The 58138-nt window shown below is 50.7% G+C and overlaps 9 protein-coding genes across 9 annotated transcripts; 5 read left to right on the plus strand and 4 right to left on the minus strand.

Moving 5' to 3' along the window:
• Nucleotides 1-3215: 3215 nt before the first annotated feature.
• On the plus strand, nucleotides 3216-5367 carry MYCTH_2306082 (uncharacterized protein). Its single transcript, XM_003663817.1, has 2 exons — nucleotides 3216-3955; nucleotides 4050-5367. The coding sequence occupies exons 1-2, from the start codon at nucleotides 3440-3442 to the stop codon at nucleotides 5031-5033; spliced, it is 1500 nt and encodes a 499-aa protein (XP_003663865.1). The 5' UTR covers nucleotides 3216-3439; the 3' UTR covers nucleotides 5034-5367.
• A 38-nt stretch (nucleotides 5368-5405) lies between these two features.
• On the plus strand, nucleotides 5406-7252 carry MYCTH_2306085 (uncharacterized protein). Its single transcript, XM_003663818.1, has 3 exons — nucleotides 5406-6362; nucleotides 6485-6844; nucleotides 6909-7252. Exons 1-3 carry the CDS (start codon nucleotides 5673-5675, stop codon nucleotides 6972-6974), a joined length of 1116 nt encoding a protein of 371 aa, XP_003663866.1. The 5' UTR covers nucleotides 5406-5672; the 3' UTR covers nucleotides 6975-7252.
• A 29-nt stretch (nucleotides 7253-7281) lies between these two features.
• MYCTH_95278 (uncharacterized protein) lies at nucleotides 7282-8858 on the minus strand (the record flags this gene model as incomplete). Its single annotated transcript, XM_003663819.1, has 4 exons — nucleotides 7282-7377; nucleotides 7541-8041; nucleotides 8457-8625; nucleotides 8728-8858. The coding sequence occupies 4 exons, from the start codon at nucleotides 8856-8858 to the stop codon at nucleotides 7282-7284; spliced, it is 897 nt and encodes a 298-aa protein (XP_003663867.1).
• Nucleotides 8859-11049: 2191 nt separating this feature from the next.
• Nucleotides 11050-13809, minus strand: MYCTH_2306087 (carbohydrate-binding module family 21 protein). Its single transcript, XM_003663820.1, has 3 exons — nucleotides 13712-13809; nucleotides 11465-13505; nucleotides 11050-11351 (listed from the first exon to the last, which is right to left on the minus strand). The coding sequence occupies exons 2-3, from the start codon at nucleotides 13370-13372 to the stop codon at nucleotides 11154-11156; spliced, it is 2106 nt and encodes a 701-aa protein (XP_003663868.1). The 5' UTR covers nucleotides 13373-13505; nucleotides 13712-13809; the 3' UTR covers nucleotides 11050-11153.
• A 5027-nt stretch (nucleotides 13810-18836) lies between these two features.
• Nucleotides 18837-20979, plus strand: MYCTH_2127673 (uncharacterized protein; the record flags this gene model as incomplete). The annotated part of the gene is made up of 2 exons (XM_003663821.1): nucleotides 18837-18902; nucleotides 20842-20979. 2 exons carry the CDS (start codon nucleotides 18837-18839, stop codon nucleotides 20977-20979), a joined length of 204 nt encoding a protein of 67 aa, XP_003663869.1.
• A 7775-nt stretch (nucleotides 20980-28754) lies between these two features.
• On the minus strand, nucleotides 28755-32011 carry MYCTH_2110911 (uncharacterized protein; the record flags this gene model as incomplete). The annotated part of the gene is made up of 5 exons (XM_003663822.1): nucleotides 28755-28865; nucleotides 28928-30104; nucleotides 30227-30992; nucleotides 31102-31648; nucleotides 31994-32011. 5 exons carry the CDS (start codon nucleotides 32009-32011, stop codon nucleotides 28755-28757), a joined length of 2619 nt encoding a protein of 872 aa, XP_003663870.1.
• A 587-nt stretch (nucleotides 32012-32598) lies between these two features.
• Nucleotides 32599-36635, minus strand: MYCTH_2306093 (uncharacterized protein). The gene is made up of 4 exons (XM_003663823.1): nucleotides 36397-36635; nucleotides 35630-36225; nucleotides 34068-35555; nucleotides 32599-33989 (listed from the first exon to the last, which is right to left on the minus strand). Exons 2-4 carry the CDS (start codon nucleotides 35937-35939, stop codon nucleotides 32863-32865), a joined length of 2925 nt encoding a protein of 974 aa, XP_003663871.1. The 5' UTR covers nucleotides 35940-36225; nucleotides 36397-36635; the 3' UTR covers nucleotides 32599-32862.
• Nucleotides 36636-38968: 2333 nt separating this feature from the next.
• MYCTH_2306097 (uncharacterized protein) lies at nucleotides 38969-40163 on the plus strand. The gene has a single exon (XM_003663824.1). The coding sequence runs from the start codon at nucleotides 39170-39172 to the stop codon at nucleotides 39731-39733; it is 564 nt and encodes a 187-aa protein (XP_003663872.1). The 5' UTR covers nucleotides 38969-39169; the 3' UTR covers nucleotides 39734-40163.
• A 363-nt stretch (nucleotides 40164-40526) lies between these two features.
• On the plus strand, nucleotides 40527-41806 carry MYCTH_2306098 (uncharacterized protein). Its single transcript, XM_003663825.1, has one exon. The coding sequence runs from the start codon at nucleotides 40583-40585 to the stop codon at nucleotides 41696-41698; it is 1116 nt and encodes a 371-aa protein (XP_003663873.1). The 5' UTR covers nucleotides 40527-40582; the 3' UTR covers nucleotides 41699-41806.
• The last annotated feature ends 16332 nt before the right edge of the window (nucleotides 41807-58138 follow it).

Raw genomic sequence — 58138 nt, forward strand, 5'->3', positions numbered from 1 at the left:
TAAAGGACAAAGAGGAAGAATAAGACATTAAAGAAATTCTAGATTTATATATTATAAATAGAAAACTATAGGATCCAGTTAAATAGCTTAATTTCAGACTAGAAGATAACTTATAGGAACCTATTAAGAACCTAAATTACCCTAAGAAACTAGAGCAGTTCTATTAGTAGAATCCTAACTAGCTATAAGAACTAGCTCTAAAGCCTATTCCCTAATAGAAAAAGAGGGGAACCTACTAGAATTAGGACTAGGATCTAACCTGATCAACTCCTAATCAAGCACGTCAAAAGCACCTAACGCCTAAGCCTGACCTGCGAGGGTCTACGTCTCCAATATCGGCAGAGGAGTATCTAGTTCTTCCTCCTCCTCTAGACAAGCTATGCTATAACGAAAAACTTCGGCACTATAATTGCGTAGAGATTACTATAAACGACGTAATCGACTTAAATGGCTTAGCGTCTAAGTAAGTAATGCCTCGCTCTTAGTAATCTCCCTCGAAACCTTCTCTTACTCCGATAAATTTAAAAGGACTAAGATAGTTAGTAACCTAAGATTATAAAGGAAAATAACAAGGAACCTATAGGTATCTATAATGTTTAGACTATTATACTTCTTGCCTATATAAATATAGTTTTAACACTTCTTTAAACCTTCTATCATTATATAATACTTTTGTAACTTTATATTCTAATAATACTTATAAGGTATAGTGACTTCGTAACCCTCTCGCTTAATCTTGATTACAATAGTATATCGTTTATATTTAAGATCGCGACAATTCCTGGGAATATAATTAGCTATAGTAAAGGAAAGTTAGCAGAAGAAAGACATTACCTACTAGGGAAAAGGGGGTATTAGTAGTACTTAAAATAAGTCATAAGAAGCTTTTAGGTCGAAAGCCCTAAAGAGGGGGTATTATATTACAAACTAACCATATACTACAACCTAGTAGGGTATAGCAGGCTAAATAAGCTACTAATCAAGAAGGGTATAAAGCGAGGCTAATACGGGATTGCTAGGGAGCACAGGCTACCACAGGCAAATAATTACTAAAAAGGGAAAGATAACAGAGGATAGCTAGTTACCAAAGGCAATCTAAGGATGGGATAGAAGGGGACTATAAGCAATCGATAGAAGTATATATATATATAAATAGTCACTCGTTATAGTGGACTCTAGGAGTTTACTAGTGATAGTAACCTATAATTATAGTACTTATACCAAGTATTGCTGATTACTATAAGAGATAACTCTAGTGTTATTGTAAACCCTTTGGCTTTACCGAATCCCTTAGACGACCTGCTTGCTTGTCCTGCTCAATCTACCTTCGTCTAGACCCTTTTAGAAGAAGTCTGAGTTGGGTTCGTCATAGGTAGCCTATAGATAAGCTACTTTATAGGCTGCCGGTCCTATAGCTATAGCTATAGCTAAGATAGGCCAAATTAATCATCTCTGTCTAGATAGAGGAAGGAAAAGACAACCTACTGTTAATAAAGGAGTAACTGATTATAAAGAAAGACTGCCAAGTTTCCCTAGATAATATAGTCTAGTAGTTCCTTAGCAAGGCGCCTAAGGGACTTAGGCCGCCTTAGCTACTTTAATAGGCGCTCGAGTATCCCTATAAACTAAAGATAGCTATTTACTAGCGTATAGTAGAATAGGTAGAGGAGTAACTTATAGCTATAGAAGGATAAGGAAAACCTTTAGGGTCGTAATAGTAGTAACTAGTGAAGTAGGTGCCTTTAGCAATACGATAGCCGCCTAGTTAGACCAAGACGAAGCCAAGTAAGCCGATATAAATATAGGAGATATACTCGACCTAAGCTACTAAGAAAGGACAGGCTTGTCGGCGTCGTCCTAACGATAATCCTACCGAATAGACTTAGCCCCTACTATTCGAATACTTAGGGCCTAAAGATCTAGAGCTAGTTCCTAAGTACCTACTATAGTTTATAGGCTAGGATATACTAAATACTAAAGTAGAAGCCTAGTAAAGGCGTTAGGCATCTAAGAAACGGCCCTTACCTGAAGGTAATAATAAAGCTAAATAGGCTAAGTACTATAAGGAATATAAGTAAGGTTTTAGATTTAAATTTACTAATAGGAGCCTTAAGGTAAATTCAAAAGGGAAGTATAGACTAAGGCTAGAAGTTCTTAATATAACTAGAAAGATATAAGGTATAGTTTTGTTTTTCCGGTTCTATAGAGCTTTACTATATATAATAGGTATAAATAGAGGTTACCTATCTAGGGGCACTAGACAGATAGGAAAAAAAAAAGGGGATAATAGATAGCTTTCGACACTTATTTACTCTAATAGATTAGAGTGACAAGATATAGTTCTTCTTTTTTTTATAAGTTAGAATATCTTTTTCCACGTAAGTAGACTCTTTTATATCTATCTAGAGGGATATTACGGTCGCTGCCTTCGCCTCTATTGTTGTTGCCGTCTAGATGGTCGGACTTGCCTACTATGACCGCGAATACTCGGATACCCTGGACATTTTGAGCCGACGCTCCTCCCTATCTGACCAGACAGAGGTTTGGTTCTAGAGGTACTAAGTAGTGCCTTAGAGGGTTAGCACTAGCTTATTATTAGTTTTTTCTAACTAGTTATATATAAAGTTATATCCATTCTTTACTAGCTCTTTTATTAAAGGAATCCTCTTTTTTACTTACTATTTATATAAATGGTACACTTGGAGGAATTATTAAATAGTTAAAGATAATACTTTTTTCCTAATCGTATTAATAAAGGCCTTCCTTATTATATATTATTTCTTTTTAATTATCAAAAGAATATATCGCTTTTCCGAAGGCAAAAGAACCTTAGGACGGCCGCTTCGAGGTAGAGACTTAAAAGTGTTATAAGAATTCTAGAGTTCAATGGTATAGTGGATAGCCGGTTGAGATACGCCAAACAGGGTTGCTAGAGATCGCTTGCTATATCCTATAGATACAAGGCTATAAATAGTAACTCGAATATAAGGGCTTAATTCCTTATTACCGCGATGGTCAGCCGTCAATTTAGATATAAAATTGTGTAGTTTGGGCTCTATATTGTAGAGCTATAGGATATAGAAAAGAAGGTTGGGTACGCGTCTCTGTCGTGGAACGCGTTTATGTGGGTGGGGTGGCAGGGGACTTTTGACCCCTGACTGTAGTTGTTCGTAGTGGAGCCAGCCGCTTTGGCGAGGCTTCGCGTCAGCTTGTCACAGACTTGCACCTCGAAGCCCGAGCCTCGCATCCAGATAAGCTTCTCCTCCCCGACAGCAGTGTCTTCTTGCATTGGCCATTTCCAGCATCTCCGCCAAGATGACGGAGCGTATACGGTAACCATCGTCCACTGCTGTTCTCATGCCCCGTCTATACTTGCTGGCACCCATGCTTTTTTTAGTGTAGCGCAGCTCTTCCGCTCAACGATCCGCGTTTCATGGCCATGCCCCGGCCAGCCTCGTCGGCCGAACCTCGCTCCCGGCCGACATCATACCATGATTCCCCGTCGCCCGAGTTCAACGTCGATCATGTTCCGGTCGAGGTGCTCGTCCGCCATCTCCTCGCCGCCAAGCAATCGCTCTCGTCCATGGCCCTCGTCCTCCGCGCCAACGACCTGACAACCCACGCGCGCCAAATGCACGAGGAGTCGGTCATTCTCGGCGCGCAGACGGGGTTCCTGCGCCGGCTGATTGATGAGGAAGTGGTGGTGTTGAGGAAACTCCGGCGCGGCATGGGGCGTGCCCTCGACCGCGGCCGCCGCGAGTTCGTCCAGCTCCTCCGCACGCTCGATGCTGCCAACGAGAAGCTCGAAGGCACGATGCGCATGTTGCGGGAGACGAAGGTCGACCCCGTCTTCCGCCCGCCCGGAGAGGAAGCGAAAAACCTGATGGATTTCCTAGACGTTAACAGCGTCGAGGCGATGCGAAACACGCTCAAGGGGAGCGTTGACGAGCTGCAGGTGAGGAGAAACAAACCCCCATCAAAAAATAAAGCCAACTCGACCGAATTCCCCGACAGAGCACTCACTCACCATGCCCACCCCGTGATGGCAGGCCGCCCAAGAGTCCTTTGACGGCGACATATACCGCTTCGATCACGATCTCCGCCTGCTCAACAAGACCCTGGCCGCCGCGCCCTCTCCCGACTCACCCGCTTCCTCGACCGCCTACAAGCCGATCCCGCACCTGCTGGCCACCCTCGTCGAGCACTCGGAAGCCATGGCGACGCACCTCGCCTCCCTGACGAGCCACTTCGACATGTGTGTCAAGGCTGTGCGGGCGACCGAGGGCGGCGCCGCCCTCGCCCGGCGGCGCGCGGCCGAGGCCACGCACGACGGCGACCCCGTCTCGATATCCGGCGTCATCACCGAGCAAGAATCGCACCTCCCGGACCTCGAGCCGATGGACCCGCAGGAGCTGGCCGAGATGGTGCAGGTCGTCGTCGGGGACGCGCAGGAGGTGGACGAGGTCGTGGCCGAGATCCAGGCCGGGCTGCAGCAGATGGAGCAGAACTTTGGGGCGCTCAAGGAGCAGGCCGACCGGATCAAGGGCGCCTGGTTCGCCACCCTGGGCGCCTTCCAGGTGCTCGAGGACCTCGGCTCGCGCCTGCAGAGCTACGTGGCTGCCGAGCAGGAGTTTGAGCAGCGCTGGGAGGCCGAGAAGGACATCATCTACGGCAAGCTCGAGGAGATGGACAGCCTGAAGCGCTTCTACGAGGGGTACGCGAGCGCCTACAGCGGCCTGCTGCTCGAGGCCGAGAGGCGGCGGGCGGTGGAGGACAAGATCCGGAACACGCTGCGCAAGGCCAGGGACAATGTGAACAACCTCATCGAGGCGGACCGGAAGCAGCGCGAACACTTCCGGCAGGAGGTGGGCGAGTTCTTGCCCGGCGATCTCTGGGTCGGTATGAACAGCCCTCCGAAGAAGTGGGAGCTGGTCCCCGTCGATGCCGATGATGGTGGTCCGTCTGGGTCGCAGGACGGCCTGGCTACGCCCACGGTTGCCAAACCGGGCAAGGGGAAAGCTCCGGTTCGTTAGCCCAACTGAGGCAGGGCGGCGTCTGTTGCCATTTCTGTTTTTTGGTTTTTTTTTTTTTGGGTGGGGGTGGGGGACCGGTCAAGGTTGGCGGCGTTCTTTTGGAGTATATACTCCTGGGGGCATACCCAAGTGGACGGTTTGGTCCTAGGGAGAATGGTGTTTAGGCTGTACGTCGTACTTCTCATTATATGTACTATCTTTTGTAATACTACTTACACAGCAGCTGTAAATATTATGTCGTTTGACTTAAACTGCGCGTTCGTTGATGGATGTATTCCGTACAGCAGAGTAGCAGCACCACCCCATAACTCACCGCAGTTCGCCTAACCCGCAGTGGCCCCATTCTAGTGTTACCACCGATCCCCACGTGTCTTTGCACCGTCGCTCATTTCCTCACAACATCTTCAACTTTCCCCCATATAATTCTTGCATCGTGACGAGCCTATTCTCGGACGAGACCAATTGAACATTTAACGCCATCGCCCACGACCTGCTTCAAAGCCGTTCTCCCCTGAGAAACCTTCAGCGCACCAGAGCAGCATCACCTAACTAAAAGGTGCCACCTTCAAGCCACGGCACTGAGACATGACATCAACATCGCCGCCGGCATCATCGTCAACAACCTCTGCGAAAAAAACAATGAGATGCTGGACCGCCACCTCCCGCGGCAGTCCCCGCCAGGCCCTCACTCTTAACCCTGCAGCCCCGACTCCTTCCCTCCCTGCAGACGGCCCCCCGTCTTCTTCCTCTTCCTCTTCTTCTTCTTCTCTCGTCCTCGTTAGGATCACCCACGTGACCCTCAACCCGGCCGACCTCAACACGCTGCGGCTCCTCCCGCCGTGGCTGCCCTTCCGCCGCGCACCCGTCCCCGGCATGGACTTTGCCGGCGAGGTCGTCGCGCTTGGCGGCAGCAGGGCCAGCACCGACGCCGACGCCGCGCCACCGCCGCCGCTGCGGGTGGGCGACCGCGTGTGCGGCGCCGCGGGGCTGCGCGAGGTCTTCACGGGGCGGGGCACGCTCGCCGAGTTTGTGCTGCTCGACCGCGCCCTCGTCACCCCCGTGCCGGCCGGCTGGGGCGGCCGGGAGGCGGCCGGGACCATGGGCATCGCCGGGCAGACGGCAACCGCCATGGTCAAGAGGGTCGTGCCCGGCGGGGACCTGCGAAGCGACCGCCGCGGGCTCGAGGGCAGGCGGGTGCTGGTGAACGGGGCGAGCGGCGGGGTGGGGACGGTGCTGGTGCAGATCTGCAAGGGGTTGGGAGCGGCCGAGGTGGTGGGCGTCTGTTCGGGGGCGAATGAAGGGCTGGTGAAGGGGCTGGGTGCTGATGAGGTGAGTGCAGCAGGTTTTTGTTTTTGTTTTTTTTTTTTTTTTGGGGGGGGGGGGGGAAGCTTCTTGTTCTTCTTTCCGAGGATGAGTGTGGCTAAAGAGAAGGGGGGGCGGGGGGCGGCCAGGTTGTCGATTATCGCCTTCACGACCCTCTCGAGACCCATCTCGTCGAGCGGTTTGGAGAGCACCAGTTCGACGTCATCTTCGATTGTGCCGGCAGCCAGGGGCTCTACAGCTGCTCGCCGGGCTATCTGAAGCCCGAGGGCAGGTTCGTCAGCATCGTGGGCGGCTGGTCTCAGGGGGTTGTTCCGTACATCAGGAACAAACTGCGCCCTGTCTTCCTCGGAGGGACGCCGCGAAGCTACGACCTCTTCCTCCTCAGTGCGTCGGGTGAGATTGCGAGGGAGGTTGCCACGTTGGTGGAGCAGGGCGTGATCAAGCAGGCCGTCATTGACTCGGAGTTTCCCATGGAGCAGGCGGTCGAGGTAGGTTCTTCGCCACAATCAAGTATCGGCCTTGTTCAGACAACGATACTCACGGTTTGAACAGGCCTTTGAGAAACTCGCAACGGGAAGAGCGAGGGGGAAGATTGTCGTGAACATCAGCAACAGCTGAGCTGTGGTGGTGCCTGGCTGCAACACAAGTGGTCTTAGTTGATATATCAAGTTTCGCATCGCCGCCGTCTCGATGATAGCTCAGCGCAGCAGTATATGGTTGTTTGAAGGCTCATACCCTTAGTAGTTCCCTCCGAGGTCCTCCAAACATGAAGCCCCCAAATCGCGGTTCAGGCGCTGTTATGTCGCCTGACCCTGATCCAGTTGTTGCCATATCTCGGTTTTCCTCGAATTTGGACGAAGGGGTCTGTCTTGCCGCGATCCCCATGATTCACTCATACGAGTTTCGTCAGCGCTTTTGTCTTAAGCTACCACGAGGGAAGCGTCGCCTGGGCCGTGTATGGCTCTAGAACAACTTCGAACTGGCCAGCCTTCCCGCATTGGCCAGACATGGCCTGATGATTCTGCGAGCAGCACTTCATATGCATGGCATTGCAACTAAAAGCAACTAAGCCGTGCTCGTGACCGAGAAACGGTCATGTTCATTCCTTTCCCATCCAGATAATTACAGCAGGTAGTTATTGATACTTTCTTGGTGCCAAGAATTAGCACGACAGCGAAGCTCACGGTGACTTTGGATTCTCCCAAGGCCTCATCCCTGATCTCCTCAAAGCCCTGCTCGATCTCTGCATGTGTGCTGTGGTACCGCACCACGTGGTCCCACTCGGACGCCGGCAGGGCGACGTTATTCAGTGGGCTGACCCGCGTCGGGGCGGCCGCCAGATACGACGGTGAGGCGAGGGTGCCGCTGTAGGGTCGGAAGAGCGAGGAGATGGCTGCGGCAACACGATCGTATGTATAGCGAGTCCAGGCGGGCCGTGTCCGGCCCGCTCGTGAAAACGGGCCGCCCGTAGAAGGAGATAGCCGGGGTGCCTTCGGGCACCGCAGAAGCCTGCCGAAGGCAGCGAGGGCGCGCGATGCGTCCAGCAGGGCAATGCACTCGCCGACGAGGACCAGATCCGTCTTGCCACCGCCGCCGATACCCGGGTCCAAAATGCCGTTGTTCGGGAGGGTTTCGGCGGGAGAGTAAACGAAGATCAGCCGCTGGCGAAGTTCGTGGGGGATGAGCTTTGCCGCCGCGTCCAGAGCTATTTGGTTAATGTCGGAGCCCACGACATGTTTGAAGTATGGGAGCAGGAGCGTGGCAATGTATTTCCAGGTCCAGTTCCAACATCATGGGCGATGTCGGTTCGGGGGTCGCCGTGGGTCGTGTGGTATTGGTGGATGATATCGAAGATGGTTTGTGGTAGGGTCCGGCGCGTCCGGCGCGTCCGGCGGGAATCAGCGTACTCAGATCAAAAGGTGATGATATCTTGCACAGCCGACCCGACCTTAAATGGAATTTGGAGACTTGTGCTTGCCATCGTGTTGGCGGTCGCGGGTAGCAGCGTTTTGGCTAAGAATTCTATATCGTTAGGAAACTCAAAGGTGTGAAGTGGTGGCGCAGGTAGAAGTTGACCTCCGAATGGAAATCAAGGGAAACCTTTCCTGTTCTTTCTTCGTTCTTCTTGAAGGGTAAATGGATGGACAGACTTGACCAACGTGCGCTCAAGGGGTTGTTGCGGCTACCTGCATCAGGCATCGGATCAGCAGAGTTGGGTACCGAGTTATAAGAGGTGGCACCTTCGTACCATGGATGGTCTGTCGGATATCTACGGATCGGTAGATGATTTCTGTGTAACCGATCCTACTTCCTGATTCGTAGATGATTGTATTAGCTCTGTTTCACGCATACGCGGAGAGTCTAACCTCACCTCTCTAAGATATCGGTGTGTACAAGGAGCATTCCTGAAGGGCTCCTATCGTTGTGAGAAGAAGGGAGACCTGGAGCGAAGCCTAGGTAGGATGATAATGCCAACCGGTGTGCGAGTGACCGTAGCGTCATGTTGTTGTTACTCCTGTCGAGCAGAGAAAGAAGAGACCCACTTGTGCGTTCTTGGAATGAATATCTCGGTTCGTCAATCACAGTATTCTTGCCACTTCCTCTTGAGAGCAGCCGCTTGCAGAATCAAGGGAAGGGGTCATGTCCAGGAGCTTCACAAGAAGCTGCCAGGTCACACAAGCGCTCAGATGTGCAAAGACGGAATTTGACGCAATATGCCGCTATAACCGCGAGCCCTTGCTTCTACACCAGGGCCTACCAAACCTCGGCTGCCTCGAGCGGCAGGATGCAGGTGGAACTTCGGCCTTAATTACTGAATGTGATTAGCCAACGGCTCAGCGTACGCTTCCGGATTTGTCATTCCAACCCACGAGGGTGCCATGCAAATTGCTCCTTGCTTGCAATTCAAGTGCCTACTTGCGACTTCGAAGGCGAAACTGGTGGTGATAATAACTCCTCCATGTTAGGCGATAGAATGACTGTTGCATCCCCATGCTCACGACAACGTTGTTTCTTTTTCCTAAAAAAAGAAAAAACTGTTTTGAGAAATGAGTTATAATTAGCTCATATTTTGTTGAACGGAAGTCCAAGAGTTGGGATGTGGGTGCGGGGACCAGCCTCTCTCCCCAGTTCTGCGATGGACTCGATATTAATGGACCCAATTCCCACTCGTGCAGGTTCAAAAGTCTTCGTAGCAGCGACCCGCTTTCCCCCCCACGGCCTGGGTGCACAGACGTTGCATGTAGGGCTGAATGCCAAGAGAGTCTGGGCTTGCCCCGCGCTGGCAAGGCTTGCCATTGGCTGGTAGATTCAACCACACAACCCACAACTTCCTGCTTTGGCAGTCACCCCAATCTTGCCCAATAAAAGTGTACTGTAATAATTACAACTTGAGGTCTCTGCTTCGTTCTGCCTCCTCGAACGTTTTTCACAGCCCCGGCCCGACCACATAGCCGTAATAACAACAATTGGTCAAGTATATAAAAATTTTGAAGTTGACGACGTATCTGATTGTCTGTACGTGAAACAGCCGACTTTCACCTTCGAGCCGATGGATTCGAGAGGTCCTGTTGGAATGTGGACGTGTGTTGTAAAAGAGTGAAAAGTTCATTCCTATCCGCTGGGGAATTTGAAGAGACTATAGTGGACAGTTGAAGAAACGGCGGGAACTACTGGCGAAGAGGATTGGATGTGGGCATTCTCTTTACAAGCGTCTTGGTCTATTATTGTTCGCACTAGAGCCCAGCCATAGCAAGTCAAAAAAAAGGGTAAACCCCCCTTGGTATACGCGCAAAATCTGATCCATAAACATATTTGTATTTCTGATCCTATGACGTATCGTGGCTCATAATGCCAAGTCCGTATTCCAAGCAATCTCTCTTCAATTGGACTCTCCACGTCGGTATTCCAGCACACCCAATTTCGTTCCTGCCGCACCGTGTTCAACATACCCTCGATCCATCCATCAGCTGGCCCCAACACGAATGTTACTGTGCAGAGCCGCAGAATGCTAAAACCATGCTTGAGAGAACGACACCTGGAAATCAGACAAAACGCAGGGGAGTCGTAGAGAGGAAGGAAGCCAAGACCCATTGATGCCAATGAAGAAACACAACGCCCTTTCCGAATGTCGATGTCCCATGCCGTATGTGTGCCAGCCCCCTCCCCCTCCAAAAAAAAAAAACCCAAAAAAGGAACAACAGGACCAAGAGAAGAGCAGTTACGAATGCTGCAATGGAAAGAGGAGCGTCATACGCCAAAAAAAGACCCAGAACAAGATATTTTACACCGCCGTTTTCATGCCGCCATGTCCGAAAGCAACAACTTCCCATAACGCCTAGCATCATCGTGAGGTCGTGGCTATTAGCGCACACGGCCACGCAGAGAGAGGGGAACGAGAAGACATTAGAGCCGCGGCTTGGCCGACGACATGGGAAAAGAGTAAAAGAAGAAAAAAAAGGCAAGAGAAAAATAAGACAAGCGAGGAAAAACCGATCAGTAGCTGGATGTACTTGGAATCGACGGTGCCACCTCTTCGGCGACGCAAGGTTTTGTCATTCATGCTGCGGGTCTGGGAGAATCAACCCCTAATCGCCGCCGGAGCATAAGTCTCGGTCCCGTGGAAGGGGAAGCGGTCATGCGATCGTTGATAAGGGTACTCGTTCGGCGGCGTACCGGCGAGATGGGCAAAGGCCGTCGCAGCTGTCTGCTGCTGAGCCGCGGTACCGGTGGACTCGCCTGACGGCGAGCTTGCTGACTGTCCGAGAGGAGTTTCGGCCGGCGCGTGTCCCATGCCGCCTAGAACGAGAACGTGCGTAAAGTACGCGCTTTGGTCCCGTGGGCGTGGCATCTGGTGCCGGGTGCTGCTGTACCGCTGGTAGTAGTTGCCCAGCGGACTTCCAAGTAGCTCGCCGTCCTGCTGCTGCTGGTGTCGTCGGCGCCTTCAAAAGGGCCATCCCTGGGCTTGGATGATTGGCCTCTCGGTTTGGAACCGTACTGCAACGCGAAAGTTAGCTTGATGTAATCAGGGAATCGGAGTGAAGCTTGCCTCCCATCTGTTCCTGGGCGGTGGATGGGCGTAGCGCAGAATGAGGTCCGGGGGCACCTACAAAGCACCACTTGCTGACGATTTCTTCGTACGAGGCGGATGAGATGATGGCACTCGGCGATTCAGCAGGCGACGTGATTGGTGCTCCAGCGGTTGTTGTTGACGGCCCTGTGGGATCCGGTGCTTGTGCCTTCTCTTTTTCGGCCCCTGTCTCCGCGGAAGTCGGGGAACCAGCCTTCTTCCTGGACTTCATGTAGAGTCCTTCGGATCTTCCAGCCATCTCACCCTTGGCGTTCTGGATAGCTTTGCTCAGCGAGTCGCCAAAGTCATACCGAGAAGCAAACTGGCCGCTAGGGCCCAACAATCCCTTGGAGGGGTTGTCGCTGGGGAGATCGCCGGCGCTCTTCACAGCCTTGAGCCTCAAGCCCGTTGGGCCTGAAGTTTCCCCGAGGTAGTCGTGGATCGACTTGTCAAAATTCAGCTTCTGGCAGTCACCGAACTCATCCGACGCTGACGACGATGGCTTGGACTTCTGTCCCGAACGACGGTTGCTCTTGGGGAGCCCGTTGAAGGAACGAGTCGCTGCGCCAGCGGCACCCTTCTTTCCGTTCTGTGGAAGGAACTTCTTCCGGAAGTCGATCTGGAAGTTGGTGCTGTTGTTGTTGTCCCAGTACTCCTGCCCGTTCACTACATAACGGATGCAGAAGTACAGCGTCTTGGTCTCGAGGTTGGCCAGGTCAGATAGCTTGATGCTGAAGTTAAACCGATCCTGGGTGTAAGGCGTGTCGGTGTCGACAGGACGGACTGCTTCGCCGACGTACTCGGCAGCGACTTCGGATGTGGTCTTCCAGTAGTCGAGCGTAAAGCGGCATGCGACGAACTTCTGGAAGGCCAAGTTGGCCACCGCGACCGATCCGACAAGTGACTTCTGATCGGTCGACAGCCACACCTTTTCCAAACGCACCATCTGTGCCTTGCGCACCGGCGTGTCGACGGGGAAGTTTGTCATGATGATTTCCCACTCAAAAGGTGGGGAGCGGGTCGTTGATCGTCCGTCGCTCGAAAACGGATACTCGGTGTCGCTGTCGTAACTGTCGACCGGCGAGGAACCTGCACTCACAGCAAGAGGCCTGTCGACCTGGAGGAAGTGCCTGACATGCTCAAGGTGAGCGTCAAAGTGCACTACCTTGGAGAAGGTTGGCGTCCCCGGCATACTCGACGGTCGCCGCCGGGACGCGGGGCGCAGGGCGGGTCTGACGAGTTCACCAGACTTCTTCCGCACCATTTGCGGCTTCTGCTGGCTCCCTTCATCAGATTCTTCGTCCGAGCCGGTAGTCGAGCTGCCCGTGGACCTGCCGATCGAGACGTGTGGTTCCGTCGCCGACCTCGAATGAGTGAACCGACGATTATCACCCATCTTGAGCTCGTCGAGCGACCCGGTGCTGAAGCTGTGATGCATGCCCTCGGCGAGAGCAGTTGCTTGGGAGGGTAGGACTAGCAAGTCTCCAGCATCGGCGCGATCCTGTTCGGGGCTCCCGCCATTGGGAGTTAACCGTGCCCTCTGCTGAGGAATCTGACTGACAGCCTCGTGAAGTTCCTTCAGGTTCTCGACCCGCCGGCTGCGAACCTGTGGCAAGTCGTCATCGTCACTAGCAGAATCGGGTGGCGACATTATCGCGCCGTTTGGCATCCCACTGACGCCGGTGATTGGGGGTGGAGACTGCCGCACGCTGCTGCTCGCCATCATGCTCTTCAGATCCTCAGAGGCTGACTCCGGCGATGGCTGGCCCGCAGCGGGTTGCGTGGCCGCGGGCGTGCGCCGATGCCTTGTGAGGTATGATGCTGAACGAGGCAGAGCGGGTCGTGAGCTGGAACTGCTTGGTTGATGGAATGATGGGCGACGACTCCCTTCGGGCGATGACGGGCCCGAAGACGCCGGTGATCGCTGAGACGGCGGTGTGTAAGGCATCCTTCCACGCTGACTGTTGCTGTAACAAGCCGACCCCACGAGATGAACCAGAAGAGTGGAGTGCGACCGGGGATGGTCCTCAAGCGCAAGTCATTGGATGGCGACGAAATCGTTCAATGATAACAGGCGGCGGCTGTTGTTTCCCACTTAATCAGCTTCGATTCATGAAAGTCTTGGAAGGCGTTGGATGAAGGGAGCGAAAGAAAAGGGGCGTCGAAACGTGTTTCGAAAAACCCGAGCTCTCAGACCGGGACGGGGATGGGTTGGAGATTTTGTCCGCGGGGCCAACAACGCAAGCCACAGGGTGTTTGTTGGAACTCGGACTGCTGATCAACCTACCTCCGGAAAAATCGACTCAAAGCTGAGAGGACAGAACAAGAGGCGACCTGGCAATATTCCAGCAACAAGTCGATCTCTTGCGGATCCGGATCCGGGCAGTGAGCCGAAGTTCGGATATCGCGGAAGTCCCAAAGGCTCTGCTTCTTGCGACAGCCACAGGGTGAAGAGGGACTGGCGAGACGGGAAGTCGGATTGGCTCGGCGACTTCTGTTTCGTCAATCCCAACAGGAGGGGCCGGGAGGGAAACCGAAACGTTTCCCACTTCCGGTCGCGGTCGTTGGCGGAAAGGCCCAAGTCGGTCGCCGGAATGGCGGCCGAAAGGGTGGTTGATGGCGGAGAGGCCGGAAGGACGTTTGAGGTCGACGTCAGCAACGCTCTGGCTGTCCTTGGACCTTGGGCTGTGACCTGTCAGCAGCCTGTTCCTGGACGAGGCGGGAGACCTCGATAGGCTTGTCGAGAGGGAACAAAACACAAGAGTGCTTGGAGAGGGAACAAGGTCGCCATAATCGAGCGGCGAGACCGGCCAGTTTTGAAGGACGGTAGCCGGATTAGAATGCGACGAGGTGGGGGGGGGGAGGGGTGGGTGACCGGGAGAGGGGCGTGGGGCGAAACTTGGTTACTCAAGTACCTCGTACATGCACCGTACCTTCTCTTCTCAGTTTCCCACACAGGAAGCTTCAGATGCTGAACCTGGGACGAGTCAATGCAAGAATGATCTGCAACCGTGCTCGGCGCTGCAAGCAAGGGGTAGAGGCGGATAATAAAAAAGCTCGTCAAGGGGGCCGTAAGAGATGGTGCGCGCTATGTACGCTAAATGAATGGGGTTGGTCTAACAGAGAGGCGACGACGGCAGATTGTGGAGGGAGTGGGCGTTCTAGGTTGGTTCGATGGGTTCATGGGTAAAACCAGGGAGGCGTGGATGGAGTGGGTGATGCATCCTGCAAGACGCAACATGCAAGCTTGGTGGGGCACATGCCCCACCGCTGGTTTTTTTTTTTGTTCTGGCGGAAGTGGGCCAGATGGCAAGGCGACGGAGTCAAACCAACTGTGCTGCGGTCGCTTACCCCTGTCCCGGAAAGGAACGTACCAGTACCACTGCACACTGTGGGAGGTGAGTCGCCTCCTCCTCCGCCTGATTGAACACGCGATTCCGGCTGGGAGTTTGATTTTGGGATGAAGACGGATACGGCCGAGTATATGGCTCCTTGTGTATTGAAGAATATCCCTCACAGGTCACCTCAGGTCGCTCCGGCCCTTCCTCCTCTCGCGGCTGTTCCAGTGCCAGTATTCCATCCGGAGTAATGATGACAGATCCGTGACTTCTTGGATTGGATCCGTCGAGGCCTCGGGAGCAGGACATTCCCTTCATTCTCCTTGCTATATACTCTAGGAACCCTAGCTGCCCGGAAGTGAGCGATGACTCGAGCGCGCTCGCTTTGTCCCCTAGCATTACCGGGGCGCACAGATAGCGTAATTACATACAATACGCAGCACCCCCTGTTGAAGGTACTTGGCAGCCGAGATCGATGACGTCGGTCAGCGTCGCATTCAGTTGCCAACCCAGACTGAAAGCGACAACTCCGGAACAGAGCAACGATTCAGTAGTCGCAGGTCCAGGAAAGTGTAAAAGCGTGCAATGTAGATTAGTCCTCCCTGCGCCTCAATTCCCGACTTTTTATTTCGGGAGCCGAGTATCTTGAAATCCAAGGAGGCATGTTTCACTTCGGATTTGTTGGTGTTTGCCAGGTAATCGAACCTTGGCAGTCTTGTTCAAACCCGAGTTTTCTCTGCTCTACGGATAGTGCACTCTACTTAGAATCTTTCCAGCCGCGAAAACGTATATACAACAAAGCAGCTACGCATATAGTTTGCACAGCTGCGGAGCCTATTTTGTTTGTCGTATTTTGTCTATTAAAGACCTACCCATACCCCATATTGCGTGCATCTACATTCTTTGAGTCTGAGTGAAGGAACCTTGGTGCAGGCTCAAATCGTCGCAATGTATTGTAACTTGGGGGGGTAACATTTCCACCAGGCTTTGTATTTTTGGCGGGGCTGCCGATCGCCAACTAATTATCCATCCATTGACCAATCAGCGAACATTAAGGGGACTGCGCCAACCTGCCCCTCCATCTCAAAGGATGGCGAGAACTCGCATGGTCATTGCGAGCCCACCCCAAGGGCAAAATAGGGGGAATACGGATTACAGTTGGCCTCGTTTTCCTCCAAAGCATACAACTTACGTCCGGTATGCAAACAAGACTTTCAACAGCAGTTACTTCCCATCTAGCTCGAAATCGATGACTCCTTCTCGAGCCGGATCGGGAGGGATTTCTGAATGTGAAACCAACCCGTCATGGCCTCAACCTCTGCTTGTGCCCGTAATGTGTGATGTCCGACGATGCCGGTATTGTCTGTATACGCCACCAACCCGACTCAGGCATCTCAGGCATGGTCAAATATGCAGTGCTTGTTGACAGCAAGATCACCATGCCTAGAGTCCGTCAGCACCATCAAGGGGCCCGAATCCGCATGGTTGCAATGGTCCACCCGGAGCCGGCATCGCTGTCCTCACCGGTCGGCGCACAGCATCGGCTTGGTGCTCCTCACAGCAAGGTCACCGCGTTCCCCGGTGTGTGTGCTTGATGGTCAAGAGGCAGCTTCACCCTGCGCTGTTATCTCCTGGCGCGCACTGATTTGCTGTGCGATTGGCTGCCCAGATATGCGGCGGCTCCTGGCGGGTTTCGGATCCACAAGTGCCGCTAGCGTCGCATGGGTCAAGACCCGCCATGGCTGAACCGAACACCATCGCGCCAAGCAGAAAAAGAAAAAAAGTCAGGAGAGCAAGACAACCCAAGGAAGCTGCGCCCATGAACATGTCCGCCCGCTCCATCTCTGTTCGATTCGACTTTGAGTGGGACGGAGCTTCCATTTTGTCCTGTTGCCTGACGCTAATCGCTCCATTACACCTACTTAGAGCGCAAGTTTTGAGAACCGCTCATCCGCGTGGTAGACACCACGTGGTTCGGGGTCTTACACTGGTGATGAAGCGGGGTTGGTTGTTTTTACATCAAGACAGCAGTCCATAGTCACTAGGGATTACTCGTCAGCCTTGGTCACAACCCTTGCTCAATCGCCTCGCTGGATAAGCAAACACGAAATCTCTTCGATACCCGAAGGACAATTCTAAGCATTTCCCGCTACCTGCACGTTGACATCCTAGGCAACCATCAAAACCAGGTTTGACACTCGCTGGCCTATTTTGGCGCACATTTTTCTCCCGGGGGGCCCGGTTTTCACGCTGACCAGAGCAGTATCCCCAGACTCAAACTCTGTTTTGTGGAGCATCCCCAGTTTCTCTCCATCATTACTCCGTACCTCCACACAATAAAAGAAAGACACGCGGAATAAGGCCGTCAAGCCAAGTGGAAATCCGTGTTCAAACTAGACATCTAACTTAAGCTCATGGAGTCATCGTTAGCATCTGATTCTGTCTCCAGTTTCAAGGCTCCGATGCTCTTCTATTCCGTACTGAACCTGGAATGTGGCACGACGAACGCATGACCGATTGTGTCGGCGGCGTAGCGCCGTTGGTGCCTTCGCGACGCTGATGGATTGTTTCATCCTCTGAACACAACCCGCCAAACAACACTTGACCACATAGCACAGCCATAGCACGTTGTTTCATAGTCGCTGTCAACCAGTACATCTCTGGCTCTCGCGTCCTCTTAGTCAGGTTGGCTCTGGTCGACCCCCCACAAAAGTTGTGTTGAAAACTCCAAACCCCAGGCCGGTGGAGGCGTCTGTCCCGCTAAAGTTGCCCTATGCGTGGGGCTCCCTGGCTCTCGCTTACAGAGCACTATAGCAGATCCACACTGGCGGGCTGCTGCTGCTGCTGCTGCTGCTGCTCAAGGTTTCTTGGATCTCTTCAAGCTAACGACGCCGATGAAGCAATGCACTACCACACACTGTGCTCTTATCATTGTGGCGGTATCGCCCTCCCAGATTAAGCGGAAATTGCCTACATCTGGAAACAGAAGAATTGTGCGCCTCACACGGCAGCGTCCTTATCGTAAGCATTGGCCAATAACCTTGGCTTATCTCCGGTTCGGACACACACCCGTGGGAGTTCGCGTGCTTGCCATCGGTCCTGTGGCCGGCGTCGGCTTGCATACCGTGTTAGTCAAAGACTCACGCACCGTGAGCCGAGAACCCCAACGCCAGGAAACCCGTCACCCTATCAACACCCAATTGCTGATGAACCCGCCCGGACGGAACCATCTCCATTGTTTGCCGAGCGGGGAGGAGCCTGGGTGCTGGGGCATGGAAACAACAACCCCAGGGGGAGCGCAGCGAATCATTGCTGCCTTACTTCCACTTTTCTTTGTTCCCACAACTTGTCGACTATCTCCCTAACGCTAACTACTGTGCTGCAAAACGTTTGCGGGTTACAAGAGCACCGTCTCCAGAGGGTTTCGGTGGTGGGCTCAGCTCGATCGATCGACTGCAGATGCTGTCAGCCAATCCGGTCCCCACTGGTCGGAAGAGGTCACATCGGACATCGGAAGACGTCGCGCCAAGCAGGCCGAGACGACGGCAAGTCATGGATTTTCGCTCGGTCTGCATGGGGACCGCATGGATGGCGACTTGGAACAAGGTCGCACCGGAGATGCTGGGACCCGGAGCCTCTTTTCCGCGGCTGTTGCGGCGTGATCACCGTCAAGCAAAGGATAAGTGTACCCCGATCCACCGTATCTTTGTCTCCCTTGAAGGTCATCAAGCTCGGCTTTCCTGACCTGCCTCGAGCTGCATCGCAAGGATCGGACTACGGAGTACAGAGTACATACATACAGTAATACCACTATTTGGGGTGTTCTAAGGCCATCCTTGCCCGTCCCCTCACCATCAACCTGTCAGACCGTCTGTAGCTTCCCCTGAGCCCTTTTCTGTCAAAAAAAAAAAAAAAAAACGTGTGCCGGTGCTTTAGTGATGGTGTGGTGATGGATGGTGCATCTCCACTTCTGGCTGGCTAGAATCTCTCAGGTGCAATAGAATCGGAGCCCTACTTCAGCTCCCTGTGTCGTATGATGGTGGATGCGCACCCAGCACTCCGCTTGGAGCCAACATGGGGTCTGCCAAGTTTCTGGGCGCGAAGCGACACTCGCGCTCGCTCAACGGCGCTAATGGGAACGTACGCTACCCTATCGAACATTCGAGGAACAGAAAACATGTACACTGTCTAAAAAATTGTCTCGCACCACTAGCAAACATTGCGCGGATCAACGTATAGCCAACTGTCTGGAGGCAGCGTGGGGTCCCACGGGTCGTGAACCCGAACCAAGCGGCGCCGCGTGCTCCCTTGTCTCCCAAGGTCAGCAGAGAGCCTCGTTATTACCGGAGCATGTGTAGTAACAAGCCCACCATCCTACTTTGTCGAGTCCGAGACGCATACAGCGTCCATCTAAGACGTAGTGTACTCCATACAAATACGTTATGTGTACATACATGCGCACGATCAAACCGCAGCCGAGGTGAGGCCTCGACCCTGCCCGGTTACAGCGGTTCCAGAGGCATCGTGGACATTCCTTTGACCTACGAAGCGTCCGGATCTCAAGATTGCCAAACTCGTCAGCTCAATAGTGAGTTTTCGCTGCGCGTCCAAGAAGGCCGCATGATCGCAATCTGCCTTGATTCCAGCTCCCATGGGTTTCAGCGAACGAACACTAGGACTAAGAAGGAAACCTGCCGACGTACTGCCAATTTCGGGTCGGCCTGGTCCTCTTGTTCACGCGAGCAAATTATGCCAAATCGATCCAGCGATAACGTTACTGCACTACGGCCCTCAGAAACGGCTCAGTGTCGGTGTGTCGATCTCAAGTCGTTTTGTTCATGTCGCCTATCTCGTAGGAGTGTATCGTGATCTGTGTTTCGCGCCTGTGCTTTCCCACGTGTGCCCTGGTCAAAAACAATAGCGACCAGCCTTTAAACCAACGGTCTTTAGACCAACAGATGCGCGAGTAGTCTCTGATATGGCTTGCGCTGTTCTTTCTCATTTCCCTTCTGACTCAAAATGATAACGCGGAGAAACAGCGGAAGGGGGTAGTCTGCAACGTGTATATTCATGATCGCGTTAGGCCATCAAGGTGCCCGAGCAACCCAAGAACGCAGTGGCCATGATGTGGTCGCAGCTTTCAAGCGTTCAGTCCTGAAATGGTGCAGTACCCACTAAGCGAGCCCTTGATTCCTTGGTGGGTCAGTCGTGCCCACCAGCCGCGGAGCTCTGCGGTGATCTCCCGCAATAATCGCCATTTTGTTGAAGCTTATCTCGCAATCTCGCAATTGTCGAGTCACTAAGAACGTAATGCGCGATACGACCGAAGACGACACCAAACCGCCGCAGAAGCCCTCCAAGAGATTCCTCTCGCTCGGCGATACAGTTTACGGGCGAAGAGTATGTACAGTACGGTACATTCAGTATTGTGGCGTTTTTTTTTTTTTTTTTGGCTTCAGCTGTCCCGTCTGGCGGCTGCCCGTGTGGCACGAGCTAACTTAACCGTTTCAACGGTTGAGTCAGTCAGCCACGCGATGGCGTTCGGCCGCAGCAGCCACATAACCCCGTGATTCTCTTGAACCATTCCAAGCATGGAAAAGAGATATGTGGTCTGGAGAGCTTGTGCTTAGGGTTTCTATGGCCAAACACCCACTTTGATCAACTAGGACGGTTTTCCAGTTGTAGGCGGGACGTCTAGACGCCCGGCAGTGCTGCTCAGACATCTGCCCCTCATCGTGTCAGTGGACTTGGCCAATCGAACGCACAGCCGGCACACCTTGTGCGTGTGCGTTTGTGCCACGCGACGAATCTGAGCATTGACATTGGCTGTCCCTGGCGGGGCTCGATCCGTCGAGCAAAGCGGTCGCCCTGGAAACAGCGGTGAGGTTATTCTCAGCCTCCCTTCCCCTCACTCAGCCCGCTGCAGTGGCATTGTCTGTCAAGACGAACTATACCAGCTTTTCTCTCCTTTACACCATGACGGTCATGTGGTATCATCACGGAGCACACCTTCGAATCATGCATTCAGATCAAATCCGGTATCCATCTCATTTTGTGCCCGTATAGGTGTCACTTCTAGTGCGAGGCCGCCGATATCGTTTGCCCATCGCCCGTCAACCACCACCCGGGCAGCGCCTTGATCCAAGTTCCCCTGGCGTCTGAACAGTATCAGGAACCCATCCTGGCCGGGAGCACAACGGGGTCGGGCCGGGAGTAACACGAAAAGCAAGGGCCATCCACTGCGTCGGAAACCTGTCTTGCAGCTGCCTAGTCGAGCTTTCACTTGGTCACAATCCCTGAACAACTAGGATGCCTTACCCCAGTCAAAACTTTAGTAGCAATCTCGTTTAGAGATACCCAAATACCTAACTGACACTACACTCAAGGCCGCCGATTACAAGGCCCCGTGGGCAAGCGACATCAGCAAAAATTGGCGATAGGTGTACAGCCCAATCCAGCCCCGTGTTCCTCTGGCGTCACGGTCTGTTTGGTCGGTTCCGACGGCTGAGATGTCGGACGAGGAGAGGACAATCCCAAAATGTTGCCACAGCTAGTCTCGAAGCACGATAGGCTCCCAGTTGTCGTCGCCGTCACACAATAAGACACGGAACACCAGCCGCTTAATTACGCAAGCTTCGGCCGAAGCGAGAGGGCACTCAGGTCCTGCTGGCGCTGTTCCTTCTTCATATCCATGCTTCGGGCCCTGCATGCAGCACGGCCGAGGCGTGTTGGCAACAAGGTGATGATGTATTATTATATTGTATGTATCAGGCAGCAGAGAGAGAGGTCCCCTCCCGGGAAGACTTACATAGGCTCGGTCAAACCTCATCCCCTCGGACCACCATGACGATATTGTGTGTGTCTGCTACCCGTCTGGGGCCGCACCGGTGAAGGTTTTGTAGGGATAGGAGGGTAACCGTGATCTCGTCGGAGAGCGTACCCCGCAAAGCGGGTGCTCCTGAGCCACGTCGCACAACGGATCGCGAAAAGCTGCAATTTGCTTTTTTTGTTTGATGCCGAGACACGCAAAAGGCTATCGGACGACTCGTACCGTGCCACCGGTGTGAGTTGCGAGGTTACTCTCCTGCCTTGGCCATGTTCACGACGGCCGGTTGTGGTCCCCTTGGGGACGTTGAAGATTAGGGGTGTCCGATTCCCTCCCCACCTTTCCCGGCCCGCTCCTCTTCAGCTGGGAGAGAGTGCAACTTAGTATATGTCCTGTACTCCGTACTGCAGTATGTATCTACGGTACCACTCGCTCAACTTTCATCATGCACTGACTTTTCATCGCTTGTTGGAGGCGAAGAAGATATCTTGCTTCATGCCATGTGAGGTGCAGCACTCCCCACATGTCGAATCCATGATGGGGAAGCGAACTCCGCGGAGACACGTTCATAACTCAGGTACTACGTAGTGCACTTGCGAGTCTCGCACACCGAAGCTAAGCTTCAACCGGAACGTTTGAGATCTGGAACGCCACCACACAAATGAAGTCCCGTTTCGCCACAACTAAAATTCTTCAACCCGCTGTTCGGCTTTTTTTTTAAATTTTTTTTTGGTGATGGCCAATAGTCTCCGTACAGACATAGACTACTGTGGTGGTACTGCCCGAAGCCAGCATCTAACGCACGGTGGCGAGTTGATACTGCAAAAGTTTTTTTTACTTTTACTTGTCGCGGAAGGGGGAGCGGACAATACGAGCTTTTATTATGAGCGAATTGCGCATCTGATTCCCAAGATGAGTGGCCTTGTCAGTTGGCCTTTCCGGCAATCGGCCACAGTACTATTACGCTACTCCCTACCGCGCTAGCTTAATACCTACCAACCGGCACCAATGGGTCCCGACCTGGGTGTGTTGCAGCCGGCTAGAGATAGAGGCTAGGCTTGCGGCCGGAGACGCATGAGGGCGGCGATCTGGACCCGCACTTCTGTTGACCAAGCCGGTGCGCCAAGCTGTCAGGTTCTGGCCTTGGGCCTTGGGTTCTGTGTGTGTGCCGAGGAGCCGGATACCGCAGCCGGGGGTAACGTCAAACTCGGAGGGCATGGCGAGATTCGATGATTACTCACCCCGCACCGGCCGAATGACAACGTTAAGTCATTGGTCTCTCATAGGTCCCTGTTCTTGTTCTGGTTCTTTCGCCATGGCCTGATCTCTTCTGACATGAGGTGCGCTCACTGAAGTGCAGGCGACAAAGAAAAAAATAACCGCCTTAGTTCAAACGCTCCACGAGTGCTAAAAGTCGATGATGCGCTCCATACGCCACACTAGATGCAGCATCTCGAGGGCTGCGAGAAGGGGCTGGTCATCTCGATTAGCTAATGAATGGGTTCAATTGTTGAGAACAGGAGGGGGCGGTTGAGTTGAGCGCGCGGCAACAATTCGTCAATGGCTCGCGTCGAGATCTCGAATGGCAGGCCCGAAACTTAGTAACCGGGGCTCTAGACTTGCGCCAAGATCCGTATGGAATGCATCCATGCATACGGCATTAACTACATACATACATACATACATCTACACACGCCAGTAGTGTGTGCATATGCTAATAAAAAAGCCCGATAGCGGGACGACAGTGTCGGCACGGTCCTTATCGCGAATCGGATAGCGGTTGCCCCCTCGTCTCGATCGACCGGTCGGTTATCTCAAGCTCGCCGCCGCCCCTCGGCATATCTCCTCGCTCGTTATCCTCGTCGCAATCTCGAGATGGATGGGACGGGTGGGGGGCTCAATTAAGATGCTCATCGACCCGAAATGTTGGAGCTTCCCTAAAAGCCGCCTTCCAACGTTAAATTTGTCAAAACACTGCAAAAGGAGAGCTGCATGGCCAGTTGCACGCCAAATTGCAGGCCCACGGAGATGTGTGGATCTTGTTGCAAGGAAACGATAAAGTATCCGATGGCCGATCCTTGCCATCCTTCGAAATGCGATACTAGAGGTATGTACTAGAGATATGTACTCGAGTATTCCGTACTGCGTGCGTTGATGAGACGAGCCCCTGCGATGCAACCCGCGCCTGTCTCTGCCCGGTATAAGTTGCATGTATTGTATGTATGTATGTATGTAATCCGTACATACATACATACTAGACCGAAACGGCGCTGGGCACGCAGTAGCGCGGGGCTTGGTGGTGGCCAGGGCAGGGCATGACTTGCAGCTAGCTACTTATTTTGTTCTTGCATGCAGCAGCTATCTGCTAGCCGGGGGTCGTTCTGGGCCAATCGACCTGCCCGGTCGGGCCACAGGCTCTCTTTGCTTGTGGGACCGGGGATGGTTGGTGGCTGCAACGTCCTTTTGGACTTGCTGGGATAACGCTTGGTTTTCGTTGATGCTTGTTTTTCTTTTCTCTTACACGGTAATTCCCCCTTTCACCCTTGAAATATTACGATCGAGGACGGGTAAACGCAGACGTAACCCGCACAGCGGCCCCCCCGGGCTTCTTTCTCCCTTCCTTTGCCCCCCGGACAGGCACAAAGACGGTCCTCACGCTGGTTGTTTCGTCTCGGTTGTGCCGTCTGCGCTGGTCTCCCTTCGTTTTCTGGCTGTAGTTGTAATTTGCCTTTGTCCGCATGCATACAACACCACCACCTATGCGAGACTTGGCTGCCGTTCACCGGTGAGCCCGTCAAGGTAGCATGGGCGGTATGCTGTACATTTGTATGCAGCCGGTGAGGTGCAGTCCTTGCTTGGTGGCTCATCTCGGGTGTCAGGAGGTTTCCGTTGTAGCCGTTATGGTAATGGCCAGCGCCGTTGCGCATGTCCAACATGTCACGGCTGATTTCATCTACACACACTGCCTAAGGTAGGCAGGTAGGTGCTCCAGGAGGAGAATATGGGGGATTTTTCGGGCACTCTCGCCTCCTTGTGTCAAGGCACTTTAAGCACACATCAACTGCAGCCATCTGCTTTCGCCTCTATCGCTCATTAAGGACCAGTCCTTCCGCGGCCGCATGTTTAGAGGTCACCTGGGTCGTTCTGGTCCTCGTTGTGCCTTTGACCTCTGGTCGCCGCCCGCAGGTTGTGGGAGGATGGATAATGATGGTGGTGTTGCTGCCGGCTTGTGCTCTGAGATCAAAGTAGACTCCTCCTTCCTGGTAATACGTAGTAATTAGACACACCCTCTCGCCATAACTGCCTCGCACCCCTCAACCCCTCCCCTCTTCTTCCCTCCTCCCCACCACCAGGGCGGCTCTGTTCGGGCGATTCTCCTGCCCCTCTCCCCCCCAAAAAAACAATCTACCCACCGAGATCTCGACCTTCAGGTTCTTGAATTCCAGACAACCCTCACTTTTTCCCAGACCTACAACGTACGCATGCTAGCGCATCTGGGACAGGTGGTATCAGGACCTTATCCACACTCCTTTCCCCTGTATGGTTTTTCTTGCTTTGCAGCTGACTCGGTCCTGGGCCGGAGTCGACCGAGAGGGTACCAGCCCCGGATGCGCCCCTTCGGTTCGTCCCTCCCTTTAATTATCCCCTCTGGCATCCTGACCGAACCAATATTGCTCAGACGGCACCGAAACCACACCGGCATACCACCCGGGCACCTGCGAAGAAGCCGCTACTATCCGCCAATTCCGGTCGCTGCGGACGCCTCCCTTCCTCTTGTTGCGGTTGCGGCTATTCCCTTATTCGGGGCGATGCGGAAGGAATATGTGGACGGGGTGTATTATGTCCGATCTTCACACTACAACGGTTAACCGAGCGACTACTTGTACATACACTTGTACGGTAATGTGCCACTAACCCCAGATTCTCGGGGCCCAAGAGTCCTGGGGCGCCATGGCACCATGACATAACATGGCATGGGCTTAACATGGCACGGTATAACATGACATAGCATAACATGTCACGGTATTATGACATGGACAAACATACAATCCGACCCCCCCTTCGGGGCCGCTAATTACTGTACCCAAACATCAGCTAATTCCGCTGCCAGCTCTCGAACCAATCCCTTGCCTGCTTGAGCCAACCGATCGGAAAGCCGCGATGGCTGCACCGGTCAATATTACTACTACTACTACCTAACAACCGGGCATCGCCATACCCGCAACCGAGCTGTTATGTCGGCTTGGGGATGGGATGGTGTTGGAAGGGTTGGGTGCCCTTGGTCCCATGGACTTGTTTGTGCCACGGCAGTGTAAAGCGTAGAATGGGGTCATTCAGAGATGAGGGGAGCCGGGAGCATTAAGTCGACATATGACCTGGCCTACCCCTTACTGCATAGTCGGTGGGCTGGCGCAATGGAAGGAGGTCTTCTTGGTTTTACGGCGGGTGGTAACCGTGGTGGACTAAACAAGTGCTGATCGATAATCGCTATCGTTGTTCTTTCGCTTTCCCTTTGTTTTCATTTCCTAAAACAAAAGAACACGAAAGATGTGAATGTCTATACCCGAGCGGTTAGACCTGTTCGGCCCAGTACGCAGAAAGGGGGACTGACTGAGCCGGGGCAATCATATGATTTCTTTTCCAGGAAAGAGACCTATGGGTAGTAGGTACAGAGGCAGTCTCGGAGGCCCACTCGAAGAAGGTTCGAGACATATTGTACTCTCGCGTGCAAGCTTATCTACTCACGAGATGTTGTCATCATGAGGGTGAATCATCAACTGAGACAGCTGCGTACCAGACAACTGAAACTGATCCAGCCACCAAGCAACAACGATACTTTTCCATCCGCCTATTCGTTATTCACACCACCCCCATCATACACTTATGTTCATACGCACGTGTAGACCGCTGTCTCGGTTGTCTCGTTCGCTACGCCTCTTGCCACATCCCGAAAACACCGAATGGACGGCAGCCCACATAGCTACTACACCACCCCAGATAAAGAATGGACCAGCGACTCGGGACACTGTGTAGCCCGGTAGAGGTACGGGCATCACAATCACCAGAGTGCGGAGTCGGGGGGGGGGAGGGGTTGCTTGGTCCGTTGCCACGGGCAGCTGCCAGGCAAGACGGAAGTAGTAGTATCGAGAGACTACCGCGGCTGCCAGACGTGCCAGAATGCAACGCTCATGTGTGCGACACCACTGCGAGATGGAGAGCACGTGGTGTCTGTCAGATGTTTGTCCGATATTCTGCGCCCTGCAATGTGCCCCCCGGGGGGGTGGGGGGGGGGGTTCAGGGGAGGAGACCATGCGAGAAGAGAAGAGGCAATCTCGTGAAGAGAGGCGGAGTTTGGTGGTGACTGATGATGATGATGATGATGATGACCGATTACCAGACTGCGCGCGAGAGTCGCACGCAGTCAGGCGTTTTTTGGAGGTTAGAGCCGGCGTGTGAGGTGAGAGAGTTTTCGACGTGATGCTTTATTAGCGATCCTAATTAAGCATCGCTCCTCTTACGGGTTCTTTTTCCCCTTCGTTTCTCTCCCTTGTATTTGTTCTTCGAGGAACAGGGAGGCAGTTGGGGCTCTCTCTCCTACCACTTGCTTCTTCCCAATACCTAATTAATTAATCATTACCATCAACGTTATCGAGTGACAAGGCTGGTACTCTCCTATAATAGCACATCTTTTTAAGCGGCATGGACTTCCTGGAGCAGAATCAAACCTGAAGAAGGATCACATAGTATTGTAAGGGGTGAGCATCTCGAGGGCATATTACCCTTAATTATAGTGAGTGGGCCTCTCGGAACGATCCACTTACTTATTCATGCCCCAAGATATTACCAGCACGTTCATCTCCCTGAGATTGTTTATGATCGCGTCCATGGCACCACACCTGGGGCTCCCATCGTCTCTCCTGCTTCTTCGTCCATCCGAGCCTCGCGTCACTAAACAGCAACTCCGCAAGGAGCTCAACACGTCGGAAGTACCCAGAGAGAGGGTCAAAACTCGCCGCATCCTGCACCAACGCTGATCTTAGTGCCTCCTTGCGCAATGCTGCATGGTGTACCCCGTAGCGTTGCATGGCACCCACCCCATATATGATTACACACCTTATTTCCCTGTGCATCTATAGGTGAGAATACATACAGTCCACGCCTCCCGGGGTGTGCGTTCCCTTTGCTTACACGGAGGGTAGCATATTCTCGCCACTCCTAGATCGGAGTTCTGACGTCCCCTTACACTCACTGATGTTGCGGCCGGCGTGGCAGGTGTGTGATGTGATCAGCCGTTCGGAAGGTTGGGGGTCGTTGAGCCAAGGGCGGGGCGAGACCGGTGCCGGTGTCGGTGCCGGTGTCGATTCAGGGGCGACTCTAGTCACACTAGACAAGGTACATACCTAGACATGGTGGAGAGGTCCCGTACCGAGTAGTGTCTCTGCTACTTGTAATTACATACAATATGTACACCGCCGCCCACCGTACACACAGTCTCCATAGGTACGGTAAGGGGCACGGCTGGGGTGGTGGTGGTGTCTGGGCATTGCGCGGTAGCGGACGAGGGGGGAGTTGCGGGGTGCGTTGATCTCCCCGTTGATCTCTGGCGGCATCGATCATGGCAGGACGAGGGTCGCGTACGAATTTACTTTACCCAACGTCCTAACCCGTGGGGAAGTCCAGATAAGAAACGTGATAAACATTATATGTTTTTTTTTTTTTTTTTGGGGGGGGGGGGGGACGATAACACCACCACCTACCGGGCGTGGCAACGTCATTGCTTCGATGCTGATGTAAATGACATCAGTCAGAGCAGTCAGAGCAGGATGAAGGCATCAATTACCAATCGCTACTGCCGCTTAAATGTTTCTCGTTTCCAATGTTGTTTGGTCTTTTGGGGGAGGGAGGGGAGGCAAAAAAAAAAAAAAAAAACAAAACAAAAAAAAAAAACCAAAACAAAAAGAATCAAGGGGAAGGGAGTGAACGGGGCAGTTCGATGCCGAGCCGAAACACAAAACGAATGCGAGAAAAACTGCCTTCCTCGCTCTCCCGCTGTCCTCGGAGCCGTCACGTTTTATTATCGCTGGGAGTTTCCGATCGACGCGCCGCGGGCGGCGGCGGCATCCGAAGAGGGTCGCCCGCTCGTAGAACCGCGAGCCGGGCCGCCTCTACTGCCGCCGGTCGCCGTAGTAGCGCTGGGCGTTCTGCTCGGGGGAGCCGCTGGTGCGTGCAGCTGAGAGCTTGTCGAGCTCGGATGGTCCTGGATCCGGGACGGGGGCCTGGAATGGGACAGAGAGGAGGAAGAGCCGGAGCTGTGACGGCCCGGTTTGGGCAATATTACCTTTCCCTTGGCGGAAGTAGTCGTGGGGGTCGCCGTGACATGATGGGAGGAGGAGGAGCTCGTCGATCCCCTGCTCTCGGGGCGAGGGGCGTGCGTGCTATGGCTCGAACTCCTTTTACCACTTCCCGCGCCGGGTCTGCTCTCCTTGTTGGCCTGGTGAGAGGATAACATGTGGCGGAGCATCTTGAGCACCTCGTCGGTATGGTAACCGCGCGCCCGGCCTTGCTCGTAGAAGCTCAGGACGGTGACGCGCTCGGGGTGTTGGTCGTACGTGCCGGTCTTACGGAAAATGGCCCACTGGGCGGGCAGGAGAACTTGCATCTCGGTGCTGAACAAGGCCGCCGCCTTCTGCTTGTCCCCCCCTATTATCGACCCCAAGAAGGTGGTCACCAGGTCGGGGTTACGCATGCTCGCGATCATGGTCAGATGGGCAGCGGTCCTCTCGGCGCCCTCCGCGTGGGGATTGAATCGGGTCAGCCACTCGAACAGGTGGTAGTGGGCGCTGTCGCTATGTCCGTCCTGGCCCAGGAGCTGCAGGCCGGGGTAGCAAGCAGCGTAAGGGTTGAGGAGGTCGATGAGCATTTTCCTGGTCTCGGGGTCCGACAGGAGCTCCTCTCGGTGCCAAAACATGGCCACCCGGGTCTGGCAGACGGCGTACGGGCCGAACTCGACCGGGATGCCGTTGTCGTCCTGCCGCATCGTCCGGACATTGGGAGTGCCGGAGAACTTGACGGCCGTCGCCATGAGCGTCTTGTGGTACATATGCCTCGCCTTCTCCTCGGGGAGGGCAAAGGCGCGCAGGTGTTGCGGGAGCCGGCCGGAGCCCAGGAATTCGCGGACCGTGTAGTGTGCCAACTCGACCGTCCCGTCGTTGCTGAGCCCGAGGAGGCAGATGCAGTCGTTACAGATATCCTCGATGGTCGTGAAGCTCTCTCGGGCGCCCCCCGTCACCCCTGCCACCAGGTTCTCGGCCCGGATCGGGCCCGCGTCCTCGATGGCGGCCATGGTGAGAGCGAGAGCGCGGACGCACTGGTCGATGGACTTGTGATCGATCATCTCGAGTATGCGCACATATGTTGCGTCAAGCGTCGGCGGAAGCTGATTTAGCTCCCGACTGACCGCCCCGGGGTCGCCGCACTTGGCCAGGAGCTCGAGCAGGCAGGCCGCGTAGCGAAACCTGTCGTATTTTGCACGTCAGCCGGGAACATGGTATTAGATCAGGTAAGCTGTCTTTTTTTTTTTCTTTTTTTTCTCTTTTTTTTCTCCTCTCGCCTTCTTGTTGTGCTTGGCTTGGCTTACATTCCCTCCGCCCTAGACGGCACAAGATGGGCAGCCCGTTCCCGGAGCTGTTGATTCCAGCGGGTATACGGCCGCTCTTTTAGTTTCGACTCGACGTATCGTCGAATATCCTCCTTGACGCCCCCGTTGGCCATGGGCAGAGCAATGGCCCGGTTTTGGAAAGCGGCCTTGATATCCTGCATCTCCCGGCTGGTGACGGCGAGGCGCAGCTTGGCAAACCGCGCGTCCGATCCGAGGGTGCAGAGGACGTTGACCAGGTTCTCGTGCTTGGTGCTCTCATCGACGGCGTCAACCACCACGTAGGCACGGTGGAAGCGATTCAGCACAGCCTCAAGATGCGCGTACAGGTCCTTAATGCCCGGCTCGAGTCTCCTTTCATACTGCTCGCGGAGAGTGGCTGGTATGAACCGTGCCTGGCGGCAGAACTGGCTCACGACCCAGGCCAGGAAGGGAGCCGTCTCGTCCCGACTCCGCGTGTAAGAGCAGTAGTAGTATGCAAAGCCCAGATGCCCGTCGGATCTCGCCTCCGAGGCAAGCTCCTCGGCCATGGTGTGGGCGAGGACCGTCTTGCCGGCGCCGGGGACGCCGTGGATCCAGAGCAGCCGGAGCTTGGACCCGGACCCGGATCCGTCCTTCCAGCTCCTCCATTCAGTGGAGTCGGACAACCAACGGCACGTCTCCTTCTCGCGCACCTCGCCGGCGCTGTTGTGGTTCCGCGAGGGGTTGACCTGCTCGAGCCACATGCAGATCTCGGCTCGTTCGTTGGCTGCCCTCTCGAACAGACAACGAACACAATAGACAGAGCCGTCAGTCGGTGTCATTGGGTCGGTGACATGGTGCTTTTCGAAGGGGGGAAGAAGGGAAAGGGGGCTCACCGCTTAGCTTGTCTTGCATGTCTTGGACAGACGTCCTGACACTTCCCACCTCCTGGCCGATCCTCTTGACGTCGCGGCTTATCTCGGCGGTGAGATGAAAGATGATAGTTGCTTTGTGCATGTTGATGGACCTGAGCAGCGTGGCGCAGGTCTCTTTCTTGCTTGGACCCCAAGAGAGAATCTTCAAGAATAAGTCGACCTTCTCTTTTTTAGAGAGCTTCTTTTCTTCGGCCTTTAACATGGGTTTTGGAACCATCTTTATTAGCTGCTCGATACAATGTCTGCACTCCTTGAGAGATTCTTCAAGTTTCTCCTTATCCCCCTCTGGCCCGTTGCTGGCCGGGAGAAGGTCCTGGGCCGCCTTCAGGCTGGCGGTCAAGCTGCTCGTCTCGACGAGAATGAGCTTGATATCATTCGGACAGGCACCCCGCACGGCGTCGACATAGTCCTTGCACGCACTATACAGCTGCATAGAAAAGCCAATGAGCGTGGCAAAGGTGGACGCAATGCTGATGGGTTCCATGACGACGACTTCGGAGAGCAGTATCTGCGATGGCGGTATCAGGTCGGGGACGAGTCGTATGTCAAGCAAAATCACGGGAGAGCGGCACACCCAGAAAGTGAAGGGGAGGGGGAGGGGGAAGGGGGAGGTGGTTTAGATATACAGGCCAGCTCAGGAACTCAAAGTCGATTCGGACTCTGTCATGGTACAGCAGCCAAACAAGTCCGAGCTTGTGATAATTTCTTAGAAGAGAGATACAAATTGGACCCCACCAGGATGCTATCTGAAACGGGTAGTTTCAAGACCAATGACCGGCCGGCCGGCGTCCTTGGCCGTATGGTAGCGTATGTTGGGCAAAGAGCACCCGAGAACTAGGTAACTATTACTTACTTCGTATAAGTTATACATATTATTAGTGATTCAAAGTGGGGGCGGTCTGTCTGCTCAATGCCTGCCAAGATTCTCCTCTCCCTGATCTTACATAGTACTCCACTCTCAACCACATAATATTGCGGCACCGGGTCAAGTTTGCAGGCACCCGTCGGCGGGTTCGAGGCCATCTGCTGTCTCAAGGGCTGTTGAGTCCACTGACTCTAAGAGTAGAAATACTACCAACCCATATCACGGCCGGATCTGACTCTAACGTGGACTTACGTGCCTAAAAAGCTCTGGTTTTGAAACATCTGAAACTCTATGACAGAAGCTTCCCTAGACCAGAACATCCGGGAGACTCGAGGAGGCGAGCAAGGGAAACATCTCGGGTGAGTCCGGGTTTTTTTGCAGAGCTCCTCCCAAGAAACGAAACACGTGGTGGCCGTGCCGCAGATGTGCATGGAATGGTCCGTCTCAAATTTCAAAGTCTATTCCAGGTCAAGAGTTGACATTCCATCCGCCACACTGTCTTGCGGCTGAACCCCCCTGGCATTGCGGCGGCGTTCGAGACGAGCGTGTTGGCCGAAACAGCGCCGCCCCCCGAATCTCCACCTTTGAGGGATCTAGTGTAAAGGTCAGCCGCCGTCGTATATATGTACATACAAGATGGTGACATTAGTGGAGAAACGAATCTGACTAACCAGGCATGCCACAGACAAGCCGGTCCTATCATTGCTGCTTCGCGATGTATGTATTATCCCTCCACAATCTTGGCCCTCACTTTTACCCAAACGCCGACCATACAAATCCTAGTGGACCCGGTAGTACTCCTATCAAGCCTTGATGATGAAGCGTTAATTATAGAATTAGATGCCTAATCAATCAAATCAAAAGATCCACCTCTTCTCCCCCTCCCAGAGCGGGCTGTTCTCCATCTCGCACTCGATCCTGCCCTTCCCGACCCCCCACCTCATCTTGTCGGACTCGGACATGACGAGCCAGCAGGCGCGGTCGCTGACCCCGCCGACGCAGTCGGCGTTGTGCGCCACCTCCTGCCGCGACACGCGCGCCTCGTCCCGCGGCAGCCACAGCCGCGGCGCCGGCGTCCACATCTCGGGCGGCCAGTACGCCCGCTTGGCGTAGTCGCGCGGCAGCTCCAGCGCCTCCGCCGACGACGGGCCCGGGTCCACCCGCTGCTGCAGCACCCGGAAGGACTGGTAGATCTCCGGGTGCAGGAAGGTCAGGAGCGCGTTCGGCGGCCGCGACGGGTCCGGCGTGATCGACTGCTTGATGTACGTCAGGATGCGGGTAAGTCCGCTGGCTGAGGGGTCGCCTTGGCTACTGCTGTTGCCGTTGCTGTTGCTGTTGTTGCTGTTGTTGTTGTTATTGGTGGTGATGAGCTTCTTAGGGTTAAGGGCGGATTTGAGACGCGATTTGGCCCATTCGGTCAGCTGGTATTTGAGGCTGCTGCCACCTTCGATACCACGGAGTTGGATATCTGTGTCAAGGCCGTGGTCCTCGTTGTTGTCGTTGTGGGCACCACCCGGCAGCGAATCGGAGTCGGAGTTCTCGTCCGCCATGTTGTAGTAGTCTGCCGCAAGGCTGCCGGTGGGCCGTAGCGGCGTCGGCAGGGCGGTATCGTCGCCTGGTCGCTCGTCTTCGGCAACGAGGCCAGTGTCCTTCTCCAAGGCGAGTGTGCGGGGAAGGTTGTTGAGGAGCGGCGTGACGGCTTCGTTGAGCGAGATGTGCACGAGCGCGCTGAAGACTAGGAACATGACCATCAGGAGGAGCGGTCCGATGGCCTTCTTGAGAGCAAACAGGCCGATGAGACAGATCTCGGCAATGTACAGCCCCGTCATGAGCTGCATCAGGGCGCGGGGATAAAAGAGCCCTTTGGTGTCGTGGCCAGGGTCGCAGACGTAAATCAAGCTGTAGCGGTAGACGTAGCTGATGAAGAACATCCCGAGCCCCGCAAAGACGAGAATCAGAGAGGCAATGCAGGAATAACTGATGGCTAATCAAAAAGCGCAGTTAGCGTCGCATGTTTGTTTTTCGTAGAGAGCAGGGAAAAAAAAAAAAAAGCTCAACCGACCGATCACCCCGAGGTTGGTGAACCGCGGAAATTCGCTTCCCCAATGAATCCTGCGGAGCTTGCGCCAGCGATAGAACCGCCGCTTCGGATTCGCCGTCGTCTTTCCGATAAGCTCATGTTGGATGAGGTCACCGAAGTTGGCAAGCCTCGTGGCGCCAGCAGCAAGACATTGGATGAGAATGTACGAGAGGTAGAAGTTGGACGCCTTGGGGAGGTTCTCGGACAGCATGTCTGTTATATGCAACGGGTTCTGGATGGCTTCGAAGACGGCGGCCGAGGCCGCCGAGGTAAGCGTGGTAATCAGAAATACTTGCAGGACCTGGAAGAAGAAGTACGCGTGCTGCACGTACAGTTCGACCAGCGCATGGGAGGGCACGCCGGCGACCCTGGCGCAGCCTCTGAGCATCCAGGGCACGGCAGCCATGAGCCACGACAGCGCCAGGGCCGGCAGCAGGCCCTGAATGACACCCAAGATGGGGCCGGGGAGGAGCATGATCCAGGAGAGGAAGGTGAGCATCTCGCTTAGCGACTTGACGTTGCTTATCATACCAACGGCGGCAGCGGGGATCGACCAGAAGATGATGGCGGCAGTGATGACACCCATCATCAGGAAGCGGCGCATGATCCTCTCCCACCATCTGATCCGCAGTGCGCTCCAGATAATCTCGTCGGGCTGGAGGCCGATGTAGCAGGGCGACATGTGCAGTGGCTGATGGTGAGCTAGTAGCTGGAAGCCTGCCTGAGCGTTGGTCTGCGAGTCGAATTCGATGAAAGCGGCGTTGAGGGAGGAGCCGTCCCCTCTGCGAAACCGCCGGCGGAGCTGCCAAATCTCTTTGTTGAGCACCTTGAGCCTCGCTCTCGTCCAACGGATGGTGTCAACCCGACGACCAAAGTTGGTGAGTGGCCGATGGTGTGGCCGCGATTGGGCTGGTATCCAGAGAGCAGCCACTGAGCCTCTGACATCGGGCAGGGACGGGTCGAGGCCGTATGGGTGCGTGTACTCCGGGTCTGCCTCCTTTTCCGAGCTTACGCTCTCCGGGGCCGACGCTTGAGGTTGGGCAAGGTTGGCGGCCGTCTCTATCCCCTGTCCCTTCTCGGGATCGATCTGCGACGCATTTGACGAGATGACCTCGCCGTAGAGGTGGGGATTCAAACAGGAAGCCCCGGGGTTCTTCTTGATGTACTTCTGGCGCGCGGCATTTGCTAATCTGATTAATCGCACCTCTGCTTGCTGGAGACGGTCGGCAGTTTCTTCGCGGTCCTCAACAAGGGCGCGCAGGGCACTTGTGTCCTTGACAATCCAGACGTTCCTTGCCGAGTCGCCGAATAGCTTCCGGAGCTTCGCCTCGTCCACGTAAGGTTTCGGGATGCAGGTGAACAGCACCGTCCTGGAGGACAGCCGCTTCGCGATGTTGGGCGAGAGAAGATATGCCTGCCGGAGGTTGACATAGTAGATGCACTCGCGGCAGATCATGTAAAGGACGAAGCCTGCATCGCGAGTCAGAAGTCAGCCCCCGCATATCATCAAATATTAATTCGAGGCGGCGTGGTCGATTACGGACCAAAAAAGCACCATGCCACAAAAACATGGGCGTAGAGCTTGTTGCCAACTTTAACATTTCCAATCGTCAGGGAATCGAGCTCTGCCAACCCACTGCCGCCGGTACCGTTGATGGGCAGCAAGACAGGCCAGACGATGCAGACCCCGGCAAGACAAATAATGGAGAGTCTCTGGAGGAAACGGATGAAGAAGTAGCTATCAAGCGAGCAGTTGTTGAGGATGTAGTCGTCTTTGATGGCAAAGAAAGGCTTGATCCAGTTGAACCAGCCGTCAGGGAGCTCAGGGCTTGGGTCCCTACGACAATCTTTCATGAGCGACTTAGACAGTCGGGAGAGTCGTTCACAGGGGTGGGACATACTCTGGCATCCGAAGGGACGGCACCGTCCTCGGGGCGTAGACGCGGCGGCATTTCCGGCGGAAGACAAAGAAGACGAGAAAGCAAACGGCCGAGTAAACCAATACCGGAATAAAGGTGCTGCCCAGGGCTGACAGAGATGCCGACTTCTTGTCGTCCTCGACCGGGTTGAAATTGATGAGCGTGCCACCCCCGTCGCTATCGTCGCGCCCGGAACCGATTCTCCCGTCCTCGCTCTCATTCTGTCGGTCCCGCAGTCAGCAACCGGGAACCGCAGTAGGAGAAAAAAAGAATAATCGAAATTCAGCCCATCTCCGCGATCCAACTCTCTGCCTTGCGCTGTCTCCCTCTCACACCCACAGTCTCCCCCAAGGTGAACCGAATGATGCCTCGAAATAATATTTAACACGTACAATGCCGAGCACTCTCCTCTCGAGATGGGCGACGCGGGAAAACCAGTCCATCGTCTCGCTCTGCAATCACGACGGAGATTCGTTGAAAGTCGGCTGCGACATGGTGCGGCCGATATTGACAGTTGTTGACCGCAGATCGAAGTTCACGTCTTTCAGAGCGGAGCGAACCCAAAAGATCGGAAAGATGGTCGGGGGAGGAAAGGGAAACGCTCCACTCCGCTCCAGGGGAGAGTGGACTCGGCTGAGCGGGAACCCTCGTGTGAAACCCGGGTTTTCGGCCACTTGGGCATGTCTCATTTTTCCCCAAGCGCCTGACTGCCAATCAGGTCCCTGACTTGGCGACCCTGGAGCTCTTAGCGCGATCCAGTGGGCTGCGTGGATCATCAGCCGCGGAGTGGAGTCTTACCTGAAAGACAAGGGTCCCGTAGTCTTCCATGCAAATGCGCCAGATGCTGCCCAATGCATCGTCAGGTACTAGTGAAAAAAAAAAAAAAAAAAAAAAAAAAAAAAGGGAACATGGCTCCTCCTGGTGAATTCGCAAGGCATCATCATATTGATACAGGCCATCACTTCGTACCCCTAGGATGTTCAGAACGGCTCTACCATCACAGATGATCAGCGATGGAATTCCACTTCCCCTCGTTTCTCACATTCGAAGGTCGCGCCATAGTAGGGAGGCACCAATGATGCTCAGCGCACAACGCCACAGATGCAATGCATGGAGTCCGCCATTCGCTCCGTTAACCTGCAAGCCCGGTTCGAACAGCTTGCTTTGTTTCGCCGATCTCTTCTCAATTTGTAGCCCTGGGGTTTGACGGCCAGATTCTTGGTGATAATCTGGACACGCTTGACCACTACACACTAACACCCCGCCGCCTCAAACTTAGGCGGGGCCGCCTAACCCATAGCTGCCTACCTACTATGTACTGTACAGTACGCTACCGCACCTGACCAATTCAGGGTTACTTCTACCGTCCTGACGTACAGAATGCGCTTAATAAGGGAACCATCAGGGTTAGGGCTAGATACGGCGTGAAATCCGTGTGTTTACTAATCTAGTATGAACCTCGTCCTCGGGATTTGAGAAACAAAAAAAAAAGGAAAAAATAAGAAAGATGCCGGTGACCGGCCAAAGTAAGGAGGCTGTACCTTTAGACCCCGAAACCGACAGATCTGGATTTGATACAATGTGGGCCGGCCTATTATCATACAAAGGAGCAGGACACGGTTTCATTCCAACAACAAAGGCTCGAGAAGCGAGGCATCAGTCGTTTTGCTCTTGTATTAATTAGAGTTTTCAGATCTTAGAAAATTGTACCGAAAGGATCTGTTATGACGTAGCTACGCATCCACCTACCCGATCGCCTAGGATCCAAACAACTGAAACCCGGGTTCCGAAAGATTGTCTGTCTCCCTCACGTGAGCGGTGCCTAACGAGGAAGCCATTAATCTCAGGAGGAGGAGTCTTTGCGAGGGATCTGGACAACGTCCCCAGTACAACGACTGTCTGCTAGCACGCAGTTCTGCGGTGCTGTGGCCTATATGATTGCACGTCGGCAGCGCGAAACTAAAGTACCTGACGCTCCCGGGTCTATCATCCCATACCCAACTACCTTATTGGCGAACCAAAAAGCTCACTCTCGTCTCCTTGGGAGATGGCCAACATTTGTCGGTTGTCAGGCTATTCTCGCAACCACATGACTCCTCGCTTGCAACATACCTAGGTACGGTATGTAACCCGAGGGAACGACACCAACTTAACCTTCTCCATCATCCTGCGGGTGAAGCCGATTTGCCTCCTCTCACTTGAAATGGGGGCTTGTTCCGAAAATAGGCCAGCTCCAAAGACTTCTACTGCAAAGACACATACGACCAGAATTGCTCCCTCCACAGAATTGATTGCTCGCCCAATAGTGTCACAGGTGGTTGGTTATTTGAGACAAAACACGGGTTACACCCACCCTCTTTGATCATCGCCAATCAGAGCTGGCTTGGCGTTCGGTACAGGTGACGTCCCTTCCCAAGGCCTGAGCTCTTTCCGAAAACAGCAACTAGCTCGTGTAGACCACAATGTTTGTAATTACCATGCGAAAAGTTGGGATTAGATCGATCGATTAGGATTCTTTGCGAAAGCCTCTTCTGCGTGCCTGCCTTGGGTAAGGTAAGGTACCTATTGTACCGTGCGTGCATGAGCGTCCAGGCGTGCAGATGCGATAATACCGTTCTTCTCTTGGACCCAGGATGGATCATGGCGGTCTGCGTCCCACTCGACCTGCACACCATCAGCGATGCCGGAATGTTGTATTCAGGTATCAGCCGGACAGACTCCGTTGGCCGGAGACCACCCAACCACAGACACTCGAACCACTAAAATGGGGCGGGGGCCGCTGCCAGGAATGCAAGCTAAAACGGCTGTTGCAGCCTAATTTTGACTGAGAGATAAGGCAACTGACTGGGTTAGGGCTCATTCCACGGTTGCCTTACGCGTAGCTCCTTCTTGATAGGCCGACTTATAGGGCGTGCAGATGACCTCGATGCAGGAGGACGGGATCTTGGCGAGTCGGATCAGTCATAGTCACGTCCTGCATACCGATCTTACTAGGTAGTTATCGACCCTGAACGCAATAACCATGGGCTCTCATAAAGCCATCCCCCTCTGGAAGTGGTCTCTCTCCTGCCGGCTTTGTGTCCTTGCAAACTAGAGACCCCTTACCATGGTCTTACAGCTCGAAACACCCAACCCGACGGCGACAACATCATCAGAAACAGCATCATGGAGGTGACGGCCCCGGCAGCTCGCGTGCTCGAGGTCCGCACCCGAATCATCACGCAAACAATCACGCGCCCCTCCACGACCATCACCGCCCTCGTCGCCCTCGGCGACGCACCATCAGACCTTCTACTTCTAACCCCAACCGACGCCTCTGCTACACCGCCAGCGCTCGCAGCCGCAGCACCGACGACAGACCTCGCCGTCCCTTCCTCCTCCTCCTCCTCTTCCACCACTCTCTCCTCGAAGCAACTCGGCGCCCTGTTGGGCTCCATCCTCGGCTTCGCCTTCGTCATCCTCCTCACGTGCTGCTTCTTGTCCCTCCGCCGGCGGCAGCAGCTGCGCCAGAGGAGGCGCGACGCCCGGGAGTACGACCGCCACCACCGCCGCTACTACTATTACTACTACGGCGACGATGACAACGACGGCGGAGGCGGCCGGGTTCGGGTGGCTAGCAGCACGTGGACGACGGTGCCGGCGTCGGTGTGGTTCCCGCCTACGCCGAGGTACACGACGTATTCGCAGACGAGCAAGGAGCAGATTGGCGGTGTGAGGAGGTACCCATGACCATTTGTTGTTTGCTGTGCTGTGGTGGGCGGGAGAGAGCGAGGATTGAGAAGGTTCGGGTAGGGGAAGGGGTTGGGGAGTCTGCCTTGAGTGGCGATTCATTTGACGGCTGTTGTCCTTCGCGTATCGCGGCGGGCTGCCCAGGATGGGGCGAATAATCATAGCAACGAGTCCCGCAAGTCCGGGTCATATTAGTGGGGTTGGGGGCTGAATGGACACGGGTTGAGGACACAGGCCAGGCCTCCTCATGGTTAGGTAGCTACTATTGATCATTTACCCATGGCTTCAGAGCCACAGGTAAAATACCAAAATCAGATCTACCGGAACCGAGGCGATGGAATACGGTGGTTATAGTAAAATCGAGATAGTTCAATAGTTCGATGTCTCTGTCTCTCGTAGGTTCCTGTAAGTGGGACACAGATTCAAGGCTTGGTGCACCGGGTGCAACAAATGGATTGCCGCAGCACGGACGACATCGGCCTCGTTGGTGTGGGCCATGGATTTCTCCTTCTCGTTGATGTATTGTTCGTCGAGCCTTGGCGTCAACTGTTGTCCCGCCTGCAGTGCCTGGTTTATATCCACGAGGACTTGGTCTCCAATATCCGTCCACTCCGACGCCTTCAGCTCGATGGCAACAGCCGGGACAGGGTACTTGCCGGTCGTGGCTCCGAGCTCAGAGGCTTTGTGGTTGCCGGCCGGGTTATCATAGTGAGGGAGTGGGATGTTGTTCCCCTTGCGCAGGGCCTGTTCAATGGTGTGTGGGGCCATGGCGATGAGCGGCTCTTAGTGGTATAACTTCTTTGGACATTTTCCCTTTCCCTTACTGACCTTAGCCACCTCCCTCCCGCAATGCCGCTGTGGTCCGACTTTCACTTCTGGAGTCCGCCCGAGGATCCGGAGCGGCCGCCGTTTCCATACGCGTCCGTCTTCACTGTTACCATCACCGAGCACGTTCCCCCTCGACCGTTCGGCCTGCCGTCGGTGTACCCTTTCATTGAGCCGCCCTACGACACGTCTGATGAGCACCTCAAAACCTTGACGCAGACCGAGCTCGTCGTCAGTTGTCCACCTCTGGAAGCCGATGATGACACGGATAGCGTCGTTCCCGAGAAGCCGGCAGAGGCAACCCTCAAAGTGGAGCGGCCCATCGCGGTGGAAGACGGGCGGGGTCCGCAGCTGGTCGCCTGCACTGTCACGCCGCAAAACGGACAGGGCAAACCGTTCCAGGCCGTGGCCAAGATATTCGATCCACTCTACTACTCGTTCGAAAACGAGAATGCTCCGCATCGGCCCGTCGCCACCACGCTCGCGGCCGATTCCGACTACAGCATCGAAGCTGCCGCCTATGCCCACCTCCAAAAGACGGGCCACACGGGAGGATTCGCGCCCGAGTACTACGGTTCCTGGACCTTCACGCTACCTATCCGCCACCGTGGGATCCAACACGAGCGCCATGTCCGTCTGTTGCTCATCGAGTATATCGACGGCGTTTGCATGCGCGACCTCTGCTACCGAGAGTCGGCGGCTCTGGGCTTCACCGAGGAACACCGTCTTGACGTCTTGGCGCGCATTCTCGACGGTGATGCGAGACTGGAGCATTCCGGGATAAACCAGCGCGACTTGCTGCCCCGCAACATCATGCTGAAGCTCGAGCCAGAGGCGGAGGACCCGCTGGGGAAGGGCCGGCCACGGGTCGTCCAACGGGCCGTGCTCATTGACTACAACATTTCTGTGGTGTACCACCTGGCCCCGGAGGCGTGGAAATACCGCAAATCCACCGAGCTTCCGTTGAATCCGATCGATCTGTTTTGGAGCACGTCGCTCGACGATTTTGGCTACTGGGTCCCCCAAAGCTGGCAGGGCAACCGGAGGGCCCAGCAGGAATGGCTTATCGAGCGTTTCGGCGGGCAAAATGCGCTTGCGTACGCGCCGGTATCGAGGGAGTTAGAGCTCGATGATGCCTGAAAGTGCTTAGTGAACTGGGACCAGTAATTAAATTATAGTAACTGAGCATTAAGGCACTAAGGTAGTTAACCACTAGTCCCTTGAATGAATGCACGCCTCTCTTCTCATTAGCACACGAGTTTCGCCAATTCCCACTACAAGTACCGACGAAAGTATAAGTCTCACGGTCCGTCGTGCTGCTGACTTGGCTGTTGAGTGGTAAGCACATACAGACAACAGAGACAGACCTACTTAGTTACTTCATCGACACGGCCAACTCATTGAGTCCATTTTGGGAAACTGGTCGGATTTTCACCAGCCTGTTCCCGGTTCCGTTGGGAATTCCAAGATTGCCTGACAAGGAGGCTAGACCGGGAGGTAGGGCCTCTATAGGGCTATTCTAGCCACTTCTCCTTTTCTTTATGGTATATTAGTATTCCAGATTAGGCGTTAAAGGCAAGATAGAGGTTTTTATCCGGCCTATTAGGTACGGTTTCCTTTGTATATAACTAGAGAGGCTCTAGTATTGCCAAACGCAGTGGGAGCTCCGGGAGCATTAAAAGCAGTCTACAGTAAGTAGCTATACAAAGGAGACAATGCCTTATTAAACTATCTACAAAGGAGACAAAACGACTAATATTTATAGACAAAGGGACTAGCCAAAGCGTTAGCAACAACACCTCATACGCTATAGCACGTATATAGCTAATACTCTTAGAAGCTCTATAGCTGTTATAGGCCCGGGCTGCACCCGGGCTGGATAATGCCCGGGCTTTACCCGGGCACGGAATGGACCCACCCTACCCCACTCACCCACGCCCCACGGGTCCGCGGAGCGTTCGTTGCTCGTTCGTAACTCGTCCGGTAGACACGCGGCCAAGGCCCGGTTAGGGCCCGACCTAGAGCCTAACCAGGCCCTACCTAGGTCATAATGTACACACTTAAAAGGCGCCCCTCTATATAACTCTTGTATTCTTTCTCTTTTTCCTCCCTAAGGTAATTAAATAAAATATTATACACTTATCTATAGTTACTATAAGGCTAGTATATTATATTTTAACTACCTTCCTTATTAGTAGTAACTCCCTAAGGGAGTTATTAATAACGTAGTTATAACGGATCTGATGGTATATAGGCCCTTAGGCTTAGCGGAATTATAGGAGCTTATCTGCTCCCTTTAAGTAGTAGTAGAATAGTAGAACGTGACGATCGATACTCTCTAAGCATCCTAAACCTAACCTGTCCTAACCCCTAAGTCAGCTAGGGTGCCCCTTAAAGCTTAGCAGCCGTAGCGGAAGCGTCTCCTGACCGGATAACCTTTCGATAGTAAAAAGGAACTCTTTATAGTATAGAAGAGTACGATAGAATACGTCCTTATAGCTAATAGAGATTTTATCGGCTCTAATTACGACTAATAGGTCTTTATCTAGGGAAACCTTACATACTAGGTATAGACTTAGGTTATAGCCTACTATAAATCTATAGGCCTAAAAGTTAGGTATAACCTAACCGAGTTCTTTTAATATTTTAAAAGCATCTTCTCCGATCTTTATAAGAAGATAGTAGCCTTATTAGAACTAGAATTCCTTTAATAGAGAGATGATAAACTATTTACTACCTTTATTATTCGGTTTGAGGCTAAACTATCAAAGGTAGGCAGTCTCCTTTAGAGCGACAAGCTATACCTAATCAAATTATAATAATACCTCTCTTTAAAACTTAAATATATAGCGGTCGGACAAGGAATTCCCTAGGATAATTATATAATAGCGGTCGAGAAATACCGTAAGATTGCTATAGATCTTAAGGCTCTTCGGCTTAGTAACAAGTATTAGCAGACACAGGGGCGGCAGGTAGCACCCAAACTATAAAGAGAGAAGGACGCGGAAGGAGATATATTAATAACCGGAATCAACTTGTCATATACTAACCTATAGAGGAAGGGACCTAATAAGGATAGGGTAAGAAAATATAGGGGTAACGCCCTATAGGCAAAATAGGTTAGTCTGGAAGTATATATAGCCTGATAAGTAGCCGGAACGTATATCCGGTATAGGTAGAAGGGTTACTTTATTACTAAGTGTCACTTCGCCCCTGCTTTAAAGCTAGTATAGTAAAACTAGCTAAGAACTAATATTAATGCCTTAGAGGCTAAGGATTAGAAGGAAGACAACGACCTATCTAATAAAGGAGATGACAAGTAGGGAAAAGAGTAGCCCCTAAGTAAAGTCTCGTAAGGGGGCTAGAAGACTATAACTACCTGGAAGACAAGTTTATAGAGATTTACAAAAGAATAGATAGACCTCCTTTTCTTATTCTAATCTTCTTTAACTTTGCTAGCTTTATAAACGCTTAAGTAGATAGTAGATATTCTAGCTATAGCGTTATTAGCAAAAGAATATACTAGAAGCTTAGAATTAAGTAGATTAGTTTACCTACTATACGTACCTTTAGGACTATAACTAGGCTATAATAGGACTAGAAGATTACTTAAATAGCCTATATTATAATGGATATTAATAGCTAGGAAAGTTAGGCCACGTTTTATATAGTCCTAGGACTTATATATAATATTATACTAGGTCTCCTATAAATAGAATACTAGGAGGTTAAACTAGATATATATATAGGCGTTCTTAAAATTAAGATATAACTAGGATTACTTATCTATAAGATCTCTTTATAGTCAAGACAGATAGGAATCTCCTAAATTATAGGCATAATCTTTATAGGTATAGTTTAGAAGGTATAAAAGAAGAAGACTTCTAATACCTTCCTAGTTACTAGTATCTAGGAAATGATAACTATCCTAGAATCAAGACGCTAATTTGATAGAGAAAGTATAGGGAATAGGGGCACCCGATTAGGGCCTAGTACGGAGTCAGAGGTTACCTTACTAGACAAACTTTATAACTTTGCCAACCTCTTTAATAAGGAGAAAGCTAGCAGACTTCCCCTATATCACGGTATAGCTAATCATTATATTAAATTAAAGGAAGGCCTAGATAGAAAGATCCCTAAACTCCCTTAGGGGCCTCTCTATAATATGCTATAGGATCATTTATTAGAAGTCTAAAAGTAAGTCATTGACTTACTAGATAAAGGATAGATCCGAGCTAGCTCCTCTTTGGCCGCTACCCCTATCCTCTTGGTAAAGAAAGCAGATAGAGGTTAGAGGTTCTATATCGACTATCGAGCGTTAAACAAGATTACAAAGCAAGATCGATACCCCCTCCTACTTATTAAGGAAATGCTTTACTCCCTAGCTAGAGCTAAGTAGTTTATAAAGTTAGATATCTAGGTAGCCTTCTACTATATCTAGATCATAGAGGGCTATAAACATTTGATAGCATTCTAGACCTAGTTTAGTCTCTTCGAATAGCTTATCTATCCCTTTAGACTTATAGGTATACCTATAACCTTCTAATAATATATTAATAACGCTTTTGGCCTAATGCTTAGAGACTTTATAATAATATACCTTGATAATATCTTAATTTATACTTTAAGTAGTGGGAAAGATTATATAAGGAGAGTAAGGGACGTGCTCTAAAGGTCATAGAAAGCAAGACTTATATTAGATCTTAAGAAGTACGCGTTTACTATAAAAGAAGTCAAGTACCTTAGCTATATTATAGAGGTAGGGGCCTAGGTCTACCTAGACCCTAAAAAGCTAGCCGCTATCTATAAGTAGGAGGTACTATAGAAGGTTTAGGGAGTACGAAGCTTCCTAAGGTTTGCTAATTTCTACTAAGACTTCATCCCTAACTTTTCTAGGCTAATAGAACCCTTAATACGGTTAACCTATAAGAATACCCTGTTCTGGTAGGGGACTAAGGAATAAAAGGCCTTTGACGCCCTTAAGATAGCCTTTATATTAAAACCTATCCTTACGTAATAGGACCCTAAATAGAAGACGGTACTCGAGGCAGATTGCTCTAGGATAGCGCTAGGAGGGTACCTATCCTAGCAAGGAGAAGACGGGGTCCTATATCCTATAGCCTACTACTCTATGAAACTAACCCTAGCTAAATAGAACTATACAATCTATAATAAGGAGTTACTTACGATTATCTCGTGCCTAAAGGCCTAGTCGGCCGAGCTTTATAGTGTCATAGCTCCCTTTTAGATCTTAACTAACTATAAAAACCTTAAATACTTTTCCTAGCCTCATTTAATTAATAAGCGGCAAGCTCGATAGGCTAAGATACTCTCCCTCTTTAACTTTGAACTCTGTTACCGACCTAGGTTATAAGCATCCCGCCCTAACGCCCTATCTCGTCGCGAACAAGACTTTCCCAAAGACGTATAGCGTATAGTATAACTTCTCCCTACTATCCAGATAGATATAACAGATTCCTTAATATTATCTAAAGCATCCTACCTACCGAAGGGGAGTATTAATTTCATAGACGAATAGCTAGTAGCCTTATAAGATAAGGGAGTTGTCAAGGATAAACATTATATATACCGGCTCTAGGCTATCTAGGATAGGGCCCGAAAATTTCTAAAGGAAGTAAATATAGCGTAGACCTAGATTATAGACTACTCCTTTAACGCGTAAGGTACTCTCTAGTTCCAGGGTAGACTTTAGCTCCCTATATAGGAACTACTTACTACTGCTATCCTTTAATATATCTATAACTCCCCTATATTAGGTTACCTAGAGAGGAATGGGCTATTTAAAATGCTCTAACGGGACTACCATTAGGATTTTATATCCCCAGACGTAAAGAGGTTTACAAGGAACTATTATATATATTAAAAGGCTAAGGTTTTACATTAACTATAACAGAGACTCCTTTAGCCCCTACCTATTACCGACTACTTCTAGAAATAGATTTCTATCGATTTTATGGTTAATCTTCCCGCACGAGACAAGAATTTACCCTAGTACCTTATGGTAATCACCAACCGGCTATCAAAGTACGTCTAGCTCGAAGCTATATCCTCGATAGGAGCCGAGGCGTACGTGCTCCGGTTCCAGGATATATAGTGGCAGTTTTACGGATTTCTGATACAAATTATTACTAATCGCGGTTTAGACTAGCTTAGCCAGTTTTAGACTACTTTCTATAAGACTATCGGGATCGAGTAGCTACTATTAATAGCCTATTATCTATAGATAGATAGAGGTATAAAATGTATAAATTAGGAGGTATAGACTATCTTATAGACTATAGTTTCCTTTACTTAATACGACTAGCCCGAACATTTACCTATATACTAACTCGTAATTAATAACCGTAACTCGATAGTAACTAGGACAAGCGTAAGCTACCTCCTCTACAGTTATAATATAAGCCTAATATAGTTCGCCGACCTGCTAGACGCTCCTACCTCGACCCTACAAGGAAGAGCTACCAATTTCTTACGCTACCTAAGAGAAGGTATAGAATAGACCTAGGCCGCTATCGTATATATATAATAGCGCTAGCAAGAAAACGCTAATCATTCTTAACGCCTAGCTAAGAGATTCAAAGTAAGGGATAAAGTATAGCTATCCTTATATAATATTAAGACTAACCGCCCTAACTATAAACTTAACTAGGTTAATGCTAAATATAAAGTGATTATAGTACCGATGCTACTAATAGTGACTCTAGATATTCCTTATAGCCTCTACCCTACCTTCTATATTAACCTTGTTAAGCGTGCTATATCCAACCTACTACCTTTATGATATATATTGGATTTCTAACTAGACCTAGTATTAGAACTCTCCTAGAAGGGACTACTATAGGAAGAATATAAAATAAAAGCGATCTTTATAGCTAGAAACATAAAGGGAAAAAGAAACTAATATAATATACTAGTAAAATAGAAGGGATATAATATCTTAACTTAAGAACCATTAGAAAATGTAGAAAATACCAAGACACTTAATATATTTAAATAGGAATAGAGAGATATATATTATAATGATAGACCAGTTATAAATAGGAGGTAAGGAAAGGTATAAAAGTAAACAATTTAGAATTTACATATAGGCAGGCAAACCTAGGGCAAATAAGCGGCAAACCTAGGGCAAACAAGCAGCAGATATATTATAGATACGTCACAAACGTGTTATAGACGCGTTACAAAGATAATCTAATTATAAAAACAAAACAAACACACTAACTAGAGCGTAATACACTTACTCCACAACCTTCTCCTCCTTATCCTCCTTCTCTAAAACGATAGTCGCGGCGTCGAAGGTAAGGTCTTTACGGTCGCAGACTAGGCGTGCCGCGCGCTCGACGGGCAAGGAAGAGCGGCAGGTGCGGGAACGGCCGAAGTCGATTGGCACAGGTACGGGGCGCGTAGAGGCGCTCGAGCGGGCGCGGGAGGCAGGCAACAGGGTGCCTAGGATATAGGCAACGAGGGTAGCATTAGTGTCGACTAAAGTCGATATGTTCTTGTTTGTATACTATATCTGGCGTAGTATGCTATCGTTCTACGTTATAGCGCGGTATATAAGCTGCCTAGTAGCTTGTAGGGTGGGGATAGGGCCGGTAGCGGGCTAGACGATATTACTACGATAGGTAGGGGTATTAGGGGCGGCGGTAGTAGTGACTAGGGCGAAGTTATTACTAGAACGATAAGAACTTACGGCTAGGGCGGGGGCAAAGGCGGCTTATCTAGGTAAACGGTTAGACTAGGCGGCCTCGAAGAGCGTAGAGAACGAACGTACTAGCGCGGAGAACTTAGGCATTAGGACGGCGCGACGGGCGCCCTAGTTAGTAGTCTTATAGTAGGCAGGGGAGGTAAGGGTGGTACTAGCATTATAATAACCTATGATTTTCTTAATACCTATATATAGGTAGGGGTTGTTAGCCTAGAGCTATAGATCCTAAATATAGCTCCTATAGTTCTTATAGTATATTATATAGGAGGTGCCTTAACCCTAGATATACTTGACCTTATTGCCTTTTAGAAGTTAGTTAATATATAATAGGTATTATTATTACTTCTTAGGCTATAGTTCTAACTCCTTATTAGAGGAGTTACCTTTAATAGTATACCTACTAAAGGAGAGGTTAATATTCTTATACTATAAAATAAAGAGTTAGTCTATACCTTATATATATATATAATGGCTAAAATTAATATAGGTAAGGGAAAAACTTATATAGTAATCTTTATTTTTATTACTATTAAGGTAGTAATTACTACTATTATTACTAAGCAAACTAATAGCTATTAATATATTAAATAGATATTAATTAAAAAAAAAAACTTAAGGGTATAATAGGGGTATAGGTAGCAAGTATAGTTATAAGAGGCAAGGGCAGTTAGAAAGTATAAAGGAGGAGAGTTAGTTATAGGTAAGAAAAAATTAAGAGGAGGAAGGAAGAGGAAGGCATATTTATAGGTATAGAAGGAAGGCAATAAGGGAGTACGCTAGGCCTAGGCAGACTACTTATTACATACATAACTCACTACTACATACGTAGGTTACGTTATTCTAATAATAAAGGGAAGGAGGTATAGGTTTTATCTAAACTTAAATAGCTACCTGTTCGCGTATAACATGCCATTATACGCGCGGGTTATATTGTCATGGCGACAAAGAAAGGAAGGCACGGAACCCGCTCATAGGACCGACATGTAGGGCGCGACGCGGGGCAGGTCGGCCCGATAACTACGAAAAAAAAGAGGGGGGGTATGTTATAGGCCTAGGCTACACCCGGGCTAGACAATGCCCGGGCTTTACCCGGGTACGGAATAGACCTACCCTGCCCTACTTACCTACGCCCTACGGGTCTGCGGAGCGTTCGTTACTCGTTTGTAACTTGTCTGGTGGATACGCGGCTAAGGCCCGGTTAGGGCCTGACCTAGAGCCTAACCGGGCCCTACCTAGGTTATAACGTATATACTTAAAAGGCGCCCCTTTGTATAACTCTTGTATTCTTTCTCTTTTTCCTCCCTAAGGTAGTTAAATAGAATATTATACGCTTATCTGTAGTTGCTATAAGGCTAGTATATTATAATAGCTTCTAATATACCCCCTAGTTAAAGGTAATAGTCGTTTAACTACGCTTTATAGTAATACTGTTCTTAGTATTATATCCTTTGTCGCTCTTACCTCGATAGCTCCTTTAGGGGCCTGCCTTTTGTATTTGGAAGTCTGAAAGAGTCGAGTATAGTAGAGCGATTCCTTTAAAGCTGTAAATCAAATATAGCTATTATAACTATAGTAGTGATAGTATTACTAGTTTTAATTATAGTAATAATAGGATAATGCCTTCTACGCTTAAATCAACGGATGACTTGTTAGGTACGCCTGTTATAACTAAGACCACTGCTAGTAGGTCGACTCTTATTCCTATAATGCCTCGAAAGCGTATACGTACTAAAGCTTCTATATTGTAAGTGTTCCTTCTAGTGCCTTGCCTATCGTGTTAGGATCGTCCGAGCTAACTAAGTATAGTAATATCGAAGCTAGTAAGCTTTATAAGGTGCCCTATAGAATATATATATAGTCGGCTCTAGTAGGACGTTCTTTTAGCAAATATTACGATTATTCTAGCGCTAGCTCCTGCTACTACCATTGTACCTATAGTTCCTATAAGTGTAAGGAAATGTATACTGATTACCTATACGTCTGACAGGTCTCGCGATACTTATACTAACTATAATAGTAGTCCTACTTCTTACATTAGGTTGGCAAAGGATTTGACAAAGGCTTTACTAGATAAAGCTAAGGCTTCTATAAGTCCCTAGATCTTAAACCTCTACCCCTAATATATGGGTAAATCGTTAATAGTTATACGTAGGATCTTAAGAAGTTATATATAGTTCTTCGAAGTAACCTAAAACGCGCTAACATAGACAATATAGAGGAGTACAAGCTTAATAAGGCTAAACTTACGTGTTTTACAAAGATCGCCTGCTCTATATATAATATATTCTACTATTATTATTATTATTATTATTAGTCCTACGCCGTTATGCTAGCAAGCATGCCAGAGCCTCTCTAGTTATATACAAAGGAAACCGTACCTAATAGGCTAGATAAAAACCTCTGTCCCTCCTCTAACGCCTAATCTAGAATACTAATACACTACAAAGGAAAGGAGAACTGGCTAGAGTGGCCCTAGAGAGGCCTTCCTTCCCGGTCTAGCCTTCTTACAAGGCGGTATTCCGGGAGCCTCCTTAGGTCTATTAGCCACTGTAGAACCCTCCTTGCCAAACGATGGTTACGGGCCCCTATACCCCGCAAAACGAGGTCTAGGTCCCTTTACGACCGTATTTCCTAGGATTCCTACGTTTGGCTACTTGGTAGGTTCGGGCACCATATGACTAGGTGCTCCACAGTTTCCCTCCCCTAGCCATAGGCATAGTATAGGGTACTGACCCCCGGGACTTGAACCCTAAAGAGGAAGTCACGGAGGCCAATAACCCTTATATAGGCCTGTACTAGTAAGGAGCTCTAGGCCTTTGTTAGGCCCTAGTGCCTTTGTAGGCCTTCCCCTGTAAAAACCAGGCGCGGAGGGTCCTTGTCTGACACGCGCTATATCCTCCTGCCGGCTTGGTCGGCCCTCTAACGGTTGCTCTAGCTGGCTAACACGGCCAGTTCCGTAGCCCGTGGCCTTCTTTGTAGGGTCTATAGGGGGGGTCGACCCCCTCTATAGCCCTCCTAAACCTACTGCTAGACCGTTAACCTTGCTACCTCTAGGGCTATAGGCTTCGGCTCCTGGCCCCTTGCCCTAGCCCTTCTCTTCCGGAACCTTAGGCTTAGCCTATTATAGGCTTGTTAGATAAGAGCCCTCGTAGGGACCTGGGGGGCCCCTAGGCCTGCCCCGGTCTATAGGAGTGGCTAGTCGAGTTTGGCTTCGAAGTCGGCTAGCCTCTTATTAAGGTAGAGGTCGAGGGGCGGCACCTAGGCTTCCGTTTTGAGGCACCGGATAAGGGTAGCCTTATAGGCCCTGGTAACTACTCGAAGGGCCCTATGTTAGGCCTTTAATAGTTCCCTAGCAGGGCCTTCCGGCTTGCCCCCTAGTTTAATAGGCTTATAGAAGTTCGAGGCCCTGTAAGCTAGGGCGCTATAGATATACTTGGTATAGACCTTACGGGCCTATAGGAGGCCGGGGCTCTAGGTCTTTGTAGTAAGCCTGGTTAGGGCAAACTCTTAGATTTCTAGCTTCTTAGCCACCTTTGCGTAGTAGGGGCCCTACTATAGCCTCTAGTCTAGCTAGACCCCGAGGAATCTAGCCGACTTCGACGGGGCTATAGTGGTAGTACCCCCTCCGGGCCGTAGGAGCTCTAGCAGTCGCGACTACTATTTCTAGCCCCTGTTGAAGTGAATGAGCTCGTACTTCTCTAGGGCAAAAGCTATACCCCGGGTCCTCGCCTACTAAAGGCAGGCCTTCTAGGCCCTCTATAGCTAACCGTTATAGGCCTCCTTGGCCCTCCTAAAGGCTAGGAGGTTAGTATCGTCGGCGAAGCCTATCAAACTAACCGTGGGGCTGGCCCGGCGGATGGCCTGGTAAAGGGAGGCTATATAGAGGATAAATAGTATAGGGGAGAGGGGTGACTCCTATAAGACCCTAGCCCTTATTGCTATATCCTCCGTTTCCTAGCCATCAAAGTAAAGGATAGCTACCCTATCCCATAGCTACTCTCTAACCTAGACTATTAACTACTTTGGGAAGCCCTGGCTCCGTAAGGTAGCTAGTAGCCGGGTATGGTTAACGGTATCGAAAGCCCCTAAGATGTCAAGCTATAGGAAGGAGGTAGCCGCCTTATACCTCTAAGCCTCCTAAACCTAAGCTGTAACAAGCCGGATGGCTAGTTCTATAGACCTATATTCCTGGTTACCTATCTGTTCGGCCGGTAGAAGCCTATAGGCCTTTACGACGGCCGTTACCTTCTAGGCGATTATAGCCTCTAGCACTTTACCTACTATTGGTAGGAGTGCTATAGGCCTATAGCTACCTAGGGTAAAGCAAGCCTATAGAGGTTTGCCAGGCTTATAGAGGACTACTATCTTAGCCCTTTTGAACCGGGCCGGGAAACAGCCGAGCCGTAGACTCTCTAGGGCTAGTTTAGCTAGTATCCGGTAGAGCGGTCGCCTATAGGCCTTTAATAGGCCTATAGGGAGGAGGTCCTCCCCTAGGGCTTTGTATAGGGCCGCCCTAACTAGTACTGCCTTGACTTCGCCTACTATGACCTCCTGGCTTATTTCGAACTTCGGCTCCTAGTGGTCGTTCAGATCCGGGTCGTCGATATCTGATAGGTCTGCTTCCAGGTTCGGAAAGAACTTATCGGCTAGTGCTCTAGCCTTCTGTTAGTAGGTTATAAGCCCTCCTTCGAAGGCTGGGAGCTTTAGAGGGTCGACCGGTAGGTAGCTTTATAGCCTTACCTACCTCTCTAGCCTCTATAGTAGGTCCGGCCGGTTGGTTACCTCCCGTAACGTAGCTCTCTAGCTCTTGGTCTTCGTGGCCGTAATGGTCTTGGCCTAGTCCCGCAGGGCCTGCCAAAGTGCCTCCTGCGTATAAGGGTTTAGGGTGCCCCTATAGGCCCTCTCTGCCTCCTTAGCCCTCTTCCGGGCCTCTCGAACCTCCTTTGTCTACCACCGAGCTTGCTTACCACCCGTACTAGCCTTCTTTACTAGGGCCGAGACTATAGCTATCTCTTCGAGGGCCTCTATAAGCCTGTCGAAGGCCTGTAGAAGCTCCTCCGGGCCCCGGAAGACAGGCCCGGCCCGGGCTGATGCCTATCTACCAAGCCAGAGTAGGAGGTAGGCCGCCTCGGCCTGTGCAACCTCCTCATCTAGGCTCTTCTAGTCCCACCCTTTACTAGCCGGCATGGGCCCGTTGGTCCCCTAGAGGGAGATATTTAGGGCCTATAGGTAGTGGTCGGATTTCCCACGTTCCGCGATATCCCTATAGGTCGCTTCTAGCCCGGCCGAGGCCTAGAATAGGTCTATCGTAGAAGGCCGGCCGCGCTAGTCCCCCTAGGGGGCCCTAGTAACCTAGCCGTAGGGCGTACGTAGGTCGAGGTCCCACTGGTCCGCGAGGCTAAGGAGGTCCCTAGCCCCCGGGCTAAGCCTGTCGAATAGGTCCTAGACCGGGTAGTAGAGGTTAAAGTTACCTATAAGAACTAGGGGGTAGGTTAGCCAAGGTAAGGCTAGTAGGTCCTATAAGAGGGCCTGCTCCCCCTTGTTATTATAGACTGACTAGAGCTCGAACCCCCTCTCTCCTAGGGCCAGAAAGGTTACCTTATACTAGTTCTCCTCTACCGAATAGTCCTACTAGCTAACCGGGAAGCACTTAGCCACTAGAATAGCCGCCTTGCCCTTAGGCTTATAAACCAAGTAGTATTTCGAAGCCTAGGGGCAGTATATTAACCCTATAAACTGGTTAATCTACGGTTCCTAGATAGCTAGTAGGTCGTATTTAGCCTCCTCTAGTAAGACCTTAAGGGCCTATTTATTACCTTAGATATTCCATTAAAGGATCTTAATTTGCATTCGAGGTGGCCGGGGCGGAGGACGAAGGTACGGTGGTAGTGGTAAGCTCTATAGCCGTTACCCCCTTAGCCGGCTATAAGAGGGAGGGGGTTCCGGGCTGTAGAAAGGAGATATAGGTCTGTCGGGCGTTGAATAAGGCACTCCTAGCCGCCTATTAGGCTAGGGTAGGCCTCCTATAAGGGCGTTTAGCCCTGGTTTGGTAGTAGTCGTTATCCTCTGGCTAGCTATTGAACTCGAAGGCTACCTTCTAGTATAGTTACTCTGGTGGTTAGAAGGTCCGGGGTCTATACTAGTAGGCCTCCCTAGCTCTCTCCTAGGCTTCGACTTTCTTTAGGCAGCCCCTATACCAGGCTATATAGGGGCCCCTACAGGCTATATACCTACAAGGGAGTTAGTTAGAGTGGGTAGGGCACTAGGCCTCCCTAGTCTTCCCCCCCTCCCTATAGGCCTTTACGCTACAACGGCTACAACGGGCCGGCCGCTAGCAGTACCGCTAGGTATAGCCAAAGCTCTAGCACCTATAGCACTGCCTCGGCTCTAGAGCATCTTAGTAGGGCTTACAATCTAGCACCTAGGCATCCTAGACCACACCCTCGTTACAGGCCTTCCGGGCCTCTTCAAGGTCCCGTAGGCCTAGGAGTACCATAGCCTATTTCCTCTACAGGCTCTTTAGCAGCCGGAACTTAACCGTTTCGATTAAGTATAGGCCTACAGCCCCCTTAAAGTCTTATTCGCTAACCCCCTATAGCTGTTCCTTCCAGACTCCTTTGGCTAGGACCTGTCACGGAAATATATATACAGATGCCGCCTAAGCCATTGGCACAAACAGGCCAATCAAGCCGAAGGAATGATAGACCAATCAGGACAGGATCACACTTAGTGAGAAATGATCCTAGCAGAGGATCACTAGCTTACGACATAAGCCAGGTAAGCCAGTATAGAGGATCACTACGACTACTAGTAATCCTAGGATTATATATATATATGGATAGTCACTTGTTATAGTAGACTTTAGGAGTTTATTAGTAATAGTAACCTATAATTATAGTACTTATACTAAGCATCGCTAACTACTATAAGAGATAACTCTAGTATTATTATAAACCCTTTAGCTTTACCAAATCCCTTAGACAACCTACTCGCTTGTCTTACTTAATCTACCTTTATCTAAACCCTTTTAGAAGAAGTCTAAGTTAGGTTCGTTATACATTGCTATTACTCCCTTTGTTTTATTATAGTTTAGAACGGAGGTAACTTTGACCTTAATATCGATATAGCTACTAACGTTATAGCCGAATAGCTACTTGCCTAGCTTAATTAACTCTATTAGTAAATCCAGGAATTAGACTAGAGAGATAAGGCTACTTAAGCTCGAATCAAGGAACTCGAGAACGGCAAAAAGCACTTGTAGAAATTAGTTAACGAGGCCTATGCGAAAATCAAGGCACTCGAGAGTGCTAAAGCAAGCTATATTAAGATTAAACTACCTAGTAAATATAGAGGAACTAAGGAAGATCTTATAAGATTCCTAATAAACCTCTGATCCTACTTCTAGCTTAATAACGACAAGTTTCTAGATGACGAAGCCAAAGTCCTCTATATAGCTATAAGACTAGAGAGCAAGGTACTTAGATAGTTCGAGCCTATATAGAACGACTATCTTATTAAGGAAGACGAAGACGACCGAGACGCGTTTACGTAAGTAGTCTTTCGATCCTATAACCGTTTTAAAGAAGAGCTTTAGAAGGTTTTTAATGATAAAGATAAGAAGATTTATATATAAAAAAGACTTGCTAATCTCTAATAGACTTAGTTAGTAGCCTCTTATGCTATATAGTTTAGATAGGATATATTTAAGTCTTAGCTTAACGACGAGGCATTAATATGATTATTCTATAATGGCTTGAAGGAAAAGGTTAAAGACGAGCTATATAAGTATAATTAGCCTAAGACCTTAGATAAATATATATATAGGCCATTAGAATCGATAATTGACTCTATATATAGGAGTAATAGAAACGAGGTCAAATAAATAGAACTATAGTTAAGGCTAATAATAAGAAAAAGCGAGTATACGTTAGTACCTTATATAAGATATACCCTAGAGCTATAGATATAGATATAGTATAGAAGTAAGACTAGAAGAAGATAACTAAAGATAAGTCTAATGTTACCTACTATAACTATGGAAAGAAAGGGCACTATAAGCGAGAATATCGAAGCCCGAAGAAAGAGTAGAAGATAGTCCTTAAAAAGGAAATTATAGCCATTGACAAAACTACTAAGGATATTATCAAAGTAGTAGCTATAGGCTATAAAGATAAGGGCAGTGATATAAATAGTCTCGGATACGATGGTAATGGTAAAGACAAACAAGCACTATACTCTAAACTGGTCACTATAGACCTAGAGACAGGTCTTGCTAAATAGGACACGGTAGGAGAGTATGTACCGCTAATTTCGATTCTCTTAGCCTTAAGGTAATAGGGTTTCACGGTTATATAGAGGTAGGATAGATTATAGACAACCGACACCTAAGGAATCGAAAGACCTAGACCTAATGTTCTATTCCTCTAGGAACGAATCGAATAGTACCGTAATGAAGTTTTCTAACTTAATACGGAACTACGCGAATAGAATAGACGCTTGACTTGACTTACCTAGTAGAGTAATAAGATAAGGGACGAAACGAAGGAACTCTAATGTATCGTAGAAACTATTAAAGGAGAACAGCCTATAATATATGATAGGCCTAATAGCTATACCGAGTACCTTGATAACTAGTAACTTAGTAATGACGTATGAAACCTAGAATACTAGTTTACGCGTATAAACTATAGAAAAGACAAGCGTATATAGGAAAGCTATTAGAAAAAACATTCTTACCTTAGTATTAAGGTACCTATAGTCTATATATAATGGGAAGGATTTAGGAAAGAATTTTAATACCTCCTAGGCAATGCTACGTGATTATATCCTTAATATAAGGTATATATATAAGTGCCCTAGTTCTAGTGTATAATATACAAATGCTAATATTACTTTCACGACAAATTCGAAAATAATTACTAGCCGACCTAACAAAGAAATGAGGATAGAAGCCTCTACCCTATGGAATAGATATGTAATATAGGAAACAAAGCGGCCAAATTGCTTTGGAAGATCGAAGCCCGCGATCTAGAAGGCATTATAATAGTTCTAAGACGAGCCTAGCCTAGGTACTACGGAATAGGACAAGATATATAGGACTCGTGCTAGAGTAATGACTGCCTTTATTATATAGACAAAAAGAAATCGCGAATTCGGGAGCTCTAGATGAAGCTATAGCATATACGACGAAAAGTAAAACGGACTTAATAGTAGGAAGCTATAAGCACTTAATGGCTTATAGAAATAAGTACAATTAATAAAGTAGCTGTTAGCCAAACAACTAAAGAGGTTAGTACTGACCTAGGAAATAGGTTAAGGCCCTTCGAGGGGCCCGGAAACTATTAACGCCTGTACAGCAGCAAGTAGTAACGTAGTATAGGAGGAACCAGCGTAAGAGACTACTATATCGAGACCTCCTAGCAGAAATATAGGAAATTACTATAATCTTTAGATAACGGCGATAAGATAAGCGACTATAGATAATAGCATAATGGAAGTAGTACGAAATGCTTATATTAGTAGATAGTAGAGCAGAGATAAACTTGATTTCGCCAACACTTATAAATTAGCTATAGATACCCTAGAGAATAAAGCAGAAGCATAGTATAGTCAAAGGGCTATTTCCGACGTAATAGATATATGAAGAGACCGAACTAATTAACATTACTATAGTAAGGAAGACTATAGCAGTCGTATTTAGCATTATAGATATAGGTAATAACAAAGATATAATATTAGGGTTACTATAGTATAAAGATTATAACCTAGATATTAGCTAGAAGAATGGTAGCTACTTATAACCCCGAATGGAGTTATATTTAACTAGTAAGATAGAGAGCGTACAAGGATCA

Source organism: Thermothelomyces thermophilus, chromosome 4 (assembly GCF_000226095.1).
Source record: "Thermothelomyces thermophilus ATCC 42464 chromosome 4, complete sequence".
Lineage (NCBI taxonomy): Eukaryota > Fungi > Ascomycota > Sordariomycetes > Sordariales > Chaetomiaceae > Thermothelomyces > Thermothelomyces thermophilus.

Bases quoted from the DNA above. Each gene is read 5' to 3' on its own strand.
- MYCTH_2306097 (XM_003663824.1), top strand. From the start codon at position 39,170: ATGGAGGTGACGGCCCCGGCAGCTCGCGTGCTCGAGGTCCGCACCCGA.
- MYCTH_2306093 (XM_003663823.1), bottom strand. From the start codon at position 35,939: ATGAAAGATTGTCGTAGGGACCCAAGCCCTGAGCTCCCTGACGGCTGG. The intron at 35,556-35,629 runs GTCCGTAATCGA...CTCGCGATGCAG, and splicing joins TGTGGCATGGTGCTTTTTTG to GCTTCGTCCTTTACATGATC. The intron at 33,990-34,067 runs GTCGGTTGAGCT...CTTTTTGATTAG, and splicing joins CACCAACCTCGGGGTGATCG to CCATCAGTTATTCCTGCATT.
- MYCTH_2306085 (XM_003663818.1), top strand. From the start codon at position 5,673: ATGAGATGCTGGACCGCCACCTCCCGCGGCAGTCCCCGCCAGGCCCTC. The intron at 6,363-6,484 runs GTGAGTGCAGCA...GGGGGCGGCCAG, and splicing joins AGGGGCTGGGTGCTGATGAG to GTTGTCGATTATCGCCTTCA. The intron at 6,845-6,908 runs GTAGGTTCTTCG...CGGTTTGAACAG, and splicing joins CCATGGAGCAGGCGGTCGAG to GCCTTTGAGAAACTCGCAAC.
- MYCTH_2306082 (XM_003663817.1), top strand. From the start codon at position 3,440: ATGCCCCGGCCAGCCTCGTCGGCCGAACCTCGCTCCCGGCCGACATCA. The intron at 3,956-4,049 runs GTGAGGAGAAAC...CCGTGATGGCAG, and splicing joins GGAGCGTTGACGAGCTGCAG to GCCGCCCAAGAGTCCTTTGA.
- MYCTH_2306087 (XM_003663820.1), bottom strand. From the start codon at position 13,372: ATGCCTTACACACCGCCGTCTCAGCGATCACCGGCGTCTTCGGGCCCG. The intron at 11,352-11,464 runs GTAGGTGCCCCC...TTCGCGTTGCAG, and splicing joins TCGTCAGCAAGTGGTGCTTT to TACGGTTCCAAACCGAGAGG.
- MYCTH_2306098 (XM_003663825.1), top strand. From the start codon at position 40,583: ATGCCGCTGTGGTCCGACTTTCACTTCTGGAGTCCGCCCGAGGATCCG.